Source organism: Malus sylvestris, chromosome 16 (assembly GCF_916048215.2).
Source record: "Malus sylvestris chromosome 16, drMalSylv7.2, whole genome shotgun sequence".
NCBI lineage: Eukaryota > Viridiplantae > Streptophyta > Magnoliopsida > Rosales > Rosaceae > Malus > Malus sylvestris.
In genome coordinates this window covers 1,479,429-1,550,629 of record NC_062275.1, presented here as the reverse complement: position 1 = coordinate 1,550,629, position 71,201 = coordinate 1,479,429, and the positions used below count along the sequence as shown (strand labels likewise).

General features: G+C 41.1%; 5 protein-coding genes and 1 long non-coding RNA gene across 8 annotated transcripts in view; 4 read left to right on the top strand and 2 right to left on the bottom strand.

Annotated features, from left to right (window-relative positions):
- Nucleotides 1-7,335, top strand: part of LOC126607673 (cysteine-rich receptor-like protein kinase 43) — a 10,629-nt gene extending 3,294 nt beyond the window's left edge. Inside the window, exons 6-7 of one of the 3 annotated variants that reach the window (XM_050275355.1) lie at nt 1-226; nt 6,834-7,335. The exon at nt 1-226 is cut by the window's left edge and continues 173 nt beyond it. In XM_050275355.1, coding sequence (XP_050131312.1) covers nt 1-226 — 226 coding nt within the window. In that variant the 3' untranslated portion in view covers nt 6,834-7,335. Of the gene's footprint in view, nt 400-6,692; nt 6,711-6,833 lie in introns of those variants that run through there. The other 2 variants (XM_050275356.1, XM_050275354.1) reach the window with 2 other exon arrangements.
- Nucleotides 7,336-11,753: 4,418 nt separating this feature from the next.
- Nucleotides 11,754-12,945, top strand: LOC126606454 (HMG-Y-related protein B-like). Its single transcript, XM_050273849.1, has 2 exons — nt 11,754-12,029; nt 12,145-12,945. Exons 1-2 carry the CDS (start codon nt 11,961-11,963, stop codon nt 12,634-12,636), a joined length of 561 nt encoding a protein of 186 aa, XP_050129806.1. The 5' UTR covers nt 11,754-11,960; the 3' UTR covers nt 12,637-12,945.
- Nucleotides 12,946-17,030: 4,085 nt separating this feature from the next.
- LOC126606329 (phosphoglucomutase, cytoplasmic) lies at nt 17,031-22,838 on the top strand. The gene is made up of 18 exons (XM_050273700.1): nt 17,031-17,304; nt 17,830-17,911; nt 18,600-18,655; nt 18,957-19,070; nt 19,171-19,233; nt 19,509-19,625; nt 19,741-19,841; nt 19,962-20,021; nt 20,129-20,228; nt 20,343-20,500; nt 20,573-20,668; nt 20,891-20,954; nt 21,037-21,118; nt 21,222-21,397; nt 21,484-21,560; nt 22,109-22,241; nt 22,354-22,470; nt 22,560-22,838. Exons 1-18 carry the CDS (start codon nt 17,224-17,226, stop codon nt 22,629-22,631), a joined length of 1,749 nt encoding a protein of 582 aa, XP_050129657.1. The 5' UTR covers nt 17,031-17,223; the 3' UTR covers nt 22,632-22,838.
- A 14,684-nt stretch (nt 22,839-37,522) lies between these two features.
- Nucleotides 37,523-40,826, bottom strand: LOC126606332 (pectinesterase-like). The gene is made up of 2 exons (XM_050273703.1): nt 39,794-40,826; nt 37,523-38,465 (listed from the first exon to the last, which is right to left on the bottom strand). Exons 1-2 carry the CDS (start codon nt 40,713-40,715, stop codon nt 37,792-37,794), a joined length of 1,596 nt encoding a protein of 531 aa, XP_050129660.1. The 5' UTR covers nt 40,716-40,826; the 3' UTR covers nt 37,523-37,791.
- Nucleotides 40,827-53,058: 12,232 nt separating this feature from the next.
- On the bottom strand, nt 53,059-55,483 carry LOC126606331 (pectinesterase-like). Its single transcript, XM_050273702.1, has 2 exons — nt 54,559-55,483; nt 53,059-53,973 (listed from the first exon to the last, which is right to left on the bottom strand). Exons 1-2 carry the CDS (start codon nt 55,478-55,480, stop codon nt 53,282-53,284), a joined length of 1,614 nt encoding a protein of 537 aa, XP_050129659.1. The 5' UTR covers nt 55,481-55,483; the 3' UTR covers nt 53,059-53,281.
- Nucleotides 55,484-56,119: 636 nt separating this feature from the next.
- LOC126606340 (uncharacterized) lies at nt 56,120-60,066 on the top strand. Its single transcript, XR_007617186.1, has 2 exons — nt 56,120-56,208; nt 59,752-60,066. It is a non-coding gene; the product is annotated as an uncharacterized LOC126606340 (long non-coding RNA).
- Nucleotides 60,067-71,201: the final 11,135 nt, after the last annotated feature.

Sequence of the window (71,201 nt, the reverse complement as noted above, 5' to 3'; positions counted from 1 at the left end):
ACCAAGCCAATTGGAAGAGCCAATGAGGCCGGGAGTACCTGGATCAAGATATAGAAGATCTCGCCTGCCAGCAGGGATTTCATCCACTGCCGGAACTTCTGGTGAATCAAATTCCCGTTATTCAGATTCGAGCTTTTCTGCAACCGGAACCAGTTCAGTAGCCGGAACCAGTTCAGCAGCAGCCCCAGAACAAGATACCCGTGGTAAACGTCCGGTGGAAAGATAGGTATATATATGTGTGTGTGAGTGTATATATATTTATATTCTTTATAAGAGGTTTTGATTACTCTCATTTTTGCATGATAGAAATGTAAAATTTTTTCGAATATCATGTAAAAAAGTGAAAGAGGGAAATGAATTAGGTAAGTGATGCTACTAACCGTTGCAATTTTGATTGAACTCCAACAACAACAACAACAACAAAGCCTTTTCCCACTAAGTGGGGTCGGCTATATGAATCCTAGAACGCCATTGCGCTCGGTTTTGTGTCATGCCCTCCGTTAGATCCAAGTACTCTAAGTCTTTTCTTAGAGTCTCTTCCAAAGTTTTCCTAGGTCTTCCTCTACCCCTTCGGCCCTGAACCTCTGTCCCGTAGTCACATCTTCGAACCGGAGCGTCAGTCGGCCTTCTTTGCACATGTCCAAATCACCAGAGCCGATTTTCTCTCATCTTTCCTACAATTTCGGCTACTCCTACTTTACCTCGGATATCCTCATTCCCAATCTTATCCTTTCTCGTGTGCCCACACATCCCACGAAGCATCCTCATCTCCGCTACACCCATTTTGTGTACGTGTTGATGCTTCACCACCCAACATTCTCTGCCATACAACATCGCTGGCCTTATTGCCGTCCTATAAAATTTTTCCTTGAGCTTCAGTGGCCTACGACGGTCACACAACACGCCGGATGCACTCTTTCCATCCAGCTCGTATTCTATGGTTGAGATCTCCATCTAATTCTCCGTTCTCTTGCAAGATAGATCATAGGTAACGAAAACGGTCGTTTTTTGTGATCTTCGCTAGATTGTTCCGGTCATTAGTGTGGATAAGTATATAAATGGATAGAGATAGGAAAGCAAACACAAGATGTACGTGGTTCACCCAGATTGGCTACGTCCACGGAATAGAAGAGTTCTCATTAATTGTGAAGGGTTTACACAAGTACATAGGTTCAAGCTCTCCTTTAGTGAGTACGAGTGAATGATTTAGTACAAATGACATTAGGAAATATTGTGGGAGAATGATCTCGTAATCACGAAACTTCTAAGTATCGGAGTGTGGTGTCGTCTTGACTTGCCTTATCTGTCTCATAGGTAGATGTGGCATCTTCTCTGGAAGTACTCTTCCTCCATCCAGGGATGGTATCTTTAACTGGTGGAGATGCACAAGGTAATGTATCAATTTCACTTGAAGCTTACTTGTAGTTTCAGGCTTGGTCAAGCGCGATACAAACCATGTAGTAGGAGTCCCCCAAGTCGCCGAGCTAGGGGGTCTGCTGAAAGAGGTGACAGACAAGGTAAGCAATCAGAGCTCCGACTGATTGTTCACCTTCTCCCCATCTTGCAGCAGCATGAAGGATAAAGAGAAGAAAAATGAGAATAGATGATATGAGATACTTTTGCTTTTGAAGAAGTAACTTTCCACAGGCTTATTCTTGAACTGAGCTGGAGGGTTTTCTGGTTTCCTCCAGAGTATAAGGCCGACTGAAGAATTTGAGGGTCAAAACAAGTCCATCAAATCTAGAGTACGTTCCACCCTGCTGATATGGGATACTTTTGCTTTTGACAGAGTAATGGATGTATCGGCACGTGTGCTGTTACGCTTGTCTCCACATGCTTCCATGTATCCTTCGCACTTGCCCTATCTGTTCCTCAAGCAGATGCGGAATCTTCCCTGGAAACATAAGATGATGAAGATGAGTACTCGAGAGCAATGCCAGGTAAGTAATCAGGTAAGGGGTTCCAGGCAGTCAGTTCCTGGCTGGAAGCTTGATTCCAAGTGCTGACTGATTGCTCTCTTTCTCCTTGTCTTGCAGGTAAAAACAAGGCCAAAATAAAAAACAGGGAAAAAGCATGATATGGGATACTCTTGCTTTTAACCCTGATGATATGAGATATTCTTGCTCTAGTATAGCTTGTTTGCAGAGGTATTATCGGGGGGAAAGAAAGCTGAATATTTCGAAAGGCTTTGTTGGGAGTGCCCTCTCAGATATGATGAAGGGTTGAGCATTTTTGCAGGTCTGCCTGTCCGTTGGGGATGGAGGTCGACATATATAGGAGTCTCCCTAACAACAAGTAGTAATGCTATTCCTTTACCCTGCTTGGTCATAGCACGGTAGTGGGAGCTGCCAGTTTCACATGTTTTAACTCTGTCAGAGCACTTTGAAAAAGTGGTCTGTGGTATCTGGCTCTCGAGATTCGGAGAACGATGCCTCTTCGATTTTTGAGAAAGCAATCATGCTGGGGGTCTGACTCTCGAGATTCGGAGAGCAGTGTCTCTTCGATTTTGAGGAAGTAATCATGTTGGGAGTCTGGCTCTCGAGATTCGGAAGGCGGTGCCTCTTCGATTTTGGAGCAAGCAATCTTGTTGGGAGTGTTGTCTTGAATGTGAGTAAAGGTTGGACATGTTTGCTAGTCTACCTTGCCACGAAGCACAAAGGTTGACACACAGGGACTTTCCAATTATCCAGCAATGGTACTGTTCCTTTACCCTCTCTTCGATTTTGAGAAAGTAGTCATGTTGGGAGTCTGGCTCTCGAGATTCGGAGGACGGTGCCTCTTCGATTTTGGAGCAAGCAATCTTGTTGGGACTGTTTTCTCGAATGTGAGTAAAGGTTGGGCATGTTTGCTAGTCTACCTTGCCACGAAGCACAGAGGTTGACACACAGGGACTTTCCAATTATCCAGCAGTGGTACTGTTCCTTTACCCTTGTGGGTAATAATATGGTAGCTAGACCTTCAAAATTTATGTGTCTAAACTTTGTTAGTGCTGTTTCTTTGCTATTCTTTTACCTTTCTTGGTCAGAGCGATGTAGTGGGAGCTGCAAGCTTCACGTGCTCAACTTTGGCAGAGAACTTTGGCAAAGTGATCTGTGGTACCCATGAGTTATTGTTGCGTGTGGGAAGTGGGTGATTGAACAGTAAGATTCATGTGCTTTCTACTTCACCAGAAGTCTTCGACAGAATGCCCATAATTTCTGCAAAGCTGAGTGTGCGTGTGACATGTGCTGACAAGGCTAGAAAAGTAGATGCCTCTTCGATTTCTGAGATCGGCCCTCGTGGTCTCTGAGCAGCCCAGCTTTTGAGAAAGCGAGCGCCTCTTCGATTGATTCGGAGAACGGTGCCTCACCGATTTTTGAGAAAGCAATCATGCTGGGGGTCTGGCTCTCGAGATTCGGGGAGCAGTGTCTCTTCGATTTTTGAGAAAGTAATCATGTTGGGAGAGTGGCTCTCGAGATTCGGAGGGCGGTGCCTCTTCGATTTTGGAGCAAGCAATCTTGTTGGGAGTGTTTTCTCGAATGTGAGTAAAGGTTGGGCATGTTTGCTAGTCTACCTTGCCACGAAGCACAGAGGTTGACACACAGGGACTTTCCAATTATCCAGCAATGGTACTGTTCCTTTACCCTCTCTTCGATTTTTAAGAAAGTAGTCATGTTGGGAGTCTGGCTCTTTAGATTCGGAGGACGGTGCCTCTTCGATTTTGGAGCAAGCAATCTTATTGGGAGTGTTTTCTCGAATGTGAGTAAAGGTTGGGCATGTTTGCTAGTCTACCTTGCCACGAAGCACAGAGGTTGACATACATGGACTTTCCAATTATCCAGCAGTGGTACTGTTCCTTTACCCTTGTGGGTAATAATATGGTAGCTATACCTTCAAAATTTATGGGTCTAAACTTTGTTAGTGCTGTTTCTTTGCTATTCTTTTACCCTTCTTGGTCAGAGCGATGTAGTGGGAGCTGCAAGCTTCACGTGCTCAACTTTGGCAGAGAACTTTGGCAAAGTTATCTGTGGTACCCATGAGCTATTGTTGCGTGTGGGAAGTGGGTGATTGAACAGTAAGATTCATGTGTTTTCTACTTCCCCAGAAGTCTTTGACAGAATGCCCATAATTTCCGCAAAGCTGAGTGTGCGTGTGACAGGTGCTGACAAGGCTGGAAAAGTAGGTGCCTCTTCGATTTCTGATATCGGCCCTCGTGGTCTCTAGGGAGCCCAGCTTTTGAGAAAGCGAGCGCCTCTTCGATTTCTGAGATCGGCCTTCGTGGTCTTTGAGCAGCCCAACTTTTGAGAAAGCAAACGGCTCTTCGATTTCTGAGATCAACCCTCGTGATCTCTAAGCAGCCCAACTTTTGAGAAAGCAAACGCCTCTTCGATTTCTGAGCAGGCGCCTCTTTGATTTCTGAAGCTCCGTCGAGTGCAGATTTTTATAGAGGCTGGCATTAAGTTCCAAAGCACACTTGAATCTCCACCAGTAGAAGCTTCATTCTTGCACTTCTAAGATCTTGATTTGTCCGACCTCTTCTCTCTTCAACACCTTTGAAAATGTCTGGCCCCTCCGACCGTCGTTTTGACTTGAACCTTGTTGAAGAGGCAGCCCCGCCTTCTCCAGACAACATATGGCGCCCATCCTTCGTCTCCCCAACTGGTCCTCTTACCGTTGGGGATTCCGTGATGAAGAATGATATGACTGCTGCGGTGGTGGCCAGGAACCTTCTCACTCCCAAAGATAACAGACTACTTTCCAAACGGTCTGATGAGTTAGCTGTTAAGGATTCGCTGGCTCTCAGTGTTCAGTGTGCAGGTTCTGTGTCTAATATGGCCCAACGCCTATTTGCTCGAACCCGCCAAGTTGAATCATTGGCGGCTGAAGTGATGAGTCTCAAACAGGAGATTAGAGGGCTCAAGCATGAGAATAAACAGTTGCACCGGCTCGCACATGACTATGCTACAAACATGAAGAGGAAGCTTGACCAGATGAAGGAAACTGATGGTCAGGTTTTACTTGATCATCAGAGATTTGTGGGTTTGTTCCAAAGGCATTTATTGCCTTCGTCTTCTGGGGCTGTACCGCGTAATGAAGCTCCAAATGATCAACCTCTGATGCCTCCTCCTTCTAGGGTTCTGTCCAGTACTGAGGCTCCAAATGATCCCCCTCCGGTGCCTTCTCTTTCTGGGGCTCTACCGACTGCTGAGACTTCTCCTAAGCAACCTTTGTGAAGGCTCCCTCTTGTGTGTTTATTTTGACTCATGTATATGTACATATTTGTAGCTTATCGGGGATATCAATAAATAAGCTTTCCTTCATTTCAACGTATTGTGTTAAATACACCAAAGCCTTCTTCGCTAAGTTCTTTGAATTTTCTTTTGTTGAAGCTTGTATGTTGAAGCTTTCTGAGTGGAGCATGTAGGTTGGGGTAGTGTTCCCTTAATTTCCCGAGTGAGGAAAACTTCTTGGTTGGAGACTTGGAAAATCCAAGTCACTGAGTGGGATCGGCTATATGAATCTTAGAACGCCATTGTGCTCGATCCTGTGTCATGTCCTTCGTTAGATCCAAGTACTCTAAGTCTTTTCTTAGAGTCTCTTCCAAAGTTTTCCTAGGTCTTCCTCTACCCCTTCGGCCCTGAACCTCTGTCCCATAGTCGCATCTTCTAATCGGAGCGTCAGTAGGCCTTCTTTGCACATGTCCAAACCACCGTAACCGATTTTCTCTCATCTTTCCTTCAATTTCGGCTACTCCTACTTTACCCCGGATATCCTCATTCCTAATCTTATCCTTTCTCGTGTGCCCACACATCCAACGAAGCATCCTCATCTCCGCTACACCCATTTTGTGTACGTGTTGATGTTTCACCGCCCAACATTCTGTGCCATACAGCATCGCCGGCCTTATTGCCGTCCTATAAAATTTTCCCTTGAGCTTCAGTGGCATACGGCGGTCACACAACACGCCGGATGCACTCTTCCACTTCATCCATCCAGCTTGTATTCTATGGTTGAGATCTCCATCTAATTCTCCGTTCTTTTGCAAGATAGATCCTAGGTAACGAAAACGGTCGCTCTTTGGTATTTCTTGATCTCCGATCCTCACCCCTAACTCGTTTTGGCCTCCATTTGCACTGAACTTGCACTCCATATATTCTGTCTTTGATCGGCTTAGGCGAAGACCTTTAGATTCCAACACTTCTCTCCAAAGGTTAAGCTTTGCATTTACCCCTTCCTGAGTTTCATCTATCAACACTATATCGTCTGCGAAAAGCATACACCAAGGAATATCATCTTGAATATGTCCTGTTAACTCATCCATTACCAACGCAAAAAGGTAAGGACTTAAGGATGAGCCTTGATGTAATCCTACAGTTATGGGAAAGCTTTCGGTTTGTCCTTCATGAGTTCTTACGGCAGTCTTTGCTCCTTCATACATATCCTTTATAGCTTGGATATATGCTACTCGTACTCCTTTCTTCTCTAAAATCCTCCAAAGAATGTCTCTTGGGACCCTATCATACGCTTTTTCCAAATCTATAAAGACCATGTGTAAATCCTTTTTCCCATCTCTATATCTTTCCATCAATCTTCGTAAGAGATAGATTGCCTCCATGGTTGAGCGCCCTGGCATGAACCCGAATTGGTTGTCCGAAACCCGTGTCTCTTGCCTCAATCTATGCTCCAATTCTTTCAAATGAACTATTCAAAAGAAGGGCCCGGCTTACCATCCAATCCATCTATTAACCGCATTAGCTAGAGCGGATGTGCTTCCTCTTATGCTTCTGAGCTCAAATTTTCATCTCCGATAACAATGCTAGTTGGCAATAACAAGTGAAATGGTGACGTGTCAGCTATGTACCAGAGAGGCACTTTGACATTCGACACGTGTCCACACCAAACTCAATATATAAGGAAAAGGATTCTTGCCGGATCATTTTCTTAGAGATCCTAGGGATTCCGTGATATCATTCGTTTATCATATATCGTGCGGTCAGAAATTATTTCAAAATTTAAATTTTAAAATTAAATACAAATAGTACCTAATGAAAATTAACCGTACGATATACGATGAACATGTAAGATCACGGGATCCTTAAGAAAAGGATCCGGCGATGATCATTAACGCATATGCATTTTTGACCAGACAGAAATGAAGAATGTATCCATTCGTAATTTTACTCAAGCACGGCAATGGAGGATGGTGAGACCCAACAAGTCAAAGATCCTAATTTTACGTGTGTTGAAGTAAAGTATAGGGTAAATTACATTTTACCCCCTCAGGTTTGAGGTTGATTTTAATTCCTTACAACATTTTTAAAACATTTTAATTTCATACATATACTTATCATTTTATTTCAATTTCATTAATCCGTTAGAAAATTTGCTAAATAAACCGTTAAGTGATATGGAATCTACATTTGTATTAACATGGCTGCCATAAGAACCTAGAAACCCCCGACCCACTTCTCCATCTCCTCCCTCTTCACCTCCCATCCCTTCTCTCTCCCCAGACCCACTCCTCCCTCTTCACCCCCATCCCTTACAAACCATCACCCTCACCCTTCTTTTCTAGTTCACCCGCATCCCGCCGCCGCTGTCTTCCTCCTCAAACCCCCAGCAGCAACCACCACCATTACTACCCAACGACGTCGTCATACTCCTCTTCCTCCTCAGCTCAAACATAATGAAGCAACAAAAACAAAAATCCCATACGAAGCAATATATCAGAATATGAAGGCAATATGCTTTGTTTATCCAAATCCATCAAACAAAGCAAAAGCAACACTAATTTCACATCTTTACAAAAAATTCAGAAACCCCAACAAGCTGAAACCCCTAATTTATCAAATTTCACCATGAATGGATCGAGAGGTGGGGGGTTCAAAAGATGTTCAGAGTTTCAAATGGCGACAACAATGGTAGGCATTTGCATGGTTGAGCTTCCGGTGCACGAGGTCGGAGAGCTCGGCTCGAGTTCATGGTGGTGGATTTAGGGTGGGAAGAAGAGAGTGTGATTTTTTTTTTTCCGGTTGGGCTAGGGTGGTGGTGGGTTGAGTTCATTGGGGTCAGGGGGTGAAGAGCGTGGGTCTGGGGAAAGAGAAGGGATGAGAGGTGAAGAGGGAGGAGATGGAGAAGTGGGTCGGGGGGTTTTTGGGTTTGTATGGTTTTTTTTTTTTTAATAGGGTAAATATTATTATATTTTAAATGAATAAAAAAATTTGTCACGTGACACAAATGTAGTAGCCACGTCAGCACAAATGTGGATCACATATTTGCTACATCATCACTTAATAGTTTTACTTAACAGATTTTCTAACATATGTATGAAATTGAAATAAAATGATAAATAGATGTATGAAATTGAAATGTTTTAAAGATATTGTAAGGAATTGAAATCAACCTTAAATCTGAGGAGGTAAAATATAATTTAGCCTAAAAAAAGATGTTAATTCACAATTTTTGTAAATTGGTGTAAGAGGGATTACATACGTCATAAATAAATTTTAAAATGGGATATTTTGGATCCGATCTCTAATCCTTAACATTCTTTGATTAAAACTTTAATAATATTTAAAGTTTCATCAAGGTCCATTGACTTTGTACACCTCATTATATTACTATTAATATTTTTATTTTTATAGTTTTGACATTAATTGTTTGATATTTTATGAAATTTATAATCCTATAAATTTAAAATCCCTCATTATAATACTATTATAAACGGTTACAATAAAAAAAATTCAAACATTTTGATTGAATAAATGGATAAAAACTATGTAAAAATAATAAATAATAAATGGCAAAAGAATGTATTCATAGTGTTACAAAAAATTGGTACATTTTACAAAAAAAAGAATGGGTACATTAGAAATAAATTAGGGTACAAATAAAAGATTAAAAATTATGAATACAAATGAGTTTTTAAAAATATAGGCACTAAAAGAAATTAATACATGGGTACAAAATAAAACTAAAAAGAAAATACTACAAATTAAAAAAAATGTTGCAAATTAAAAGTGGGTACAAACTAAAAATATAAATATATGACACAAAGTTTAGGCATAAAACATAAATATACCATATGAAAATTTTCTATCATTGATTAAATATACAATGTCACGTGACGATATACACATGAGTGCAAACACAAATAAAACTTTAAAAAATATAGGCACAAAAAGAAACTAATATATGGGTACAAATTAAAAATGAAAAGAAAATTGGTACAAATTAAAAAATATTTGCAAATTAAAAATAGGTACAAACTAAAAATAAAAATATATGATAAAAAATTTAGTCATAAATATAAATATACTAATTGTAACATTTTTAACATTAAAGAAATATATTTAAAATAAATAATGATGTTATTAATACCCAAGAAACTTGATCAAAAATTGAAAATGAATAGGATTTTAATCAATGGAGTAACAAAAATAAGGATGTGAACCTAATTTTGCCTTTAAAAATTATCATTCATTTTTTCTCTAGCATGCACCGACTCTAGCAAGCATTTTAGTCTAATCACAGTCATTAAACGAACATTTTTTAGCTAAAATAATTTTTGAGATTAGCATAATTTATCATTTTAGTATTTGAAATTTAAAATCAATAGATATGTTCTTTAGTTTGTCAGTCTTCAACCAATTTGGTCACTTTGTGAAAAATATTCGTTAGAAAATAATTAAATGACAAAAATAACCCTATTTTTGTCAAATTATTTTGGTTACTTAACCGAGATTATTCACGCAATGACCAAAATAATTAATGGTGAACAAACTCATGGACCATTTTTATTGATTTCAAATATGAAAGACTAAAGTGAGGAATTATGTCAATCTTATAGACCATTTTGCCAATAAGTCTTAAATGAGGCATATTATTATAGCTCTCCTCAACATACAGTGTTGAATGCAGTAAAATGATAGCTTTTCAATAACATTGGGTCATATATGTGTATAAAATTTTAATCATATTGTGGAGCAAAAAATAATCACAAGGCGACACGTGAATTTTTGACAAAATAAGACAAAACTACTCTTGGGGCATACCGAGATTCCTATGCGCAAGCAGCAAACAATTATCCCTCAACCAAGTCAAAAGTGCCCAAAATAGGTATAAACTTAAAATCTAATTTATTCATATATTTTCTATTTCATTATTTAGCTAATCAATTAGCTAAATAAATATACGTACTCCATATGTCCTAAAACCCTTTTTTAAAACCATAATAATTGACCAATTAAGAGATTAATTGCCTAATTAATCCCCTAATTGGCAAACAAATCATCCCAAAATCATGCTAGGGTCCGGCCAATCTCATCAAAAAGTAATCCATCTTATTCTCAACCTTTTCCACAATTTCCCCCTTTTAATTACCCTAATTAACTAGCCAATTAATCCCATAAACCACCAAAACATTCATTTTATGTTTAATTAGCCAATTAATCATAATAAATTGGCTAATTAAACCTAAATTAAACCCAAAAACCCTAGCTAGGCTGGCCACCTCCTATCCCTATATATAGTCTCCCATTTTCACCAAAAAGCAATTCAAACACTTTGGCAAAAATCTCAAAATTCTCTAAACACTATTTCTCTCTAAATTTTAACTTTGGCATCTGAGGTTCTTCGGCCAAAGCCCCCTATTCATCGTAGGCGCATGAGGCTCTTGGCCTTAACCTAAGGTGTTAATTGTTTTGTAGGTGCAAAATTGTTCAAGATCAAAGAGGAAGAAATTTGCATCCACACATATTAACATGACTGTTGTCTTTAGTACTGCGATTTAGTAATATTTTTTTTATTTGTGAGTATAAAGTTTTAAGTTCAAATTTCATAAATGGCTATTTTGTAACCAACTTATTCGCTTGCTTTTAATATAAATAAATTGTTATATTAAAATAAAAATGTTGTGATTAATATTAGTATATTACCATGATAATTATATGCCAGTGCTACCATCTGGTCCCACCAGTCAACGCTAAGGAGGGATTTTTCACTGTGTCAGAATCACAACCCTATATATTAAGTGTGATAAACAATTGGTTGGATATTTAAAAAAAAATCCAAACAATTTTATATGATATTTGTTATGGACTTTATCTCTATGAGAATGGTGATACAAATATGGTACAAGAAATATGGATCAGGATCCTCTCTTGAGCCTTAAAATCTGAGCCTGCTGAGCAGACAATTGTGGCCGTTGAAATTTGATCCAACAGTTATAATTATTATAACTTTTAGAGAATCCCTCTATTTATAGCCGTTTGATTAAATTTTAACGACCACGATCGCCTACTCAGCAGGCTTAGGAGAGGATCCTGATCCAGGAATTATGATAAGTATATCTGGTGTAGGGACCACAGCCCGGAGTCCTAAAGCGGGCCACTCTGCACTGGATGCTGGATCTGAGAGAAGACCCATTTTTGAATCCCGGAAGAATCAAAGGTTGCCGCTCCGTAGCGTTCGATGTGATGTCAACATCCTACTGGCCAAGTCTTTTTACCATTTTGCCCTCCTTCACCGTTTTGGCCAATCAGCCTCTGAGCCTAGCGAAGGTGAGGACATCAGAGCCCCATCTAATCCTAACTCAAATTATTCGAAGCGCTTGGGACAAGGCACGATTTTAAATTGAGGGACTCTTACGTCATTTCGCCCAGTTGAGTCCTTCGTCCACGTCATCGAGCCATGTGACCAGTGCTATAGGGTCTTGTACCGTTGGATTGTAACACAAACTCGCAAGCCCTAACCGTCGGATCTCTCTTCTTCATCCTCCTTCCTTTTTCCCTCGGTCCGATCATCAAGGGAAAACCAACCTTTTAAATCCTCACTTCTTTCCTTATCCCCTCTGCCTGACTGAACTTCCCACCAAACCAACACCAACAGTCTCTCTCTCTCTAGAAAACGGTTTCAGTTTCTCTCTCTAGAAAACGGTTTCAGTCCCCATCTCTCAGTCAGATTCTTTAGAGGAAGTTCTCATGGCGATGGAGAGCTCCAACAACCCACTGGTACCGCCGCCAGCTCCCTCCCTCCCCCAGTACCCAGAGGTACCCACAATTTTCCTTCATTTTCTTTTCTTGGCATCCAAACAGGTTTTCCTTTTTAATCTTCGCTTAATTTCAGCTGGGTTTTGCTAATTGTACTGATTTTTCTGTCCTTCAGCTGATCATGGCGGCCATCGAGGCCCTGAACGACAGCAACGGGTCGAGCAAGTCGGCAATCGCGAAGCACATCGAGTCAACGTACGGCGATCTGCCGGAAACTCACGCTGCGCTCCTCGCGCACCACCTCAACATGATGAAGGACACCGGCGAGCTCGTTCTGGTCAAGAACAACTACATGAAGCCCGACCCCAACGCGCCGCCCAAGAGGGGCCGAGGCCGTCCGCCCAAGGCCAAGACCCCTCTCCCTCCTGGTACTGTCTCCTCGCCGCCCAGGCCACGCGGCAGGCCCCCGAAGCCCAGGGACCCTTTCGCTCCCCCACCGCAGCCCAAGAGCCATTCCGGAACTGGAAGGCCACGTGGCCGCCCTCCCAAGAAGGCCAAAACGACACCGTCTTCTGCTCCAGCTCCCGCTTCGGCTACCGGTGCGCCGAGAGGCAGAGGCAGGCCGCCTAAGGTCAAGCAGACCGCCGTGGCGCCAGTTGGCTGTTGAGCTTAGCTCAGACAGCGAGAGAGAGAGAGAGTGCTAGTTTTTATTTTTATTTTTTTTATTTTAATTAATTTTTAATTAGTGTGGTTAGAATCTAGCTTTCGGCTAATTGATGGTTTAAATACCGTTTTTAATTAATATTAATTTCTGCTTTCAAGTGGGCGTATGTGGGTGATGTGTCGGCGTTGTGAGGTTGTAACGTGTAACTCGCCATGTAAATTGTTCAGCGGCTTCTTATGCTTTTCTGCCTTTTGCCTCTCTCTAGGTAAAAGAAAAAGGGGTTAAAATTAAAACCAGACTGATTCTGATTTACTTTTTCACTTTTTATTTCTTCTTTTTTTCAACGTGCTGCGATGTGGTTGGTTTGTTTGCTTGATTGGGTAAAACATTAATGGTCAAAAAATAAACAAAATGTAGTTACGTACTTGTATTTTACACGGTACGTTATGAATTTGATTTTTTGTATTTGTAAATTACACGATGATGATCAGAAGAGATTGAAATATTTTTATGTGTTTTTTCGACTTCTGAAATGATAGACTGCTTTAGCGAAATCTTTAGTTGATTTCTTCTTCTTTTTTTTTAAAAGCAAAAAATAGATGATAGGTTATTATCTGTTTGTGGAAACAGACGATGCTTTTTCCAGTTTTAAAAAAGTATAATCTTTACAGGTAATGTTGTGGAGTAAAATACCAGCATCTTCGCCTTTTGGATTGCACGCCTGAGATTTCCGTCCATTTTTTCATCTAAATTTTTTGACTTTGAGCGGACTAGATCATTAAAGTTTGGACGAGCAAATACACGTATATAGTGAGATTAGTGAAAGTCATCGTTATTAATATTAGGACATGTTGGTTTTAAATTTGTGATTTTATATGATAATTTACATAAAATTGATTTTGAAAAAAAAAAATTTGGCCTAAATTTATTCTTTATTAATTTCGGATTAAAATTTTAACCCTTAACTATTGGAACAAAAAGACTGTTTCTGAGTTAAACTTAAATTTTTTAAGTTTTAATCCAAGAGTTGGAGAGAGAAAAATAATCGTAATACTAAGTGTTAATAACTCATACTATTCAATTAAAAAATGAGGCAGATGACACTTTATTGCAATGACGGACAACAACAATGCATTTGCACCTTGGTGCGGGTAGGGGTGGGTTCGGTTCGGTTTTTCTTTGGTTTTTTTTGGTTCGATTTCGGTCCGGTTCGGTTTTTTTCATGAAAATTGTTTTTTTTTTTTTTTTTTATCTGGATATTAGAGTCTCTGCAAGACTGAGGGCTTGCTTGCCAAAATCAAGTTGTGAGAGTAGATTATCAGTGTTTACCCCGATAGACTGAGCCAGTGTAGGATCAAGAGTGTGCTCAGCGTCAACAAAGACACATGTCCAATATCACGACAACAGCCAATATAAAAATCACCAACATAAGATAAACGTACAAGTAATTGACATTAACAGATTACCCCACACCAAAAGATGGTCTCAATCGGTTCTTCATGAGTAAATATTGAAACATGAAGAATTTACATTTTACACACTAGCCATAACCATTAAATGTGCACCAAACCAAATCCTTACATGCCCATTGTATAACATCGCTTCAACATTTCAAGCTAATAAATCACATAAATTTACTAATTTGACTAGACCAGCAAGAAAAAAAAAACATAGGTATCGTAGATGCATGGAAAGAGACACAGTGATAGATAGCACTGGAGCACTTACCTCGGCGATTGAGTTTCGCCGATTTGACTCGAAAATTGAGGGGAGATGGGAAATGGAGGTTGGGGAAGTGGGTGAGCTTGATTTCTGAGGTGGGATTTATGGGTTTTGGTTGTATTTGGTTGGAGAGAGAGAAAGAGGGAGAGATAGAGGGGGAGAGAGAGAAGGGGGGGGGGGAGAAGAGGATGATGAAAGATAGGAATTGGGAACGAAGCGGCTAAGGTTAAAGAAAAGTATTTGCTGTCAAAATGGTTTAAGGGAAAGGCACTCAACTAAGCAGGAATGGGTTTGAAACCCCATGACTACATTTTTTTTTGTGTTTTTTATTATTAAAATATATTTCGGTTCGGTTCGATTTGGCAGTTTCGGTCTTGGTCCAATTTTCAGTTTTTCGAACTCACCCCTAGGTGCGGGTTCGATTCTCATCAATTCCTCCCTCCTAACAACTAACAATTAACCCACTAACTCCCTCTTAACAACTAACAATAACCACTAACTCGTTTTGTATAATATTAGTTGGAACATTGATATTTGTGTTAATCATATATATACAAAGAACAATTTAGAATTATTTTCATTTTTTTCCTTCACTCTCATCTCGATCTTTGATAACAAAATATAAAAATTAAACAACTAAAAATAAATAAATTGTTATCAAAGGATTATAGATATAATTAGTTATCAAGCGGACCATAAACAAAATTTGTTATCAACTTGTCCTAAAATATTTATCCAAATTAAGGAGGAAGAATAACAAAATAATTATTACGTGGAATAGAATATAAAATTTGTAAGTGAAAGGTATTCGGTTTAATTCTCGCTAATGACGAATTTGAATTACATTATTAATAGCCAATTGAGAGTAGACATGGTATTTGTGTCATGCTTTTTGTGTTTGTGTTGTTTTTGTCACATACATGATATCTTAAAGAGATGTGTTGTGTAACACCTGTTAAAATAAACGGGTAATATGACCCGACCTGAAAGCAACCTGTTAATATTATCAGGTAATATGACCCGACCCATCTGTTAAAGAAAATATATTTTAAATAAAAAAATAATGAAAATGACAAACATGATTTGACCTCAGAGAAAAAAAAGGAAAACATAATGTTAAATTAGTATAGCATACCACGTTGTCATATAAATATTACTTCAAAACATTAAAAAAAAAACATTTGTCTTCCAAGTATTACATATCTCAAAATATGAGCCTAATGAAAAAAATATTAGTACATTACTACAAAATACCAAATGTTCAAAGTACAATTACAATAAAACCCTTCAATTTTCATCAATCACCAAAGGAAATGATATTGAAACTTTGGCTAGATATATTGTCTTCAAGAGTTATCTTGACGATGTTTAATTAATAACGATGTATACATAAACTAAGCATAAAAAATCAAACATTGTAAATTGTTGATGCACAAAATCAGTGAGGACTTTGGTACAACAGAAAATGTTAAGTTTGTGACATTCGCTAGATTGCTCCGGTCACTAGTGTGAATAAGTATGTAAATGGATAGGGACATGGAAGCAAACACAAGATGTACGTGGTTCACCCAGATTGGCTACGTCTATGGAGTAGAGGAGTTCTAATTAATTATGAAATGTTTACACAAGTACATAGGTTCAAGCTCTCCTTTAGTGAGTACTAGTGAATGATTTAATACAAATGACATTAGGAAATATTGTGAGAGAATGATCTCTATTTATAGAAGAGAGTTTCTAGTTTTATTATGACATTGACACGTGTCGTGTTGTGATTGGCTTCTGATGTTAACACGTGTCGCGCTATGATTGGCTTCTAATGTCGACACAAGTCGCGCTGTGATTGGCCTCCTGGTTGGAGGGAAACTCTTTTGGGTCCTTGACGGTATAACGTTGACCGATACTTAGTAGTTTCGGGATTGGTCAAGTATGGTAGAAACATAAATCATTCAAATGTGTTTGATATGTTTAAATTACTTGATATTTTTTAATTTGTAATGTGTTTGTTATTTTTAATTACTTGATATATTTATTTTCAATGTTAAATTTATATAAAATAATAATACAATAATACATAAATACATATACACCATGACTATTGTATTTTATAATATGTTTTTTAGTAGTTTAAAAAATTAAAATGATCAAAATAACTTTTTTCTTAACGTGTCAAAAAGGGTTATTTGCATATTACCCTCGTATAAACCTGTTAAGGATTCGTTATTAACGGATTATTATCTTGTGACCTGATTAGTTATCATGTTGACTTAAAATTGCTTATTTTTCGTGTCGCTTAAATGTCATGTTAACAAGTCCTGTAAAAAATTGTCGAATCTAATTGTGAGATTAGCCACTCTTTCATTCTGTTAATGTACATAATATTGTTGGTTCTAACAAACTAAAAAAAAAGGCGTAGAATTGAACGACAATACCGGTCGTAGGGGGACTTAGCACGCAATCAGCGGGGTAGTGAAGTAAAAACACAATCCGTGGGAATCGTTCTCTCTTCGTCTCAGGAAACACGCCGATAAAGATCAGCGGCAGACTATAAAAGTAAAACAAAGATCAACGGCTAAAAGTAACAGGAATAGGTACCGAACGTGCTAGGTGGAGAATATTTTTACAGTATTCGCAGAAAAAGGTCATCCGATCCCATCTTCCTCTTCACTCTCCAATCTTCCACGTCCATCTTTTACGTCTATCATTCACTCACCTAAATTAAATTTGGCGTAAATCGTAGCACACTTCGTCACCTTCCAGTTCCGTTATAAATCTCTCTTTCTTTCTCTCTGTAAACTCCAATCTCCGATCTCTCTTTCTCTCTCTACCTCTCTCTGTGATTTGAATCGCGTTTTGTTCTCAGCGAGCAGAATGTCGTCGGGGCAGGTTAGGAAGGTGGAGACGACGCCGTTCGATGGCCAGAAGCCCGGAACCTCTGGCCTCCGCAAGAAGGTTCATCTCTCTCTCTCTCTCACTTTTTTTTTTTTTTTTCAATTCGTAATCGAATTTCCTTTGCATGAATGCTGGATCTGTTGCGTTCGGGGAAATTCTGCACTCTGTTTGCTGCGATCAATTTTTCGTCGTTTGATTTGGTGAATTTGCATTGTTTTCCGATGTCTTGCTGTTTCCAAATTTCTGATCAGTGTATGAAATTGAAATTATTCGAGTCTGATCTCTGTTCGATCAAATCGATCCGGTTGATCCGTGCACCCGATCTTTAGATCTTTCTAAGCTAATTAGATCTTATTTATAGTGCAGAATATGATTCCAGAAGTTTATGAACTAATTACATCTTAGTTAAACTGGTTTAATTCTAATATAAAATTTGTGTTGACGATTGATTCAGTCGAAATTCGATATTATTTTCGGTAGAGTAGAGATTGGCTGTTAGAAAATGCATGCCTGTTCTCTAAAGCTAAAATAGACTTCTCAGATTGCTGTGATTATCTTAGTATAATGGTGGCTTTAACTTTTCAGGTGAAAGTTTTTACGCAACCTCATTACTTGCAAAATTTTGTTCAGTCAACATTCAATGCCCTTCCATCGGATCAAGTTAAAGGTAGGGATCACTGAATCATACTATTTTCGTCGCTCTTTATTCCCTTGCCAAACACAATGGAGTGATTTGTAGTCATTTGCATTCTTGCATTTGAACTTGCAAGTCAGTTGATGCTAAATAATACTCATTTTGTTGTCTACGATTCTACTGAGTTGCACTTTGTTGTGTATTTGTAGATGCCATTTAGACTCATAATTTTGTCATGTGGTAAGAATTAAACTGAGGCATTATGTACGTCCAAGATTGAACGGAGGAATTTAGTTAGATTAAATGGACGCCCAATACTAGAGGTGATGTTGGCCAGGTAGCAACAATGTCGATTGCCGCTTTTGGAAATAGAGGGAAATATAAGAATGATCAGATAATAGGAAAACTAATGAAAAGGGCTTGAAAACTTTGAGTTTTAATGATTAGGACAAAATAAAGGGTAAAGTGAATAGTACCAGGATTGACTTTTTAGTATAAAAATGTGGTTTTTCGTTAAAGTGAACAGTACCGGGAGCTTTTCGTTAAAGTTCCCTTTTTTTTTCCTCTCAATACTTAAGATATCGTTCCTCACTTCACCAAAAACGACACGTTACCCCTCATGCTGTACTCCCCATGTTTGAATATTTTGTTGATTTAGTTTCAAGTGTTTTTTTTTTGTTTGAGAATGTCTCCGAAGCTTATTGTTTTTTGTTTCTTCTAGGTGCTAGACTTGTTGTATCTGGTGATGGTCGGTATTTCTCAAAGGATGCCATTCAGGTAATTTTGCATTCCATAAAATTTCTGAATGCAACTTGATATTTTCTTGTGATGGTGTATATAATTTGTACTTGGTAAGCAATGAAACTGAAAATGTTGTTTGGATCTGCATACCTTTTTGCTGCAATTGACAAGGGTTGGGCTTGGGAAGGCCTGCCCCTTGAGCCAGATAGAGCTCATTTCCCCCTTCTATTTTTTTTCTTTTTTTGGTGGGTGAGTCAAGGATTTATTGATTCTTCTAATATAACTTGTAATGAGAAATGTAATGTCTTCTATTTCTACAATGTTTTTTCATTGACAGATCATTATTAAGATGGCAGCAGGCAATGGAGTAAGAAGTGTTTGGGTCGGTCAGAATGGGTTGCTTTCAACCCCTGCTGTATCAGCTATCGTACGTGAAAGAGTTGGTGCAGATGTAAGTTATATTGAGTTAGGATCTAGCCCTTATTGTAATCATCATCACCATTAATATTATTGGTTGTGAACTGCTTCATATGTGTGTGATTTGAATCCAGGGATCAAAGGCATCAGGAGCATTTATACTGACCGCCAGTCACAATCCAGGTGGCCCAAATGAGGTTAGTGATACCTGCCTAAATATGCTTGTGTTATAAATTATAAAGAATTAGGAACGTTATATAATTATCGGATGATTCCTGCAAATCATCTGGTATCTAAGCATCAAATAAGATGCAGTTCCAAAGAGATGGATGGTAACATATTTCTTGGAAGAGGAACAATATGAAACAATAAGTTTGTTTGGAATTAGGAGAAGAAAGTAAATATAATAGTCTGTTCAAACAGTTGGCAGAGCCAACAATTTGTTACTTGGTACTGATTGGTAATATTGCAGGATTTTGGGATTAAATACAACATGGGAAATGGTGGACCTGCTCCAGAGTCAATCACCGACAAGATATATGAGAACACAACAAAAATAAAGGAGTATTTTACAGTCGACCTACCCGATGTAATCCATCAAATCTAAGCTCCATATTTTTTATTTACTTTAAATTTTATTACAAGACTGCTGCAGGATCGAGTTCCATTTATTGTAATGACAGAACTTCCACTGTATGTGACAGGTGGATATCACTGAAGTAGGTGTCACCACCTTTTCGGTGGACGGTGGAACTTTTGATGTTGATGTTTTTGATTCGGCAAGTGATTATGTGAAATTGATGATGTAAGCACATCTCTTAGAGGAACTCTCTTCTCTATGAATTTGGTTTCATTTTTGTGTATGATTTTCTTAGCTTAATATCAGGACAGTGTTCATTTGACTTAATTACTTCTCATTTTCCAGGTCAATCTTTGATTTCGAGTCTATCCGGAAGCTGCTATCATCTCCAAAATTCTCATTCTGGTATGTACGTAGCTCCTGTTTTTCATTTTCTTTAGTCCAATAGTTCCTTTTTGGGTACACACATAGTATCAAAGGTGGTGTGACTTATCTCTGTCGTCATGTTAAAGTTATGACGCGCTTCATGGAGTTGCTGGAGCTTATGCAAAACGTATTTTTGTGGAAGAGCTTGGTGCAAAAGAAAGCTCATTACTGAACTGTGTACCCAAGGTGTTTCTATGTTCTGAAAAAAGTTTAGTTTTATGGTCACTAATAATATAGAGTCTAAATTCATTGTATCCATTTGATTCACTCTTTTCCCTGTGATTGACTTCATGCAAACAGGAAGACTTTGGAGGAGGGCATCCAGATCCTAATCTGACCTATGCAAAGGAGTTGGTTGCACGTATGGGACTGGGTAAATCAAATACTGCAGATGAGCCCCCAGAGTTTGGTGCTGCTGCTGATGGTGATGCTGATCGTAACATGGTCCTTGGTAAAAGGTAGCATCAGACTTGTGAATTAGTTCTAATCTTGTCTTTAAGTTGCATTCATAACTTGTCTTGTTTTATTAGGTTTTTTGTTACCCCATCGGATTCTGTAGCCATCATTGCTGCAAATGCAGTTGACGCCATACCTTACTTCAAAACTGGTCTGAAAGGAGTTGCCAGGTACTTTATTGTGCTGCTTAGCTTGCAGTGTATTTCATTATAGAGCAACGTAAATTTGTTAAAAGTTTTTCATTCATCTCCTAGAGTATTTGTGGACTTTGGAATTTGGCAATCTATTATCGTGGGTTTGAATAATCTTTTTATAAAATGTCCGTCTTTTGGATATCTCGTTTCATGCCTAGATGTTCTTGATTATCATCTTTTGACCTTTCCCACTTGTAGGAGCATGCCTACCTCTGCTGCCCTTGATGTTGTAGCCAAACATTTGAATTTGAAGTTTTTTGAGGTACCCTCCCTTTCTCTCTCAAGTCCCTATGCTGCTGGCATAATAAAATTTTAACTTTAGTTGTATTTGCTATAAACCCCAGGTACCTACTGGCTGGAAATTTTTCGGTAACTTAATGGATGCTGGTTTATGCTCAGTTTGTGGGGAAGAAAGTTTTGGAACAGGTCAGTTTTCAGGAAGTACACTCTAAAGTAGTTAAATCAACATTGGAATTGTTAGAAACTTATACAATCTCGGTGCGTTGTCATTGGTTGTGTCCTTGGACAGGTTCCGACCATATCCGTGAGAAAGATGGTATCTGGGCAGTTTTAGCTTGGTTATCCATACTTGCTTATAAAAATAAGGAAAATCTTGGCGGGGAGAAGCTTGTCAGTGTTGAGGACATAGTTCGTAAGCATTGGGCTACCTTTGGTCGCCATTATTATACACGATACGACTATGAGGTTTGGTAACATTTTGAGGTGTTCTTCCGAATGTTCAACTTGAGAATCTTTTATTGCTTTTAATTATTGTATATTTTTTCTTGAAGAATGTGGATGCAGGTAAAGCAAAGGAACTGATGGCTTCTTTGGTGAAATTGCAATCTGATCTTTCTGAAGTCAACAAGTATGTTTACTCTTGTCGTTTCTCAGACTATTAACTGAAACTTGTTGGAAACTTATGCATAACAGGAAATTCATGCTTTTGCCCCGTCTTGAAGAATATAAAATGGGTGAAAAGGAAGTTCAACAGTCATAGACTTGTTCTGAGTTGAAATTCTTGTCCATGGGTTCCCGGTTTCGTTAATTTTGTTAATTCAATAATTGTCTGTGGATACTTCATTTGAGATTAGAATTGGTCTATGTGAGGGCGGTCTCTCTTGATAATTTTCTCAATTGCGTTGTTGTGCGACACCTTGTTTAGTTGTTGGATATTTGCCTATTTGGGGTTGTTATGTACATGTTATCTGTCTGGAGAGAACCTTCTTGGTATTTTCCGTTAGGTTTCGAAGAAACAACACTCCGATAGGTCCAATTATGGTTTGAAATTTGACATGCTTTAGTTTAGTTGAGCCTGTCTTCCTTTAAACAATGTGAAAGCTGAAAGCCATCTTAAATTAACTCTTAAGAGATCTTTTATTTTTATTGACATACTGGTGCTGCTCATTTATACAGGATTGTGAAGGGCTTACACTCTGATGTTTCCAATGTTGTCAACGCCGATGAATTTGAGTACAAGGATCCTGTTGACGGTTCCATCTCAAAACACCAGGGGATCCGGTACTTGTTTGAGGACGGATCACGATTGGTTAGTTGACATGCTTTTTGTTTTATCTGTTTTGAAATATATTTCTGAAGGATACTCTTTATGGAGCTAACTTGAGCTGGTCAATCTTCCCCATCCTTGAACATGATTGCAGGTTTTCCGCCTCTCAGGAACCGGCTCAGAAGGTGCCACAATCCGACTCTACATTGAGCAGTATGAGAAGGATCCATCGAAAATCAGCAGAGAATCCTCAGAAGCACTTAGTCCTCTTGTGAGTTTAATCATTAATCTCAGTCTTATTATTAAAACTTTGTGGCCAAGTTTTTCGGGCTGGCTCTGATTCGCTGACTGTGTATATAGGTGGAGGTTGCCCTTAAGCTTTCGAAGATGCAAGAGTTCACCGGACGATCTGCCCCGACCGTCATCACATAGATCCACATCCTAAAATCCCATGAACAAGGACCGGCTTGTTTTCATCAAAGGTATTGGTAATAAGAGAACCTTTTTTGTAACTTTGATGGGTCTGTCGGACTCCGATGCCAACAATTTTTGTTCGTCCAAAATAATGCGAACTACGTTTTGCAATCTCTTGTCCAAATCTGGTGTGCTTTGAACCAATGTATAATTTGCTTTTTGCAAGTGCGTATCTGGTCCCCGAAAGCGTTTGTGAATGTCGCTTTGCCCCTCGAAAATCATTTTCATTTTGACTTTACTTTTCATCTAATCAAGTCTTCGTGTCTTACTTTATCCCACGGTTAAAATCCGTTCAATTCTCTGTTCGAGATGCTGAAATGCGTGAGAAATTGGCTTCCTTTTTGCTACACGTGGCACAGTAGTAGCCACAATCAACGGCTAATGTAACTTGTAAGCGGGAGAATTTTTTCCAGGGTCCCGGAAGTCGGAAACCGGCGATTCCGTGATCGTGACCGTTCATTGTATATCGTGCGATAAAAAATTATTTAAAATTTACAATTAAATATAAATATTTCCTAATGAAAACCGATTACACGATATACGATGAACGGTCACGATTACGGAATTCTCGAAATCCCCAGGAAAAGGATCAAGGATCTCGGCCAATAAAAATAAAACACGTGATTACTCTGTTGTGTAATTAAATTTTACTATTCAAAATTCTAAAGCGGTGGGCGACAAAAAAAATTCTCCTTCAAATGTTAGCTTCCGTTGTCTTCTCTGGTTCTTGTCTTTCGCTCCAATGGCGTTCTAGACCATCCAAACTCCTAAGGAGACATCAATGAAGTACTGTGAGAACAATTGTTACTAGTTTAGTTTAAGATTGAAAACTAATTAATTCTTAAATCCATCAAGTTTTAGCCAAGAACATCCCAAATTCAAATCAGGATTTTTTGTGTGGATCTGAATGATGCTTTTATATAATCATGTTGACCCTAGAAATTACAAAGCCTACGTGGTGCGCAGGCCGAATATATTCTAAGCTAACTACGTCCTTCGGTGATTGCGGGGCGTGCCAACTCGTCGGCCGAGGCTCGGCCGAGGAGTAAATTTGTTGATGTTACGTTGAGCGCGCTGCTGACTTCTGTGTCTTGCGATTGCGGCCGAGGAAGGAACAATTCTCGGCCTCTTGGGCTCTCGAGCCTGAAGACAAGGCTGCTAATTTGCGAAGTTCACGAACCGAATTCGGCTTACAATGTGCCGAATGTAATAACTGTAACACCTCACCTCGCCGAGAAGGCTAATGAGATGACCTCGACCAACAAGGATTTGAAAACCCTTCTCGACCGAGACTTGGATAGGCAGTCGACCGTTCTCGCCGCAGTGCTGTTGATGCCAACGGAAGATACTGCGAGACCGACCGACTCTACGGTGACAGAGCTATCTATGCCGACTTAAGATATCACCGGTTGCTTCCACAGTGCTGTTGATGCCAACGGAAGATGTGTCAGCGAAAAAGGAAAAGAAAAAGATCTCAAGTTGTGAGAGTTTGCGCAGGGCAATTTTGTATTGATTTTTGTGGTGCTTTTCCATTGCTGAATGTCTTGTATTTATAGTAGCAGAACACCGAGCCCGAGTTCTAATCCTATTCGAACTAGGTTTCCTTCTCCGGATTAACGTTACCTCAATCAGTCCTACCTCTGCTAGGACTACGAATCTAGTCCTTAACTGAGCCGGATTCGCCTTCTAGTTTTACTGATCTCGTCGAGGGTCCCTATTGTATTAGGACTCGACTTGCACTCTGATTTAACCGATCTAGGCCTAGAAGCCCATGAGCTGAAGCCCCCATGACTTTCTCGCCGTAGTCTTCCCGGGCCGAAAGTGATACCTCCCTCGGCCCAAACTGCTATTTTGGGCCCAAACATTGCCCCCTCGCTTTTGAGGTCCTCGGCCTGAAACCTTCGGCCGAGTTTCGGCCTTGAAGAAGCGAATCTACCACTCAGGATCCCAATACCCGAGTTCCAAGGCGCATTTATTGAACATGATCGCACGATCTTGATCCTGCTAAACCACTCGCCACGTGGCATCCCCTAACATGGCCAATCCCCGATAATGACGTCTGAAGCGTGCGCCTGCCCGAACCGTCTCGCCATTATGACCACTATCTCAATCCGCGAGCCATTTCATCAGTCCGTGAGCCCTCCTGTCATCGTGCAGGCGTCGAACCGTCTTTCGTCATTAACTTCGCCGTCACACGCGATCGTGTGCCCCCAAAACCTAAAACCGTCGGTCTTCTCAACCGCATTCCCCAAATGCTCATCATGATCAACGATTCCTCCGGTCGATTTTGCCCTTTGTTTTGAATTTCGAACGATTGCTCTTCCTCCCATTACTCTATAAATACCGAAATTTCCTCATTTGTACTTTACGTTCTCAAACTTCCTGAAATCCCCTACTCTTGCTCTCAAGTGCATTCCTCCATTCCAAGCTTTCGTCCTCAAATCCCCAACCCAGAAAACCTCCTTACGCTGTGCTTTTACAATGGCCTCCTTCATCTCCAAGCTTTCCCGGGAATGCGACCAGCATCAGAAGATCCTTGATCGGAGCTCGATCAAGAATATACGGTTCGAGAACGACATGAGCACCGTCCACCAAATCCTGGGTCCTCTCTTCAAGGCAACAATCCCGCCGACCATCACTGGTCTTCTCCAGGAACACTGCCTTACACCCTTGCTCCAAGGGTTTGAATGGTCGAGATGGGAGGCGGCAAAGCCCCAAGGCTCCTGGCCCTCGACGACCACCACCTGGGCGACCTGGGTTGTCCGAATGGAACGGCTCTTCGGCGAAAAATGGAAAATCCTGGGCATCTACGACGCCATCCTCCTTTCGTCGATGGACATTGTCCCTGACAAGGAGCTGCTCCTAGCCGCTCTATGCTTCTGGTGCTCAGCCACCAACACAATGGTCCTTCCCCTTGGTCCCATTGGTCCCACCATCCTGGACATCACCGCCATTTTGGGGACCTCGGCCACCGGGATCCCTATCGACGCGACCCTCTCCGGGCACCCGTCGAATATCGATCTGAAGACGCTCTTCGACCGTCGAGCCTTCGAGACCCTGAATAGTGACGGTCACATCCCGTCGAGGGATGAAATACAGAAGCTCCACAAGAACTTTCTCAACTACAACACCCTCTACCTTCACTTCGCCGGTCGAGGGGAAGAGGACCTGCGAGAAGGAGAGCATGAAGCCTTCCTCTTCTACTGGTACAATAAATACATTTGTTGTACCAAATCAAACAAATGTTTGGTCGAGAATATGCCAGTGGCCGAAGCCCTGGCCAGTGGTCGCGTCCTGGCGCTGAGTTCTAATATTCTTGCCCACCTCTTCCGTTGCCTGGCCGAGGCGACTCTCCACACGGTGGACCCCCACCAGAATGGCCCTCTCTGGGTCTTCCAGCTCTGGTTGCAGGTGTACTTCGCCTCCCTTCGGCCGGCTATAGCTGATTTCTCAGCAACAGAGGCTCTTGGTCCTCAGCTAGCCTCCCGACCAACGCCTCCTCATCAGGCCGAAGAGGTGTTTAGGTACCTCTTTGCCCTTGACGATCTCACAAGCGACGAATTCCTGATTTGTCGTCGTCGTGATTACCCCCCCCTCCATCAAACTGCCTACCTCTACGTGGGCGGCAGAGGAGGACGCCGCTCTTCGCCGAACCTGGGGGTCGTTCGTGCTTGCTCGCGACCTTCCTCTCGGCTGCGACGGGAAACGGTCGGGGTGGGAAGTGTACCATTCGAACTTCCTTGCCCGTCAGCTCGGCTATCTTCAGGGCTGTCCCGTCCCCCTTCTCTCTTCCCGCACAGTATTGAACCGCGGACGCGAGCCTCGCTCTTCAGAGAACGAGTGCAGGACTGCCGCGAAGGAGTTTCAAGAGTACTGCCAAAGATTTCGCCTACGACCGGCCACCCCAGAAACCCATTGCACTGACACCTTCGGTGAGTGGTGGGAAAATTACACTCAAGAGTTCTTCGGTGCGCCGGTCGAGGATGTACTAAGCAGGCTCTTCGGTAACCGACCTAAGAAAGCCCCGGCCCCCCATTCTCAAGGTAGTTGTTCAATTCCCCCTTTTTCTTCAACCTTGCCTATTGTACGCCTTACTGAATTGTCTTTATCCTTTTAGGTAGTCGGCCTTTGAGAAAGACAGAGGTAGTTGCCGCTGCTATGGCCGGGAAAAAATCGGTCGTGGCCAAAAAGGACAAACCTGCTGGTAGGGCCGGGCTGACCAAACGGCCTCGCCAAGAGGCCGGGCCGGCTATCGAGCCTTCCCCGCCTGCCAAGCGGGTCAAGCAACTGGCGAAGAAAGGTGCACGGGAGATCCACGTTATTTCCAGCCACACGACGACTCCCAGTGCTTCCCCTTCTCCGGCCGCCGGCCATTCTGGGGTCAAGAAACAGCCGGCTTCGGCCATAGAGACGATCCCAGCGCGGCCTGCTTCTGTGGCCGGTGAATCAGTCGTACCTCCCTCTGTCGAGAAGGCACCTGTCTCACACCAGGCGGTTCCTACGACCGAGGAAACCTTTCCCAAGAATCCAAAGCCCACGGTCTTCGTGCTGGAAGAGAGTGAGGGGAGCGACGAGGTCCCGCTGGCGCGTCGTCCTCCTACTCGTCAACGAACTCCTCCAGTATCCGAGATGGCGGTTCAACCCGGCCCCTCCTCGGCTAATCGTGGCAAGCGCACGGTCGAGGAACCGACCCCGGCGGCCGAACCTCTCGTTCATTCTCAAGACCAGGACGTCCCTGCCTCCACTGAAGCAGCTGCGCCAATCGGCCCATCGGCAGCCGACCGTGGCAAACGCCTGCTCGAGGAACCCGAGGCCACGGCGGAATCGCCGATCCATCCTCAAGACCAAGGCTTCCACATCCCTCCACAAGAGGTTACCTCGGCTTTTGTAAGTACCTTCAATTTTCCTCCTGATTGCTTTTCTGCTTTAGAATTCTAAACAAGGAAAAACTAAATGTCAGGTGCCTATACATTCTTTTCACCGTCAATTCTATGCGCCGAAGGGCGTTATCTATATTTCCTGGCCGCCTCAGTGGCCATCAAACGTAGATAACCTCCATCGGCCTCGTGAAGTGAGAAGCAATCTGAGACACTGGGCTCGGCCATTGAGTTCTTTAGGTTCGAGCAACGACCCTGGGGACATGGCCGAGGTCTCCTCTCAGCAGGTTAAAAAACGACACCTTCTTGCTATTCTTGTCATGACTTCCTTTAAGCTTAACCTTGTTTATTCGTGCAGGCTTCATGGGAGGTTGAATTCAAAGCTCTCCTCTCCAGTACGACTGCAGAGTCCGGCCCTTCGGCCGCTCCAACTGAGGCTGCCGATCCAAGCGCCCTAACCCAGTTGCGAGAAGTCCTGTCGCTCTCTTCATCGCAAGTACTTGAGCGCAACGGTATTGATCTGCTCGGCGTGTGTCTGAACGACCTTGGGGCCGACGGTCGCCTAAGCGGAGATGCCATTGTTCGGGCATCGTCTGCTTTGGAGCGCGTTCGGGAGACATTTGGCATCTTCCAGACTGCTCTGAAGGCCGAACAGGACCTGCAAGCCGCCACGGCCGTTCAAGACACCCTCCGTCCGAAGATTGACGATCTACGGGCAAAAGGAGAAGCGTTAGCCGAGCTCGACCGTCAGATGGCCGAACTAACAAAACGCCGGTCGGTCATTGCTTCTGAACTTGCGAGGGACTTCGAGTCAGGCGGGAAGGATCGCCTAACTGAGTATGCGGCGGCCAAAAAACGGGTCGAGCGCCTGAGGCTAGACAAAAAGAATCGGCAAGCCGAAGTCATCATGGCCGACGTGCGGTGGTTAGAATTGAAAGCTCTGCTCAGCACTCTTCTTCCCTCGTCTCCTTGAATGTATTAGACCTACTCATTTTTGTAATACCTGTCAATTTTAATGGAATGACTTTTCCTACAACAAACTTTTTATTCACGCATTTCCCATGTGACCGGATAGTATTTCTTCAAGAACTTCCCATTAATTGGTAATTTGTGAACTACTCCAGTCCGGTCTTTAAGATGATACGCCCCTTTACCGTATACCTTATGCACAATGAACGGCCCTTCCCAATTCGGCGACCACTTGCCGAACCTAGGATCTTTTATTCCTACGGGCAACACCGTTTGCCACACCAATTCACCCTCACCGAACGTTTTCTGTCGTACCTTTTGGTTATAGGCTCGCTCGGCAATCTGTTTCTGTGCCACCAGTAAGTTATAAGCGTCAAGTCGCGCTTCTTCCAAATCTTCTAGTTCCTGTCTCATGGACTGATTATATTCGGCGCTAAACAAACTACTTTGTTCAATTAATCGCAACGAATTTATGCTCAACTCGACTGGTAGCACCGCATCGTGTCCGTAAGTCAATGCGTACGGGGTTGTTGCAGTCGCCGATCGGGACAACGTTCGGTATGCCCATAATGCCTCGTTCAACTTCAAATGCCACATGCCAGGCCTCTCTTTTATTATTTTTTCGAGGATGCCAATCAACACTTTATTACTTGCCTCGGCCTGCCCATTCGCCTGTGGATAATACGGTGTGGACTGTTCCAGCCGAATTTTCAAATTGGCCATGTATTCCTTAAACCTTTCGGCTGTGAAGATTGTTCCATTGTCGGTTATGATCGTTTCTGGCACACCGAACCGGGTCACAATGTGTTCCTCCACGAAATCGCAAACTTCTTTAGACGTTAATTCGGCATATGATTTTGCTTCGACCCACTTAGTAAAGTAATCAGTTGCGACTATTATCCATGCATGCTTAGCAGCTCCAGAAGTCGGCGTGATTTTGCCGATTACGTCCATGACCCATCCTCTAAACGGCCACGGCTTAATGACCGAATGTAGCGATTCGGCCGGGACCCTTTGTATAGGCCCATGGATTTGGCACTGCACGCATCCTCGTGCAAACTCGATACAATCTTTCAGTATTCTCGGCCAAAAATAACCGTGTCGTCGGAGTAGCCATCGCATTTTTCGTCCAGACTGGTGAGCTCCGCATACCCCTTCATGAACCTCTGCGATCGCTCGAGCACTCTCTTGAGGGCCGAGGCATAGCAATAACAAACCATCTTCGCCCTTTCGGTACAACTCGCTCTGGTACGTGACATAGTTCGTGGCGTGAGCCCGTGTCCTGCGACTGTGTTTTCCGTTAGGATTGTCAAGGTACTGCATAATGGGCTTTCTCCAATCATCTGGTACTGCCTCGGCCGCGCAAATTTCTATAGAGTCCTGGTCCTGCCGATCCAACAACGAAGGCAAGGACATGACCCTGGTGCGTATCACATTGTCTCGACGGAGGATTTGCTGATCAACCAAGGCCGGGTATAATTGTTGTAATATTGGTATCTCCCGGCCTAGCTTGCCCCCCAGGAGTTGTGCACCGGAGGCGATTTGAGCCAACTCGTCTGCGTCGGTATTATGAACCCGAGAAATATGCTCGAATGTAATGCCGTCAAAGGACTCGGCCAAATAGCTGGCGATCATGTGGTAAGGCGCCAGAGTACAACTCATGCAGCGAAAAGACCCATTAATTTGGTTAATTACTAGTTCAGAATCCCCGAGGACGAGGACACGAGTGGCATGTAGGTCAAGAAGGAGGCCTAGACCAATGACCAGAGCCTCGTACTCGGCCTGATTATTGGTACAGTCAAAATCCAATTTGAGCGAAAAATACCAACGATCGTTGTGAGGAGACTGAATGACGATGCCTGCACCGGCCGAGGACGAAGTACTGGAACCATCGAAATACATCGTCCAATAGTTGTCGCGGGTCACCACCATGCCAATCTCAACATCAGCACCCCCGAAATCATAAGGCGAAGGGTGCTGGGCAAGGAAATCGGCCAACGCCTGTCCCTTCACAGCTTTTTGCGGCACGTATTGCAAACTAAACTCGGACAACGCCATCGTCCATTTCCCAATTCGGCCCTTCACAATTGGCCGGGTAAGCATGTACCGGATAACGTCGGTCTGGGCAATGACTTGGGTGACCGACGGGAGCATGTAATGCCTAAGCTTGGATGCAGCGAAGAACACGGCGAGACAGAGCTTCTCAACGGCGGAATAATTGATCTCCGGAGGACTCAGATTACGGCTGAGGTAGAAGATAGCCTGTTCCCGGCCGGCATCATTGTCTTGCACGAGGAGGCAACCGATGGACTCGGCGGCCGCCGAAATGTACAGCTTGAGAGGCTTACCGCGCTGAGGAGGGACCAGGACAGGTGGGTTTGTAAGGGAAACCTTGATCTGTGTGAACGCCGCCTGGTGCTCCTCATTCCACATGAACTTATCGGAGTCCTTGAGCTTCAAAAGTGTGGAAAAGGCTTTCATTTTACCTGCCGAATTAGCAATAAATCGGCGTAAAAAATTGATCTGGCCGAGTAAGGACTGTAATTGTTTCTTCGTTGTTGGGGGTGGGGCGGTGATGATTGCGCGTGCCTTGTTCTCATCGACTTCAATCCCACGATGATGTACGAGGAAACCAAGAAAATTCCCGGCCGATACACCGAAGGCACACTTGGCAGGATTCATCTTGAGGTTGTGCTGACGCATACGGAGAAAAGCTTGTCGGAGATCGTCCAGATGTGTCTGTCGGCGTTTAGATTTGACGACAACATCGTCGATATAAACTTCGACGATTGTGCCAATTAAATCATGGAAGATGGTGTTCATCGCCCGTTGGTACGTGGCGCCGGCATTCTTGAGGCCGAATGGCATGACAACCCATTCGTAAGTGCCGAGTGCCCCCGGGCACCGGAAAGCAGTTTTGTGCACATCGGCTTCGGCAATAAATATTTGGTTATATCCGGCATGTCCATCCAGAAAAGATAAGATCGCATGATTCGCCGCGGCATCGATTAACAGATCTGAAATCGGCATTGTATACTCATCTTTGGGCGTTGCCAGATTCAGATTGCGAAAATCGGTACAGATGCGCAGTGCACCACTTTTCTTTAATACAGGAACAATATTCGCCAACCATTCGACATATCGAGCTGTCCGAATGAACCCGGCTTTCAAAAGCCGAACTAATTTGTCCTTAACACTGAGTTGTACTTCGGTCGAGAATCGACGAGGTGGCTGACGGAAAGGCTTGAATCCGGGCTTAATACGTAATTCATGCTCGACCAAAGCACGATCTAAGCCGGGCATTTCATGATAACTCCAAGCAAAACAATCTTTGAATTCCGTAAGCAAAGCCCGCAACTCGTCCTTCATTTGTTGAGGAAGTAACGCACTAATAAACAAAAGTCGTGGGTCATCGGCCGTCCCAACATTAATCTCTTCCAAAGGGTCCTTGACAAGGGGCCGATGATCTTCGAGCTTGGCCGGGGCGGCTCGAATTTTATCAAAAGATAATACAGGCCCATTATCTCCCTCAGCAAGGAACTCGACGAGGTTGACACCCGAATTTGGTTGTTTGGATATCGTATACCAATGGGCCAGCAGTCGTTCCATAGTAGATGAAACCGCGGCCCTACGTGCTTCCCGATCGGCGTCAAACATCGGTTTCGGGGAGAAAGTTAGCTAATCCGAGTCTCGCCGAATCCTGCTGGACAGTCTCGGCGCCAACCTCGATAGCTTTCTGAACGGAAATCCGAGTCGGCCGTCCTTCTTCATTGAAGCCTTGCAACGTAATATAGCCGACGTGATCGTCATAATACCGTGCTTGAATCATGTTGGCTTCGAAGGGCTGGCTATCGGCCGGATGAACAGTGACCGATTTGCCGTCCCAAAAGACAAGCACTTGGTACAATGAGGAAGGAATACAGCTGGTTTGATGAATCCAATCTCGGCCGAGCAATGCATTATACTCGGTTTTGGAATCAACCACAAAAAAGGCGGTCATATGGGTGCGACCGGCAATATTCACAGTTAACGGAAGCACACCTTTGGTGTGGGACTTGTCGCCGACAAAACTGCTCATTGTGATCCCTGACGGAATAAGTTCGTCATTGGAACGGCGTAAGGCCTTCATGATGTTCAGGGGCATGATATTGACAGTAGCTCCACAATCGACAAAAACCTTAGAAACCGGATATCCCTCGATGTGTGCCGTTACATACAATGGCTTTAAATGGTGAAGCTTGGCCGATGATAAACAAGGGAACAATTCGGCCAAAGCGGCCTTTAGGCTATCATCTCTTGCTGTTGACTCGCCTTCAGCAATCGATATAAAATCAACATGGCCAGGTTCCTCGACAACCACATCTCCATCGAGGAAATTTGGTTGAGCCGTGCTTGATTGAAAATCGGCAGGTAATACATGAACCATACTAATTTCCATATTATCCAGGACGGACGGGCCCATCTGGTCGAGACCCTCCTCGTTCGGTTGGTTAGCGACTACGGACTTGGTTGTCGTCAGAGTCGGACAACGAGATTCTTCCGTCCCTTCAACAATGTCACCCGGCGGAGCTGCTTCGGCCACTTGTTGGCTCCGCGTGACCGCCTCAGGTAAGGTCGAGATTGACAATGAGCTTGGGGTCAAGTCCTGAACCTGCTCCTGGTAGTGTAGCCGAGCATCCCTAGTGTCGAGATAAGCATCAAGACGGGCAATACGGGCGATTTCATCGGTCGTAAGGCCGAAGAGAGAAACTGCCGAAAATACTTCAAAGTGATACCGTAAATACTGAAGGTCCTCTAGCGAGAAAGGAAGGTCAGCGACATCGATATCGGTATACGGGTCAACTTCAAATCCAAAGACACGAGCTTCTCGTATGTGCTGGAACCTTGCTTTCAATCCTGGATCTGAGGTCTTCTGGATGATCCGCTCAGCATCCGGACAAGCCAAGACAAGATCAATGGTGTCCTGACATGCCTTCGGCAAACCATACAAATCGTTGGCCGAATGTTCCTTATGAAATTCTCGCATATATTCCAAAGACTCCCCAAGGAACGGGGGGTGCAAATTCCGTCGAATTTTGACCAAAGGCTCTTGTATAGCTATCGGGGATAGTTTGCTTTCGGCTTTTTGCCTGAAATGTTCAACACGTGCCTTCATTTCCCCTGGTCGAATGAGAAGTTTGATCCGCTTATCAGCTTCTTCAAACATGGTCTCGACGTCTTGACCGACCAGCCGTTTCCCCTGAGCCAACTCTGTCATAATTGGTGGAGGTGGTCGCTTTTCATTAGTGGCAACTGTATCCTTCGGTCGCCACTTAGGGGCCGAAGTTTCTTGGGCTGCTTGTCGGCGAGCCATGCAATCCATCCGTTGATGCCGGCGTTTCTGAGATTTGGACAACGCGGTATAGACGCCCTTCGAAGAATGGTACGTATACCAACGTTGATCTCTAGGCTCAGGAGGCTTGAAGGTCTTTTGACTCCGTGATGATCCTGAACTGCTAGAATTACGCTTATAGTAATCATCGTCATAAAATGAAGCATCAAAATCGAGGCGCCGCCTGACCGGGGGTGTCTCTTCCATCCGTACTTTAGGACCGAGCCTCCCAAAAACCCCATGATGTTGGTCTTCATTGGCTATCTTTTGCCGAGTTACGGCCACGGGTTGCGAAGAAGGTTTCTCTTCTGGTTCACTGTCGACCTTCGCTTTACATTTCCTGCACAGAACCGCTGTCCCACTATCTTCATCGGCGCTATACTCCGTCAAAGATTTGACAATAGCGGGCCCCGTTAAGGCCGCAGATAGTTTATTTGAACGCGAATCGGCCATGAACCGTGGCCGAACATTCTGATTCTGCGGGCGTTGTGTCTCAACCACTTCAGCCTTGCCTTTCCCTTTGTCCTTGGGTAGGTACGCGTCGACCATATTTACTGTTGCCGTGGGGAACGGATCAGTATCAACACTCATCCTCTTCTCGGGGAACTTCAGTTTGCCATTATCAATCCAGCTTTGGACGTTATCACGAAATACGACGCAATTGTTTGTCGTGTGTTTGCTCGAATTGTGGTATTTGCAATACACCTTTCCTTTAAGCTCCTCGGCCTTAGGAATGTTATGACCAGGCCGAAGCTTAATGATTCTTGCTGATAACAGTTGGTCAAAAATTGCGTCAGCCTTGGTAATATCAAAAGTATAAACCTTTGACGGTTTCGATGTTCCTTCAGTGGCCGAGCGACTTTTGGCTTCTCTAGAATCAACCTGAGTTAATGCCTTGCAAATGTATGGTTTATCTATTACTATCTCAGCCGCATCCACACTAACACATTCATCCTCGGTTGATGCATAATTGACAGTAGGGTTCTTGTAAATCGTTCCCCGAGTTGGAGTCTTCGAAGTCTTTTCCTCGCGGAGCAAATAATCGTACTGCTCGACATGCTGGGCCAATTCGTACATGTCCCGAAAATTTGCCCCCAAGAATTTCTTTTTGTATTCGACGTCAAGACCATTCAAAGCAAGCCTGACAAATTCGACTTCGGGTAAGGGCACTCGGCACCAATTCCTAGCCGATTTAAACCTAGTAAGATAATCCATTGGTGACTCATCAGACGCTTGAGCCATCCGTGCTAATGAAGAAACTGACATCTCCATCCCCGGCCGATAAAATTGCTCGTGGAACTTCTCGACCAACTCCTCCCAGTTTTGGACGGAATTAGGCGGGAGATTGATGTACCAGGCAAATGCCGAGCCGGTCAATGAAAAATTGAACAGCCGTAACTTGTGGAAATCACTATTCACATCTCCACATTGCGCGGTGAAACGAGCCACGTGCTCCAACGAAGACAGGGACGATTCACCAGCAAAAAGACTAAAATCTGGGATCTTGAAGCCCTTCGGGTATCCAAACGTCTCCACGTAAGCTGGGTATGGATGAATAAACTTGGGAAACTTCGGCCCTTTCTTCATAGCGGAGTCGATCATCCGCTGAACTTCGGTCATATCAACAGATGCTGCTTCGACCCTTTGGTCGGTCCCGTCTGACCTACTGTTCGACCCTCCTCCCTTCTCTAAGTTAATTGTTTTGAGCGGGGCAAGAATAGGCCCGGCCGGTACAATCGGTGCCGGGTTGTTTTCTGGTAAGCAAGTTTGGCGAAGATCGAAAGGCCTGCTGCCACCAACTTGGCTAACCAGCATTTCGAGCAGTTTGGTTTGCCGATCATTGGCACTGAGTATCGCGTCCTGCAGCTTGTCAATGCCTCGACTGAACGTCTGCTCGACTGACCGAGACTGCTCGTCCAGTCGCTTTCGGAGGAACGACCTCGTTGGTGGGTCTGTTCCTTCACCACCATCCTCATCACATTCCTCTATTATCCCTTCATTGAGAACGCATGTGTTTCTGTTTGGGATCTCTAAACCACGGAGTTGACCGCCGAGATTAAGTTCTCTCTCTCGGCGAGTCGCGCTCGTGGACTCAGGTGTACCAACGCTAAGGGGATTCTGCGCCTGTGGCACACTCTGTCCTATGCTCTGACTCGGTAAATCGGCTGTCGACTTTCCCATAGCTGTTTTTTTTTTTACCGATCGTGTTTCAATTGGCATGAACTTCGTAGTTTAGCACTGGGTCCCACCGAGCGTGCCAAAATGTTGACCCTAGAAATTACAAAGCCTACGTGGCGCGCAGGCCGAATATATTCTAAGCTAACTACGTCCTTCGGTGATTGCGGGGCGTGCCAACTCGTCGGCCGAGGCTCGGCCGAGGAGTAAATTTGTTGATGTTGCGTTGAGCGCACTGCTGACTTCTGTGTCTTGCGATTGCGGCCGAGGAAGGAACAATTCTCGGCCTCTTGGGCTCTCGAGCCTGAAGACAAGGCTGCTAATTTGCGAAGTTCACGAACCGAATTCGGCTTACAATGTGCCGAATGTAATAACTGTAACACCTCACCTCGCCGAGAAGGCTAATGAGATGACCTCGACCAACAAGGATTCGAAAACCCTTCTCGACCGAGACTTGGATAGGCAGTCGACCGTTCTCGCTGCAGTGCTGTTGATGCCAACGGAAGATACTGCGAGACCGACCGACTCTACGGTGACAGAGCTATCTATGCCGACTTAAGATATCACCGGTTGCTTCCACAGTGCTGTTGATGCCAACGGAAGATGTGTCAGCGAAAAAGGAAAAGAAAAAGATCTCAAGTTGTGAGAGTTTGCGCAGGGCAATTTTGTATTGATTTTTGTGGTGCTTTTCCATTGCTGAATGTCTTGTATTTATAGTAGCAGAACACCGAGCCCGAGTTCTAATCCTATTCGAACTAGGTTTCCTTCTCCGGATTAACGTTACCTCAATCAGTCCTACCTCTGCTAGGACTACGAATCTAGTCCTTAACTGAGCCGGATTCGCCTTCTAGTTTTACTGATCTCGTCGAGGGTCCCTATTGTATTAGGACTCGACTTGCACTCTGATTTAACCGATCTAGGCCTAGAAGCCCATGAGCTGAAGCCCCCATGACTTTCTCGCCGTAGTCTTCCCGGGCCGAAAGTGATACCTCCCTCGGCCCAAACTGCTATTTTGGGCCCAAACAAATCACAAGGGACAAGAAAACAACATAGACAAGAAAGGGAGATCGAAAGAAAATCGGCAAAACTGTAATCGGAGAAATTAAAGAGAAAAACTCATTCTTGAACAATCACTACCAGACCGCCATGTATCTCCCTCAATCCACAGCCTTTCATGAATTGGGAAATTTTGAAAACATGCTATAGAGAATTGAATATTTAAAGATGGAGAGGAGCCATTGCAGATCCCTTTTTTCCCTCTTTTAGACCATAAAGAAGACAGAATTCAAAAGCTACAGCGGGTAGCGAAAGCAAATGACGGAAATTGCCTTTGCAGATCCCTTTGTTTTTAAAATGATTGAAAACATTTAAAAAAAAATATTTTTGAGTTCTAAAAGCACTTAAATTGTCTTTTCAGGATTCACCTACATATTTATCAAGAATTAGTTCTAAAAATATTTTCACCAACAACACTTTTATTTATTTTATAAGCACTTTCAAACAAGTTCTCAATTAATAACACCATAATAACATGAGGTAAGAGTTTGAAAATATTTACTGCATTACAGGAGGGATGAACGGGATATAATTACCAGAAGGAAGCTAAAAACAAGCTATGTGACGATTTTTACTTTAGGTCACTATCCGCACACAACAATACACAATTGTGACAAGTCCCTCCCTAACCATTCAAACAACTTCTCTCCACAACCATATGCATGCATTATCATAGACCAGCTGTAAATGGAACTCTGGTCCCCGGAATCCACGAATCTCCGGCCAAAAAGTTCCCAACCGTAAACTTTCCGGCCTCCACTGCACTCGTTATAACACGATAACCGGGCCAGTTGACCCTCCCTCCAGTACCAGCTCCAGCGCCGGAGTTCATGTACTCCCCGTAATAAAGTGTGGAGAGGGCAAAGCTTCCACTCCACGGAAACCAACCAGCAGGATTGATCCCATCAAGATTACTCTTCATAATTACCGTCCTAGAGTACTCTTTCCACGGCCTACCCAAGTACGTCTTAAACGAACCTTGTTCTGCAGCCGTGATTCGCGAATTATGAATAACAATGCCTGTGTTTTCATTCGGGTCGGTCCTAGACTGCGCTGTCACGGTGTTTACTTGGTTGCTCATTGGTTTCCTCGCGTAGATGTTGCAATTTTGGAGCACAACCGTAGCGTCGCCGCAGATGAAGTCGACCGTGCCGTATATGTTGCAGTCGCGGTAGAATTGGCGTTGGGAATACACGTATAAGGTGTCTTGGTAACCCTTGAAGCTGCAACGGTAGAAGACTGAATGATCGGAGCCGGAGCGGAGTGCCACGGCTTGGTGTTTCTGTGGTCCGGCAGTGTTTTCGAATGTCATGTCTTGAGCAATAAAGCCATCTCCGGTAGCCCCTGAATTTTAAGTGAACAGTTTATTAATTTTGTGAACTATTAGATGTATACTAGGAGAAACACTTGTAACTATTCACGTGGCATGTAATTAGCTAGGTTATCAGTATTTAAATCTTGTCAAGAAAAGGAACAAAAAAAATTAAAGTAAAAGGAAAAGCAGGATCTGGTAAATAGCTTTATAATTTGAGTAAGAGTAATGATACAAATTAAGTACGTTAATTCATATTTAATAATTCAATTATCAATAATAATGTTATTTGATTTACAAAACATGCTTTAAGTGAAGAATAATATGATAGACTAATTTACAAACCATGTGATGTGTCACTAGTAAGAAATAAACACGTTAATTAACACTTAGGTAATAATTTCATCATCAACAACCGCGTCATATAGTTTACAAATTTTAATCTAAATAGTTGGTCTCTCTAGCACTTTCAAATCGATCATGACTTAATTAATTAAAGGATAAATTCGGTCATCCCTCATTTATCCTTCTTAATAATTGAAACCTTATTCTTTTTTTGTTTTTGATCAAGATCCCTTGACTTTTCTTCATGCCATTAATTGAATATTAAATTATTTACAAGTCCTTCTATGTCAATTTAAAAAAAGTATTAATATTTTCAAATATAATATTTTTAGTATTTTTTTCATATATTTCTATCTATAATTTGTGTCCTATTTTTTAAAAAAATTATACCAATATTCCTTTTAGTTTTAATTTATATCCATAATTTTGAATTTTAATATGTACCTCTATTTTCAATTAAATTTGCACCCATAGTTTTGAATTTTAATATGTACCCATACTTTTAATTTAATATACCAATAGTTTTTTTTTATGAACGTACCCATGCTAATCATATTATATGTTTCTTTTATGTTTTAAAATATATCAAATAGTTATTTCTTGCACTATATTAATAATTACGTGGGTACATTTTTTTTTTGCTAGAACTATGTAAAGAACAAATTACTTTATTATTGATTTTTAAGTAATTGTTATATTTGTAACAATATTATTTGGATTTTTTTAAATTTCATAATTTGTGGGATATTGAGTGCATAAATGCATGAGCTAAATCCCTTAAATGATGCTAGGGACCTTGATCAAACTATTTAAACAAATAAGATTTCATTCTAACAACTAGATTGATTAGTGACCAGAACCAAAATGACCCTTAATTAATTTGGTCTTCAATCAATTAGTATCTAACTGTGACGCCACCTAAAGTTTCAAAATTAACTTAAGGTGATGGGGTTTGTTGAGTCCAAATACCCCTTAAACTGATTCAAAGTTCATTATTGTTTCAACTCATACTTACCAAATGTGGCAGAGCGATATGTAGTTGAACCATCTTGGGCATTTTTATTCCCTGTGACAATCGTTGCATCGATACCATCTCCAATGAACATGATGTTCTTCATTGTCCTCTTAATCTCGATATTTTCTCTGTAAACTCCTGCCTTCACGTGTATGACAAACCTTTTAGTCGCCCCACCCTGTAGCTTGTACGCAGCATCCACAGCTTCAGAAATTGACTTGTAATTCCCGGACCCGTCTTGTGCTACTACCATATCAGCGTTTGGTCCGCTACCTATCGATTGTAGCAGCTTTCGATCAGCGGCTGAAACCCATTCTGGGAACCCATCATCCGAAAGCAAACGCCGTCGTCTTCCACGAACTTGTTTGCTAAAATGTAGAGCTGATGAAGAAGTTGAGACCTTGTGTATTGATAGTGAGTTGCTAAGCATCTTGGACAAGTTGGTTGAGAGCGTGACGTAGTTTGGGAAAGATTGCAAATGAGAACTAGGAATGTTGAGGTTTTTGAAACCATTTTGGCATGTCTGTTGATTAGTAAGCGATGCACTCAACCATGTATTGACATCAAGGGCATTGGTGGAGCCGATGGAACGGTTGAGCTTGTCAACGGTATCCTCGTAGAGCTCCAAGCAGTCATTCCAGGCCCCCTTGGCTCGAGTATGGTCACCGTCCAATGAGTTCAAGTTCAAGGACGAGACAAGTTGATGAGCTTTAAGGGCTTGGTCCATGGACACTTTAAGTGCCAAGTCACGAACTGCAAACCTTTGGTGACGATCTAGGGTTGATAAGAGGTTAGTGTTAATGTAATGGCGACACACTTGAGGGTATGGGGTTTGACTGCATGGTGCAGTGATTCTACAAGAACTATACTGCAGCACGAATAGAAGAGAAAAGAACACAAGAAAATATGCATTGAACTCCATGGTTTGAACTTTGATCTGTGATCTTCAGAGGGCCAACGGGGACTTTTTTATAGACCACAACTTGCCTTTGTAGGGCTTACGTGATTGGTGTACGTGCGGTAAAGGTTTTTCTTTCGGGGATAAATAGGTTATGTAGACTTTATCACTCCAATCACTTTTTATAAGGAACCAAGCCTTATAAATTGAGGGAATCTTTTGATAGTGACCAATGCGAGACAATAAAATTTCTACTCAAAATTTTCATCAGTCCCTATATGCCAGTTGGGAGCGATCGACCTTTTAGGCCACAACATAAGACGGTGGAAGACTAAAACATAAATGCGGACAATTGACTCGGAGTCATGATTCTTTGTAGTTCGTCCTTGTATGATCAGCTGTATATAAAGACAGGGATGGAAGACGAAAGTTTTACCACTTTGGCCATAGAAATTGTAATACTGAATTGATTTGGTGGATAAGGCTGTTTTCTACAACTAATAGTGTTTCGTGTTCAAACTCTCTCATGAGTTTTTAGTGAGCTTAAAGCAATAATATCGCTTAAATCAAAATCTTTCGACAAATTACTGTTGAGATTTTGTTATAAATTAAGACCAATCAGTATCATTCCTTAAAAGTCTAACTTACAGCAGTTTAATTTCCTCGATTTCTTTCAAAAAAGTATCAGATTGATCTTTTGGACATTCCCTCACTCGTACGTACTTTGCAGTACTCTTGTGTCCGTTAAATAACTAATAAATCCAAAGCAACTTTAGTAATTTGTGTCAGTATATTCGAAAGCTGAACACGTACAAAGGAGGGCCAAATAATTAATGGAGATGTAAACGTTGCGTCGAATATTTAGTTAGGAAGAGTGTCAAAACCCTTGTCCAATTTTCAAAGAGGACCACTCGCAAATGCACCAAGAGACTCTGTCAAGCTTTGGCCCTTGATTTCGATTGGATGGATTCTCATCTTTTAGAAGTTTATTAGGTGTACACCATAGGTGAAGTAAGAGAGATTTTCCAGTGTGCTAAGAACACAGTTCGGTACAACAAATATCATAATATAAATGGTTTGATACTTGAAAAGAAAAAATTACAATCACTTGTATTATGACACTTGGTGTATCGAGCCATGTTTCCAGCACTGAAAAAATTCTCGTGAAGTAGACTCTAGACCACCTTTTGATATACCACATAGTTTCTACTTTGTAAAACATTTGGCTAAAATTTTCGTACACGCAGCTTGTAACTTAGTGATTTACTATTTTATTCAAATTATATATATGTATTTGATTTTATTAATATACTCTCAGCAACTGGCATATTAATCATGTTTTTCACCATATCAAGGAGATCAAGGTTTTTTTCTTTTCCTTGGGACAGGGGGTTTATATAGTAGAAAAGAACTTCATTAGGTTTTTATTGTGAAGTATTAAGGCTTTTTTTTTTTTCTGTACGCTGAATCTGGACTAGCCAATGAAAGGAGTTTTCATAGTTGATTTAGAATCAGCAGGAAAGGGAGGCATAGCTAAGGCCATCTCTAACCGAGGGCTGGCCAGAGGGCTCGTTTTAGCCCTCTGGCCCTCCAAGATTCCCCAAGATATTAATATTTTAATGAACAGTACATGACCATATTTGCCTCCGTCTCCAACCGAGGGCCAAACATAATTTATTATTTAAAAACTACAACTAAAATGTTGTTTAAGTTTCATGTTGTATAATTTTTATGTTGGTTAATGTTATTTAATGTTGTTTCATATTGTTTAACGTTGTTTCATGTTACTTAATTTAATTTAATGTTGTATAATGGCTTAGGAAGTTATAGGAAAAAAAATAGAATTTAAAAAAAATATGAAACAAATTTTGTCAAATAGAAGTTATAGGAAAAAAATGGAATTTAAAAAAAAAACATGAAACAAATTTTGTCAAATAGAAGTTATAGGAAAAAAATGGAATTCAAAATAAAAATATGAAACAAATTTTGTGAAATAGAAGTTATAGAAAAAAAATGGAATTTAAAAAACAATATGAAATAAATTTTGTGAAATAGAAGTTATAGGAAAAAAATGGAATTTAAAAAAAATATGAAATAAATTTTGTGAAATAGAAGTTATAGGAAAAAAAAATATGAAACAATTTTGTGAAATAGAAGTTATAGGAAAAAAATGGAATTTAAAAAAAATATGAACCAAATTTTGTGAAATAGAAGTTATAGGAAAAAATAGAAGTTATATGAAATTTTTTGTAAATAAATAATAATAATAATAATGTAAAAAAAAATCAAATCAAATGCAACGGCTAGTAGCCGTTTCATTTGAATTTTTTTTTAAAATCCTGTCGGTTATAACCGACAGGAATACACCATTATTTAGTATATTAAATAATAGCATGTATTCCTGTCGGTTATAACCGACAGGAATAACAAAACTATAAAAAAAAAATAGCCAGCCCGAGGCTGGCTGGTCGAAAGCAGCCAGCCCTTTGGCCCTTTGGCCCTTTGAAATTCCGTGAGGCCCTCCCAGATTCCCGAGCCTTCTGGCCTAGCCCTCGGTTGGAGACGATTTTAGGGCTATTTTCGGCCTTCTGGACCCTTCGGTTGGAGATGGCCTAAGGTCATTGTATTGCGTGGTTCTACAACTTGTACGGATGAAGTCAATTGCGTTGGGTTAAGGATCCAACGGTTGGGATTGGGTGGAAGAGAAAGAAAAAGAGGAAAATAAGGAAGCAAAGGTCATGGTCCTTGAGAGATTTTTCAGTGTGATCGGTACACAGGGTGGTACATCACGTGTCACTATACAAATAGTGAGATATGTGCGCTAAAAAGTTAATAACTTAAAAAATAAAATTTCTTACCACTCATATTAAAACACGTGGTGTACCATTTGTGTTCCTGTCACAACTAAAAATTTCTCCTTGTCCTGGTACTGCGTGGTGCCATAATATATGTGGAGTAGTGCTAGGAAGATCAAATTTTTTATACCAAAGTGCAAATCAAATGACTTGTCACCAATAAGAAACAAACACGCTAATCGACACTTAATTAATAATCTAACCATCTACAACCACAACATTTAGTTTGTAATTTTGGTTTAAAAAATTTGGCCTACCTAGTATTGCTCAATATATGTGGTTAAAAATACAACCACTTGTATTATGACACTTGGTGTATTGAGTCTTGTTTCCGACACTGAAAATTTTCTCGGGAAGTAGACTCTAGACCACCTTTTGATATACCATGTAATTTCTACTTTATAAAACCCTTAGCAAAATTTTTGGTAACGCAGCTTCTCATTGGCCCCTTGACTCAAAAGGCTTGGTAGACACAACGAAATATTTTTTAGCGTACTTGTAACTTAGTGATTTACTATTTTATTAAAATTATAATATATGTATTTAATTTTATTAATATACCCTCAACAACGGGATATTAATCATGTTTTTCACCATATTGTAATATGTAAATTATTCATCTTTTGGACATTTCCTCACTCGTACGTACTTTGTACTTTGTAGTACTCTTGTGCCGTTACATAACCAATCAATCCAAAGGAACTTTAGTAATTTGTGTCATTATTCGAAAGTTGAACACGTACCAAGGAGGGCCAAATAATGGAGATGTAAACGTTGTGTCGGATATTTAGATAGTAATTTGTGTCATTATTCGAAAGTTGAACACGTACCAAGGAGGGCCAAATAATGGAGATGTAAACGTTGTGTCGGATATTTAGATAGGAAGACTTTGTCAAAACCCTAGTCCAATTTTCAAGGAGGACCACAAGCAAATGCACCAAGAGACCCTGTGGAGCTTTGGCCCTTGATTTCGATTGGATGGATTCTCATCTTTTAGACCTCGTTTGGCAGCTCGGACTGTACTGACTATTTCTATTGGATAGGATAAATAGTCATCGGATAGTACTGACTAAATTAATCGGACGTTTGGTGCAGTATCGGATTAATAATCGTATTATTTATACTATGTTTGGTATTATACCGGATAAGAGAAATCAAACTTAAAATAAAATTAAAAAAAAAAAGTGAAATCATCTTTTTTTTTCGCAGATCTCTCTGCACCCCCCAAACTCCATCCCTCTCTCTCTTTCGCAGATCTCTCTGCACCCCCCAAACCCAGTTTGATGATTACTGGAAAAGAAAAAGAATAGAAAAAAAACAAAGTTGTCAAATGCAGGAAGAACCCAGCAGCCACAAAGTTGTCCCAAATCTCTCCGTCCCACCCCCAAATCGCCCAAATCCATCAACAAAATCAGGGAGCAATTAAGCTAAAAACTCATAAAACATCTCCAGTCCTATAATTCTCTGCAATTCCTAGAGAAACCCAATTCGAAAAGTTAGCGTTTTGCAGCTCGAGTTCTAAGAATTTTGCAGAAAGAAGGAGTTGGGTTGCTGGGAGCGGCGGAGGAGATGTGGAGGTTCGGGGGTCGGTGTTATTGGGGAAGGAAGGAGTGGCGGAGCAATGGGGGGACGAAGTGAGCGAGAGAGAGGGGGACGAAGTGAGCGAGAGAGATGGACACTCTACCCGACTAAATTATACAGAGGTTTTGGTTGAGATAAATAAGCGGGTGGGAGGTGTATAAAATGAGTGGGCCCGGATTAAATAATCCGGTGCTTATTTAATACGAAGCTCACCAAACATCTGTTTCGTACTATTAATACTATCCGGTGCTCTTATACGGCGTGCCAAACGAGGAGTTTATTAGGTGTACACCATATGTGAAGTAAAAGAGAATTTTCAGTGTGCCAAAAATACTGTTAGGTACACCAAGTATCATAATATATGTGGTTGAATATTTGAAAAAAAAAAATTTCAACAACTTATATTGTGACACCCAGTGTATCTAACCGTGTTTCTATCATTGAAAAATTTCTTAGGAAGTAGACTCTAGACCACCTTTTGACATACCACGTAATTTCTACTTTATAAAACCCTTAGCAAACATTTTGGTACACGCGGCTTGTCATTGGCCCCTCGACTCAAAAAACTTGGTATACACAATAAAAAAAAAATTTGGTGTGCTTGTAACTTAATGATTTATTATTCTATTCAAATTATAATATATTTGGTTTTATTAATAGGCCTAATTGGATAAATGGTCCCCGTGGTCATAAGGTATTCGGATGATAGCCCCTGTGGTAAAAAAATTCGGATTTAAACCCCTGTGGTCTAAGTCTGTTAGGATTTAAACCCATGTGGTCTAAATCTGTTAGGATTTAAACCTTTCTGTTAAATAATGCTGATGTGGCTGCCACGTGGCTGCCAAATGGCTGCCACGTGGCAAAATAATAATTTTTAATTTTTTTTAAAAAAAAACCTGAATTAAAAAAAAAAAAAAAAAAAAAAAAAAAACAAACAAACCGGATCTGCAAGAAGAAGAAGGAAGAGGGAGAGGGAGGAGGGCGCGAGGAGACGGCTCCGGCGAGGGGGGAGCTAGTCTCCGGCGGGAAGAAGAAGAAGAAGAAGAAGAAGAAGAACAAGAAGAAGAAGAAGAAGAAGAAGAAGAAGAACAAGAAGAAGAAGAAGAAGAAGAAGAAGAAGTCGCGCAGGGAGACCGGCGGGAAGAAGAAGAAGAAGGAAGAAGGAGAGGGAGGAGGGTCGCGCGGGGAGAGGGCTCCGTCGGGGGGGGGGGAGCTGGTCTCCGGCGGGAAGAAGAAGAAGAAGAAGGAGAAGAAGTCCGGCGGGGTGGGGGAACGGGCGGAGGGCGGAGGGCGGGGGGGATTTTCTGGGTTTCTGCGTTTTTTTTTTTTTTTTTTTTTTTTTTTTTTTTAATTCAGGTATTTTAAAAATTATTATTTTTGCCACGTGGCATATATGTGGCAATCACGTCAGCATTATTTAACCGAAGGGCATAAATCCTAACAGACTTAGACCACAGGGGTTTAAATCCGAATTTTTTTACCACAGGGGCTATCATCCGAATACCTGTTGACCACGGGGACCATTTATCCGATTAGGCCTTATTAATATACTCTCAACAACGGGATATTAATCATGTTTTTCACCATATTATAATATGTAAATGATCCATGATGTGACAAGTGTTTTCGGTGGACTCCCTTTTTTTCATCTCAAGAAGCCGTTGAGGACTTTTGATTCTTCTTTAGCTAAGAGTGCGGGAGTGGCGGAGTGCCATCATGTGGCCTACATTAGCCGACATAGAAATATTCGTGAAAGCTTTTGTGTTGTGCTCTTGTATTTGATTTTAATCAAACGATGTGCGAGTGAGCAAGGAACTGTTCTCGACCTATGCTCTTTCTTTTTCATGGGGACAAGACATTGAACGAATAATCAAATGATGAAAGATGGATGGGTGGAATGTGAGATTACACTCAATTATTTCTAGGATGGAATGTAAAATGCCAAGTTGTGCATGGTGTTGAGGTCCCTCTTCTTTTCCTTGAAATTTATAAAACTTGATACGTCTCAACAGTATTGATCATAAAAATTGATCATAAAAATATTACTTTTACTATTTACTTGTATCATTTTTCTAATGAATATGAGACCCATATGTGTTTGTGGACTCTAATTCTATCTGAAAGATGATACAAATAAATGTAACACTATTTTATTAACCATTAACTGGCCTACAGTTGTATTAATTTATTTTCTTCAATCAAAGTTAATTGGAATTTGAACACCCGTGGTTGCGTCCATCAAAATATTTCCAACCCGGTATGGGTTTAATCACTGAAATGAGGCCATCAGCCATTAATTAGGTAGGGTTTTAGTCAGATCAACTAACAGAGGCATTTTACCTCTCGTATAACAACATTGATAGATGTTGCATTTGAAAAGTACCCAAATTTATATACAAAAATAAAGTTCACACGTGAAAAGGAATCTCTTATGAGTTATGAAAACATGAATTTTGGCATGGGTCATGTTAACGTTGAAAGTTGATGAGGCTAACCAAAAGATTTGAATAGTCAATTATGATGGACAATGATATGCATGATATTTTAACGAAATAAATTTAAAGTGGTTTACCCAGAAATGGACTGCATCAATTGAAAATCTGTAATATATATATATATACAGGGAGCTTAAGGGGAGGGATCCCCATTTTTTCAAAAAAAATGGGGACACGCTCCCCACCGTTAGATTGACTTTAATGAAATTGTGTGGTTGAGATTAAAACACAGGCTATAGAATCTCAACCACAGGATTTCATTTAAGTCAAATCCAACGGTGGGGAGCGTGTCCCCATTTTTTTCAAAAAATGGGGATCCCTCCCCTTAAGCAATTCCTATATATATATATGTACAATACATTCAACCATGAGTGCTCAAGGGCTCCTAACCAATTTAAGGAGAAAAGGAAATGATCCAAAACTCAACCCCTCTAGTCTATTGGGTTGCCTCTCTTCTTTATATAGGCATGCTCAACCCATAATAATTGCTCATTTTCAGGCCTCCTTAGTGGCCAAACCCAAGTGTGTAAAGGTAGCGGTCTCACCACAAATGCCCGTAACCTTGGTGACACCCTCCACTCGATTGGACACTTTGTCTTGAGAGGAGGCCCTTCCGCCACGGGCTCCAAGTCTTCTTCACAAGTCATCTGGAGATTCGTATCCCTAATCTTTTCATGAAAGGACGGGGTGTCCAGCTGGTCCATAAACACGAGCGCATCGCGGAAGGAGTCCATGGCATCGTTGAACAATATGACGCAGTCGTGAAGGGCGGCAACTGTGCGTTAACCTCCTTTCCCTCTTTTTTTTTTTCGGATGCCTTAACTATAATTTGTACATTTCACTTAACTATAGAAGGCCTTGTCTGACTTTAAAAACCATGTCCCATAAGTAGTGGCGGAGCTAGGAATTTAAGACAACGATGTCAAAAGTTGAGCTTCCATTACTAATCACGCAAAGCAAGCAATTCTGAATTCAAACACTGCCTTAATGTTTTGTTTGTCGTTACCTTGAGGGTCATGGATGTCTCTCCTGAGAAAAGCGCTCTCGTCTTTGATAGGGCAAGATTTACAACAGGTAGTATCCTTCTGGCCACACCAAGAATGTCACCTTCTTTGAGTAATAGATCACACTTCATTTCGGTATTATTTATGTGAATTAAGCCTAAATAAAAGAATGAGCATTGGATACAAATGAAGCCCCCTGAAACAAAGAAAATAATGGCCGAAAGGGAAACAACAAGTACCTTTGACAGATTGAATTGGAAACAAATGAAGCACCCAAAAACAAAAGTCTAATTTGGGAAATCGCTGAGAAAATGCTGAAATGTGAATCGGTTAAGATTAGATGTTTTTTTATAGGCTAAAATTAAAATAGGAAAAATGTGGGAAAAGTGAATAAGAGTAGCAGTAGACTACTAGTCACGGTGGTGGGAAGATTTAGCAGGGGAAGAAGAGGCGATGATGGAGTGATGACTAACAAATGGAGCAGCAGCTCCTCCTTCTTCTTCTTGTTTGGGGCTGTTGGCACCGAAAAGGCTCTAGGTGTTAAAGGAAAAGAAATCACTCAAGCTGCACCGAAAAGGCTCTAGGTGTTTGCACAAAGTGGACAGCAGGAATGTAGCATGTGGATGCACATTCTGGACAGTTTGGACAGTTGCATGTGGATACCACATCCTAGTCAGCAAGGGTTTGCACGTGGCAAATGCACATCATAGGCGTGGCAGCTGCATCATGGGCAACAATGATGCCTTTTGTTTTATATTTGATTATTGCATGCGTGCTGTATGTATATGTATATAATAGCTGCTTCCATTTGCAACACTATGCACAACATTTTTCAATCTCAAATTTAATACTAGGCCTTTCAATTTGGCCACAAGGTTATTGGGGTCAAGGAATACCATTGCCCCCACCTTGGCTCCGTTAGCGCCCATAAGGGTATCCAAAATCTAGTTGGAATTTTCGGTTTCCATGTATTCGTATCTATAAATTTTTATATTCAAATATTCTTTATTTAGGTAAAATTGTAATCTTTAACATACTGTAAAAGGTGATTTTTTTTTTAAAAAAAAATTGTTATTAAGGAGATGCAGAAGAGTTCAAAATTACCACAATAATTTTATGGAATGAAGATGAAAGCGCATTGTGATCAGGGCGCAGCCCTCTATCCAATTTTAACAAGGAGCGAAAGTGCATTGCCCGCAAGCTTACTCAAATCATCCACTCGATTGGACACTTCGGTCTTGAGAGGCCCGTCCTTCACAATATCAAAGCTTTCTTGACAAGTTTGCGCATTGGTACCTGCGGCGGTCAACTGGACATTTGTCTTCCAAATCTGGTCATGGAATGACGGGGTACCGGGGGTACCGAGCTGGTCCATAAACGCAAGAGCATTGTGAAAGCAGTCAACAGCATACTGGAACAATTCAACGCAAGAATTAAGGGCCCTAGCAGTGCGGACGTCGGATTGGAGGGGGGGGGGGGTATGCTGGAAACGAATGATCGCCCTGGGCATGGGTTAGGCCGATGTTGACAGCGTCCTTGGTGCGTTGTACCTTTTCAGTGAATGGGGATCCGGCAGTGGGGATTGGGCGGGAGAGGAATAAGAGGAAGGGGAGGGAGAGGAGAAACTGGGTCGTCATTCATTGGGTGGTGTTCATGATTACCAGGGATCGATGTCTGGTTGTACTTGTACATGTACTGGAGTTGTGCTGGTCGTGGTGTGGGGAGGGGGTTTATATAGTAAGAAAGAACTTCATCATGATTTTTTGGACAAACATTAGGATTTTTTGTACACCGAATCTGGACTAGCCAATTAAAGTTGTTTCCATATATAGTTAATTTAGAATAAGCATATGATGCATTTTCGTTTATTTAATTCTAGTTTATTACAAAGTTTTTTTGTTTACGTTCGTGTAGTATTAATTAATTAATTGATTTCGAGCATGATTTACTCAGTATTGGTCCAAGTATCTTTGTGAATGTGAGTTAACCTCATTTTCCTCATTTTTGGGATGCCTAAAATATTCTTTTTTGAATATTTAAGATTTTTGGGAGGCCTAAAATATTCTTTTTTGAATATTTAAGGTACACAATTCATTCAGTGGTATTACAAGAAGGAACTAATGATTTTATAAAAGGAAAAAACATTAATGTTATAAAAGCAAATTCTTCATAACTTTAATAGGGCCCATTTATTCTTTGGATTCTTGTTAACCTCTTAGAAAGTTCATTGTGTTGGGGCAGGATTCTTCATTCTTGTTGATGTTGACCGATCATCTGGGTTGGGAAGCAAAAGAATATCTAACGAGTCGTGTTGCTTAACAGAAGCCTTGTGCTTCTGTTGGCCCAATTCAATAATAATACCTCACTAATATATGTAAAATCCAATTAGTATTTAATCGAGAGTTTAACTCCCCTACTTCAAGCCACTATAATGACTCATTTACTAATTCGTAATCAGAATGAAAGGAAAAATAGTTCATGAAACTGTTCTGAAATCGAAGGATATAATATGCTTATTTTTTATTCTAAGAATATACGTAAGCTTTAGTTTCATTTTAATGTATTAGTAATCTTATTTTTCATTATAAGAATATACATATGATTATTTTTTTTGACGTAAGATAACACGATCAAGCAAGAAAATACAAACCGACGATAAACTAGGATTTAAACTATAACCTGTTGTTGACCCTAAAAACTACCAAGCCTACGTGGCGCGCAGGCCAAGTAATCTATGAGCTAACTACGTCTTTCGGTTGAATGCGGGGCGTGCCAACTCGTTGGCCGAGTTCGGACGAGGAGTAAAATGTGTTGATGTTGCGTTGGGTGCGCGGCTGACTTATGTGTCTTGCGATCGCGACCGAGGAAGGAACACGTCTCGGCCTCTTGGGTTCTCAAACCTGAAGACAAGGCTACTATTCTTACGAAGTTCACAAATCGTCGTCGTTGGATTCGGTCCAAGTGATGGTATTCGTCAGAGTAAACTCACGCCAAATCGACACCAAAGTGTAAGGGCACAAATACTCAAAGCGAATATAAGTCTTAACAGTAAATGTGGTTCGGCAGTCGAAGTGCCGAACTCTAAATCCCACTTGAGAGTATCCAATCATAAAATAACTCGGCGTGCAATGTGCCGAGCCCAATAAACTGTAACACCTCACTTTGCCGAGAAGGCTAATAAGATGATCTCGACCAATAAGGATTCGGAAATCCTTTTCGACCAAGCCTTGGATTGATAACCAGCCGCCCTCAACGCAGTGTTGTTTATGCCAACTGAAGATGCGGCGAGATCGGCTGATTCTACGACGACAGTGATTTTTATGCTAACTGAAGATATCACCAGTTGCCTTTACAGTGCTGTTTATCCAAACTGAAGGTGTGTCGGCGGAAAAAGAAAAGAAAAAATCTTAAGGTTGTTAAGAGAATTTGCGCAGGGCAGTTGTGTGTTGAATTGGAGGACCAGATGAATGATGCACATCTTCCTCTATTTATAGCATCAGGTCCGCTCTAGACTGAGTTAAAACCCTACTCGGATTAGGACTTCTTATTCTAATCAAACACTATCTCGACTAGTCCTATTTTTATTATGACTTTGAACCCAATCCTTTATCAAACTGCATTCACTTCCGGATTATCAATATCTTTATCTTGCCGAGACTCCTTATTGTACCAAGATTCAATTACTCGTCTCGCAACAAGACTTGGCCGACCTAGGCTAGGAAGCCCATGAACTAGGCGATCCACAATAACCTTTTCGTAAGACCTTCCGGGCCGAGAATAAAACTCGGCCCAAACCAACATTTTGGGCCCAAACACCTGTATATAGGATTAACCGATATGTAGGATTAAATTGTCTTCCTTACTACTATATAATCTTTTTATAAGACGACACAATCAAGGAAGAAAATACAAACCGACGTTAAGATTTGAAGTATTTAGACCTTAATTTATTTTTATTAATTATCTCACTAATTGACAATTTCAACTTTTCCAACGACCGTAAGCGCATTATAATCAGAGCACTATCCCTTTTTCAACTTTATCAAGGAGCTCAAGCCCAATGCCCGCAAGCTTAATCAAATCTTCCACTCGATTAGACACTTCGGTTTTGATAGGCCCATCGTTCACGAACTCAAAGCTTTCTTGACAAACTCGGGCGTCGGTATGCCCAGCGCTCAACTGGATGCTGGCCTTCCAAATCTTTTGATGAAAGGAAGGGCATTGTTGACCCAATATTGTTAATACCATTATGTGACAATATATCATGGCATGTTTGTAGTTGTTTTTAAAATGATTGAAAACGTTTTTAGAAAAAATATTTTTGAGTTCCAAAAGCATTTGAATTGCCTTTTCAGGATTCACCAACATATTTATCAAGGATTAGGTCTAAAAATATTTTCATCAAAAGTACTTTTACTTATTTTATAAGCAATTTCAAACGAGTTATCTATTAATAACACCATGTAATAACATTAAGTAATAGTTTCAAAATATTTACTGCATTACAGGAGGGATAAATGGCAAAAGGAAGCTAAAAACAAGCTATGTGACGATTTTCACTTTAGGTCACTATCCGCACACAACAATATACAAGTGTGACAAGTCCCTCCTTAACAAGTCAAACAACTTCTCTCCACAACCACATGCATGCATTATCATAGACCAGCAGTATATGGAACTCCGGTCCTCGGAATCCACGAACCTCCGGCCAAAAAGTTCCCAACCGTGAGCTTCCCGGCCTCCCCCGCACTACTTATAACATGATAACCGGGCCAGTTGACCCTCCCTCCAGTACCAGCTCCAGCGCCGGAGTTCATGTACTCCCCGTAATAAAGTGTGGAGGGGGCAAAGCTTCCAATCCACGGAAACCAACCAGCAGGATTGATCAACCCATCAAGATTACTCTTCATAATTACCGTCCTAGAGTACTTTTTCCACGGCCTACCCAAGTACGTCTTAAACGAACCTTGTACAGGTCTCAAATCTTGTGCAGCCGTGATTCGCGAATTATGAATAACAATGCCTGTGTTTTCATTCGGGTCGGTCCTAGACTGCGCTGTCACGGTGTTTACTTGGTTGCTCATTGGTTTCCTCGCATAGATGTTGCAATTTTGGAGCACAACCGTGGCGTCGCCGCAGATGAAGTCGATCGTGCCGTATATGTCGCACTCGCGGTAGAATTGGCGTTGGGAATACACGTATAACGTGTCTTGGTAACCCTTGAAGCTGCAACGGTAGAAGACTGAATGGTCGGAGCCGGAGCGGAGTGCCACGGCTTGGTATTTCTGTGGTCCGGCTGTGTTTTCGAATGTCATGTCTTGAGCAATAAAGCCATCGCCGGTAGCCCCTGAATTTTAAGTGAACAGTTTATTAATTTTGTGAACCATTAGATGTATACTAGGACAAAAACTTGTAACTATTCACGTGGCATGTAATTAGCTAGGTTATCAGTATTTAAATCTTGTCGAGAAAAGGCAAAAAAAAAAGAAAGTAAAAGGAAACGCAGGATCTGGTAAATAGCTTTATAATTTGAGTAAGAGTAATGATAGAAATTAAGTAAGTTAATCAACACTTAATAATTCAATTATTAATAATCATGTATATGGTTTACAAAACATGATTTAAGTGAAGAATAACATGATAGACTAATTTACAAACAATATGACGTGTTACTAGTAAACAATAAGCATTTTAAAAAACACTTAAATAATAATTTCATCATCAATAACCGCATCATGTAGTTTAAATAGTTGGTCTCTCTAGGACTTTCAAATTGATCATGACTTAGTTAATTAAATTGGTCTTCAATCAATTAGTATCTAAGTGTGACGCCACCTAAAGTTTCAAAATTAACTCAAGATGATGGGGTTTGTTGAGTCCAAATATCCCTTAAACTGATTCAAAGTTTATTATTGCTTCAACTCAAACTTACCAAATGTGGCAGAGCGATATGTAGTTGAACCATCTTGGACATTTTCATTCCCTGTGACAATCGTTGCATCAATACCATCTCCAATGAACATGATGTTCTTCATTGTCTTCTTAATCTCGATATTTTCTCTGTAAACTCCTGCCTTCACGTGTATGACAAACCTTTTAGTCGCCCCACCCTGTAGCTTGTACGCAGCATCCACAGCTTCAGAAATTGACTTGTAATTCCCGGACCCGTCTTGTGCTACTACCATATCAGCGTTTGGTCCGCTACTTATCGATTGGAGCAGCTTTCGATCAGCGGCTGAAACCCATTCTGGGAACCCATCATCCGAAAGCAAACGCCGTCGTCTTCCACGAACTTGTTTGCTAAAATGTAGAGCTGATGAAGAAGTTGAGACCTTGTGTATTGATAGTGAGTTGCTAAGCAGCTTGGACAAGTTGGTTGAGAGCGTGACGTAGTTTGGGAAAGATTGCAAATGAGAACTAGGAATGTTGAGGTTTTTGAAACCATTTTGGCATGTCTGTTGATTAGTAAGCGATGCACTCAACCATGTATTGACATCAAGGGCATTGGTGGAGCCGATGGAACGGTTGAGCTTGTCAACGGTGTCCTCGTAGAGCTCCAAGCAGTCATTCCAGGCCCCCTTGGCTCGAGTATGGTCAGCGTCCAATGAGTTCAAGTTCAAGGACAAGACAAGTTGATGAGCTTCGATGGCTTGGTCCATGGAAACTTTAAGTACCAAGTCACGAAATGCAAACCTTTGGTGACGATCTAGGTTTGATAAGAGGTTAGTGTTAATGTAATGGCGACACACTTGAGGGTATGGGGTTTGACTGCATGGTGCAGTGATTCTACAGGAACTATACTGCAGCATGAATAGAAGAGAAAAGAACACAAGAAAATATGCATTGAACTTCATGGTTTGAACCTTGTTCTGTGATCTTCAGAGGACCAATGGGGACTTTTTTATAGACCACAACTTGCCTTTGTAGGGCTTACGTGAGTGGTGCGGTGAAAATTTTTAGATCGACGGGCCCGATAGGTCTCTCTCTAATTACATCGATACTGTCTCCAATTTTACCACCTGCCTAATCCATCATGTGTGGGGTTTTACCACAAAAGGCATTTGTATTAGTTAGAGTTGGACAATCATATTTAAAGCCAGCCTTGTTGACTTCCCCCACCGGTGTGGGACTGCCAACATGCCCCCTCACGTGTAAACCACTACACGGCCCCTCACGTGTAATCCCATTTCGACACATGGAGATCCACACATCGGCAATTGAAACTCAGAGGTCGGCTCCAATGGAATCCAGATCAGTCTTTTCAATAAGTGTCTCTTAAGAATTCAGAGGCCAGCTATATGTTAAAAGTCCAAACTTGTTTCCAAGCCCACACTTCCTGGTGACAAGCCTTTAGCTTGCATGGGCCCGTAACTGTGAACTCTAATACCATGTTGGATTTTTTGATCGTGGGACCTCACTCTAATGACACCTATAGGGCGTGTTTGGCATGCTGGATAACACACCGGATAGTACTATTTAATATTGTTGATGCACAAAACCGGAGGTCTTAGAACAACGTAAATCCGACCGTGAATCTGCATGAAATGTAAATAATACAAGAGGTATCGTGGTTCACCCCAAGGTTTGGGCTACGTCCACACTGATTGTATTTCTCTGATAGAATTTGTGAGGGAGAGAGTGTGAGAGCTTTGCTCTAGATAGGAGAGGCTTAGGAAATGGCCTCCCCTAATTGTGAGGGTGAGGAGTCATTTTATAGAATAATGGCTCCTCACTTATTACATATTTGCCCCTTCCTTTATTACATAATTACATATAAGTCCTCCGAGTATTTGTACGAGATCTAAATACGGAGACCCTAAGTATGGTATAAATAGTAGTCCCCTAAGTCTTTAGTCAAGAGAGTCTTTTGGTTGGAGACTTGAAATTCAGTCCATGTGTGGGCCGAAGTAACTAGATGTTGTCTTGAACTGATGCTCGGTATGAGGCGGTGCTTAATCTGAAATGATGCTCAACTAGAAGTAGTACACGTTGCGAGGCTGCTTGGTTTGTGGCTTATGTTGCCTTGGTTGGTTCGGCTTGTGGCGTTGAAGGTGAGGGAGTCCCTTTTATAGAATAAGGACTTGCTCCTCAATACATGAATGATGGGCTAGAGTTGATGTTTGCGGCGAGACGGTTGCTCAGTAGGCGGTGATGCTCTCTAATGATGGTGAGAGTCCATTTTATAGAATAAGGGCTCGCTCCTCAATACATGAATAATGGGCTAGAGTTGATGTTCGCGGCAAGGCGGTTGCTCAATGGGCGGCGATGCTTTCTAATGATGGTGAGGGAGTCCCTTTTATAGAATAAGGGCTCGCTCCTCAATACATGAATAATGGGCTAGAGAGATGCTGCTCTGATGATAGTGAGGGAGGCTCTTTTATAAAATATGGGCTCGCTCCTCAATACATGAACAATGAGCTAGAGTCCCCTAAGTATTTTTCATGAGGCCCAGTTGAGGCCCAACATATGGTGTATAATGTAGTCCCCCAAGTCTTCGGTCAATAGAGTATGTTGGCTGGAGACTTCAAATTGAATCCATGTATGGGCCGAAGTGGCGGTTGTTCTGAGGCGGTATTTGTATACCCTACATTGAAGCTTTGTAGATGAAGCTTTGCAAGTGAAGCTTTGCAAGTGAAGCTTTGAAGCTGGAGCTCTGTAAATTAAGCTTTTGAAGCTAGAGCTCTGTAGATGAAGCTTTTGAAACTAGAGTTTTTGTAAATGAAGCTTTTGAAGCTAGAGCTCTGTAAAAGGAGCTTTTGAAGCTAGAGCTTTTGTAAATGAAGTTTTTGAAGCTAGAGCTCTGTAAATAAAGCTTTTGAAGCTAAAGCTTTTGTAAATGAAGCTTTTGAAGCTATTAACATGAGTGATGCTCATGAATGTTTATATATGATTGATATGAGTGATGTTCATGAATGTTTATGTATGATTGACATGAGTAATGCTCATGTATGTCTATGTATGATTGACATGAGTAGTGCTCATGTATAACTTTGACGTACTGGGCGTACTTTTGATCACCTGATTGACAGCATGCTGCTGAATAAATTTGGAGTATTGGGCGTACTTTTGATCACCTGGTTGGTGGTAATAGCGGCAGGTTGCCGAATAATTTTGGAGTACTGGGCGTACTTTTGATCACCTGGTTGGTGGTAATAGCGGCAGGTTGTCAAATAATTGTGAAGTACTGCGCGTACTTTTTTTATCGCCTGGTTGGAGTTATTTTGGGCTTTGTCGTTTTTTATTTTATTATTATTATTATTATTATTATTGTTATTACCCTCTGACGAGATTTATACAGATGTCTCCGAAAGATAAGAAAAATAAATTATATCATACAAAAACAAAGGTTTCGACACAAAAGCTTCGACAGTTGCAGATCGTTGGTGCGTTGCTTTTGCTTTTGCTTTTGTTTTCTGTTTTGCTTTTTCTTTTCCACCACTCTATCAGTCTTTTCACCTGGCAAACAAAATGAATCGTTATAGAATTAATAATAGTAAGCTTTTCTTGATCTCCCTACTCCTTGCTTTTGCTTTCATTTTCTCTTTGCACTGCGCCTCTCTCTCTATCTCTGTCTCTGCTTTTGCCTTTTCTTTTCTCCTTTCACTTTCGGATTGAAGGACATTTCCATTCATGCTTCTTCATTTTTCAGTTGGAAAGCTGAAAACCCAAGACTTTTCCAGAAGGGTGTCTAATAAGAGAGAAATAACAGCTCAAAGGATGGAGAGAGAGAGTGTGGCAGCATCGATGTGGAGATCTGACAGTCACTAGTATGGTTGTCCGCCTTGTCAACGGTATTTCCAACAAGGCGGTCTTAATCTACCCGAAACCTAAACCGACCCTGAATTCCACCGGCAGTTTCTCCATGGACAAAAGACTCTGGCTTTCTCCAATAACTCGCCGTTGCCATTGTCTCCGGCAGTCTCCAACAAAGCCAAGAAGAAACCACGGCGGGATTGCCGGAAAGGGTCCTTAGGCATAAGCTAGACATGTGCTCCAGGCACAGCCAACTGCTCCAAGCTCTGAGCCTTTACGACGAGGCCAGGAGTAATGGGGTCCCGCTTAGTCTACACCATTACAATGTTTTGCTCTACCTTTGCTCTTCCAATGGTGGCAGTGATGACGGTGATGTGGGTTTGAAGAGGGGGTTTGAGATTTCTTGCCAGAGCGGGTTTGATGCAGGTTTGTAGCAATGGCTTGGTTCCAAAATCACAAGGCCAGAGAAAGGCAGAAACGTCGCCGTCAAATGGAATCATCTGCCCTCCCTGCAGATCACGACCAGCCACTACCAATATTAATGATGTCCTTTATAAATTGCAGCAATGGCTTGTTGGTGTACCTGTGGCTGCCGTTGGATGAGTTGACTTCGAAGCTGGACTCGGAGCTGGTGAGGGAGGGAGAGTCGCCGCTACTGTCTCCGGAGAAGTAGTGGCCTCGTAGGTGCTGCAGTTGAAGGGATGAGAATTTACGGTCAGCGGCGGCTCCCATGACGGAGTCCACGGCTGAGTTTATGAGGGATCCTGAGGCAGAGCCGTTGCGGGTCAGGCCTGTTATGTTTGGTCTCAGGGCCATGGGCTTTTGAGGCGAGGATGATGAGTTTGTGGGAGGTGTTCTGAGATTTTAGAGAGAGAAAAAGAGAGAGAAAGAGAGAAAGAGAGATAGAGCAGGTTCGGTCGGCAGTGGAGGAGCGCCTGGATCAAATGGCAGTGGAGGGGCGCCTGCTGTCCACACTTTCTTGGGCTTTTTCCACGCCATCGACTGGAAGGAACCTTGGTTGATAGGTTTAATAAGGATGCATCTTGTGTTTCTGATAGTAGCCATTCCTCCAGGACGAATCTTTCTTCCTTTGCGGCAAAAGAAAAGGAGAGATAGAGAGAGAATAAACTGTGGTTTTCTGGTAAAAGCCCCAAGAAGGGAGGTTCTAGGTTTGGCTTTGGATCTTGGGTTTTTTGCAGATTCACGGTGGAGGTGAAAAAATGAAAAAGAACCGACATAGTTTTTTGTGTCAATTCCCACAAACGGCGCCAAATGTTGATGCACAAAACCGGAGGTCTTGGAACAACATAAATCCGACCGTGAATCTACATGAAATGTAAATAACACAAGAGGTATCGTGGTTCACCCCAAGGTTTGGGCTACGTCCACACTGATTGTATTTCTCTGAGAGTATTTGTGAGGGAGAGAGTGTGAGAGCTTTGTTCTAGATAAGAGAGGCTTAGGAAATGGCCCCCCTAATTGTAAGGGTGAGGAGTTCTTTTATAGAATAATGGCTCCTCACTTATTATATATTTGCCCCTTCCTTTATTACATAATTACATTTAAGTCCCATGAGTATTTGTACGAGATCTAAATACGGAGGCCCTAAGTATGGTATAAACAAATACTATCCGGTGTTTGGTGCCATTCGGTATTAAATTAGCACCGGATTATTTATACGGTCCAACCTATTTTATACGACGTACGCCGGATAACTTATACACTCAAAATCGTCGGTATTAATTAGTCGGGTCGCTGAAAACAAAATCAAGCTGGCTCTTTTTCCATCTCTCTTGCTAGTTTTAAATTGTGAAACTCAGTGCCATAAATGTTATTCAATCTCCTTTTGAGGAAGTAAATAAACATGATAATCTTTGATGAATTGAGTTTTTTATCCGGTACTGCACCAAACGCCCAATTAAATAGTCAGTACTATCCGATGACAAATTATCTTATCCGACTGAAATAGTTAGTACAGTCCGAGCTGCTAAACGAGGTCATAATGTTTTCAACTTTACCATCTGCCCAATCCGTCAGATGTGAAGTTTTACTACAAAAAAAACTTTGCTATTAATTAAAGTAGTAGCGTAATCATATTTAAAGTTCCTCTTGTTGACTTCCCCTACCATGTAGGACTGCAAACGTGATGTACGTGCGGTTCTTTCGGGGATAAAGGTGTTCTGTAGACTTTATGCATGGTGGTGTCTCTATATGCCAGTTGGGAGCGACCATTTGAGGCTACAACATAAGATGGTGGAAGACTAAAAATGCAGACAATTGACTCGGAGTCATGATTCTTTGTAGTTTGTCCTTGTATGATCAGCTGAATATAAAGAAAGGGATGGAAGACGAATGTTTTACCACTTTGGCCATAGAAATTATACTACTGAATTGATTTGGTGGATAAGGCTGTTTTCTATAACTAACAGTGTTTCGTGTTCAAACTCTTTCATGAGTTTTTAGTGAGCTTAAAGCAATAATATCGCTTAAATCAAAATCTTACGGCAAATTACTGTTGAGATTTTGTTATAAATTAAGACCAATCAGCATAATTTCTGACTTAAAGCAGTTTAATTTCCTCGATTTCATTTTAAAAAGTATAAGATTGATCTTTTGGACATTCCCTCACTTGTACGTACTTTGTATTACTCTTGTGCCGTTAAATAACTAATCGATCCAAAGCAACTTAGTAATTTGTGTCAGTAATGATTCGAAAGTTGAACACGTACCAAGGAGGGCCAAATAATGGAGATGTAAACGTTGTGCCGGATATTTAATTAGGAAGAGTCCAATTTTCAAGGAGGACCACACGCAAATGCACCAAGAGACTCTGTGAAGCTTTGGCCTTTGATTTCGATTGGATGGATTCTCATCGTTTAGAAGTTTATTAGGTGTACACCATATGTGAAGTAAGAGAAATTTTTTAGTGTGCTGAGAATACGGTTGGATATACCAAGTATCATAATATATGTGGTTGAATATTTGAAAATAAAAAATTTCAATCAATTGTATTATGACACTTGGTGTATCGAACCGTGTTTTCAACATTGAAAACTTTCTCGGGAAGTAGACTCTAGACCACCTTTTGATATACCACATAATTTCTACTTTATAAAACTCTTAGCAAAAAGTTTGGTACACTGGGCTTGTCATTGGCCTACATTAGCTGACATAGAAATATTGTGAAAGCTATTGTGTTGTGCTCTTGTATTTGATTTTAATCAAACGATGTGTGAGTGAGCAAGGAACTTGTTCTCGATCTAGGTTCTTTCTGTTTCTTAGGGATAAGACTTTGAACGAATAACCAAATGATGAAAGATGGATGGGTGGATGTGAGATTACACTAATGGCGTGTTTACTAAAGAGGAATGGAGGGGACGGTAATGGAATTGCATGCTCTTCGATGGATTCATGTGTTTACTAGTTGGGCAGGAATCAGGTTCCGTGTGGGACCCGCACCAATTCCAGAATTGGACTCTTGAAATTGGCGGAGTGGGATTCTCTAGATTAAGCTAGTATTTGAGTTCCGGATATTGGAGGCCATCCGGAATACAACTTTTCTTCCTAGATTGCCCTCCTATAATTTTGCTTATTACAAAATAATCAACAACTTCACCACCAGCAGGCAGACACTAAATCCATCTTCTCCAATCCCACCAATTTCCATTGGAGGACTCAGGCTTAGGGCTCAAGCCAACGGACCCAGTTCTCTTGGTTGCTTGCAGAACCTATTGACGACAACGATAATTGATTGAGGATGATAGGAGGCGTCGTGAAGGTTTATGCATCTGGGCAAGCGGGAGGGCTGTTGGAAAAGTAAAGATGAGAAAGAGAAGTGATCATAATGAAAGGGGAAGGCGTGTGGTCTATGCATCTGAAACAAGTGAGAGGATAGTTGGGAAAGAAAAAGTTAAGGATGCATCTGGGCAAAGGGTGGAATGAGGATGATGAAAATCGGGAAGAAGAAAGAGTTTCTTATCAAATAACAAAGGGGTGGGAATGGATGAGGATGCATCTGGGCAAAATGGGGGATAAGGATGGTATAATATTTTTAATTTTTATTAAATAACTATACTTTTTATTAACACAAAACCTTACGTGATGAAATTTATTAATATGATATAAAATTAAATTTCATTAACTAGCATGAAAAAAATTATGTTACACAAGGGTAGTTTAGTAATCAAGCTAGTTTTAATTCCGATTCAGGTGAACTAGTAAACAAGTTATATGAAATCAATATCATTTTTACTCCGATTCCAGCTAGTATAGTAAACAACATTAACATGAATCTAATTCTGTTTCCTCCTCAATCTAATTTCTTCTCAATCCGATTTCTTCTCAATTCAATTCCCTTCAATCTGATTACGAATTAGTAAACACGCCATAAATTATTTCGAGGATGGAATGTAAAATGCCAAGTTGAGCATGGTCTTGAGGTCCCTCTTCTTTTCCTTGAAATTTATAAATCTTGATACGTCTAACAGTATTGATTATAAAAATATTATTCTTACTATCTACTTGTATCATCTCTCTAATGAATATGAGACCCATATGTGTTGGTGAACTCTATCTCTATTTGAGAGATAGTATAAATAAATGGTAAGTGTATCACTATTTTATTGACCACTAATTGGCCTACAGTTGTATTAATTTATTTTCTTTGATCAAAGTTGATTGGAATTTGAACACCCGTGGTTGCGTCCATCAAAATATTCCTATTTCCAACCCAGTATGGCTTTAATCACTGAAATGAGGCCACCAGTCACTAATTAGGGTTTTAGTAAGATCAACTAATAGAGGCATTTTACCTCTCGTATAACAACATTGATAGATGTTGCATTTCAAAAGTACCCAAATTTATATACAAAAATATAGTTCACACGTGAAAAGGAATCTCTTATGAGTTATGAAAACGTGAATTTTGGTATGGGTCATGTTAACGCTGAAAGTTGATGAGACTAACCAAAAGATTTGAATAATCAATTATTGTGGACAATAATATGCATAACATTTTAACGAAATAAATTTTAAGTGGTTTACCCAGAAATGGACCGCTTCAATTGAAAATTTGTAATATATATATATATATATATATGTTGGGTTACAATACATTCAACCATGAGTGCTCAAGGGCTCCTAACCAATTTAAGGAGAAAAGGAAATGATCCAAAATTCAACCCCTCTAGTCTATTGGGTTGCCTCTCTTCTTTATATGGGCATGCTCAACCCATAATAATTGCTCATTTTCAGGCCTCCTTAGTGGCCAAACCCAAGTGTGTAAAGGTGGCGGTCTCACCACAAATGCCCGTAACCTTGGTCACACCCTCCACCCGATTGGACACTTCGTCTTGAGAGGCCATTCCGCCACGGGCTCTAAGTCTTCTTCACAATTCATCTGGAGATTCGTATCCCTAATCTTTTCATGAAAGGACGGGGTGCCCAGCTGGTCCATAAACACGAGCGCATCGCGGAAGGAGTCAATGGCTTCGTTGAACAATATGACGCGGTCGTGAAGGGCGGCAACGGTGCGTTAACGTCCTTTCCCTCATTTTTTTGTGGATACCTTAACTGTAGTTTGTACATTTCACTTAACTATAGAAAGCCTTGTCCGACATTAAAAACCATGTCCCATAAGGGTATCCAAAATCTAGTTGGAATTTTCGGTTTCTCTGTATTCGTATCTACAAATTTTCATATTCAAATCTTCTCCATATAGGTAAAATTGTAATCCTTAACATACTGTAAAATATGATTTATTTTTTATTTTTTAAATATTGTTATTGAGGGGATGCAAAGGAGTTCAAAATTACGACAATAATTGTATGGAATGAGGAGTGAAAGTGCATTGTGATCAGGGCGCAGCCCTCTATCCAATTTTAACAAGGAGCGAAAGTGCATTGCCCGCAAGCTTACTCAAATCATCCACTCGATTGGACACTTCGGTCTTGAGAGGCCCGTCCTTCACAATATCAAAGCTTTCTTGACAAGTTTGCGCATTGGTACATGCGGCGGTCAACGGGACATTTGTCTTCCAAATCTGGTCACGGAATGACGGGGTGCCGGGGGATCGATGTCTGATTGTACATGTACTGGAGGAACTAATGATTTTATAAAAGGAAAAAACATTAATGTTATATATTTATGGCATAATAATAATAATAATAATAATAATAATAATAATAATAATAATAATAATAATAATAATAATAAATGCCTAATATATGTAATAATACATGTTTAATTAATGTCACGGAAATATATGTGTTTCAAATAAATGTAGGTTAATTGTTTTACACACACATATTTATATAAAAATGCCTAATATATGTAAAATTAATGCAAAATAATTTACCTACAAAACAAGAAATGTTATTTGATTTGAAATTTGATTCAAAGTTAGTTTACCTTATTTTTCATAAAAATATAGGTCAATTATTTGAGAATAAAATTATAATACATTCAAAATAATTCACCTACAAAAATAATGTGCTAATCGGTAAAAGAAAATTATATATCGGTAATTAATTTGTACAAATGATGAGACATGTTATTTGATCCAAGATTAGTTCACCTATATTAGGGTCCACTTATCTTTGCATTCTTGTGACCTCTTAGAAAGCCCATTGTGGTGGGGGTAAGATTCTTCATTATTTTAAAAAGGTCCATTTGTTCTTTGGAGTATTGTGGACCTCGTAAAGCCCATTTATTCTTTAGATTCGTGTGAACCTCTTAGAAAGCCCATTCTGGAGGGGGCAAATTCTTCATAACTTTAATAGGGCCCATTTATTCTTTGGATTCTTGTTAACCTCTTAGAAAGCCCATTATGTTGGGGCAGGATTCTTCAATCTTGTCGATGTTGACCGATTATCTGGGTTGGGAAGCAAGAGAATATCTAACGTGCTGTGTTGCTTAACAGAGACCTTATGCATCTGTTGGCCTAATTCAATAAAAATACCTCACTAATACATGTCAAATCCAATTAGTATTTAATTGAGAGTTTGACTCCCTTACTTCAAGCCACTATAATGACTCGGTTTACTAATTCGTAATCAGAATGAGAGGAAAAATGGTTTATGAAACTTGTTGATGCACAAAATCAGTGAAGACTTTGGTACAACAAAAAGTGTTAAGTTTATGACATTCGCTAGATTGCTTCGGTCACTAGTGTGGATAAGTATGTAAATAGATAGGGACAAGAAAGTAAACACAAGATGTACGTGGTTTACCCAGATTTGCTACGTCCACGGAGTTGATGAGTTCTCATTAATTGTGAAGGGTTTACACAAGTACATAGGTTCAAGCTTTCCTTTAGTGAGTACTAGTGAATGATTTAATACAAATGACATTAGGAAATATTGTGAGAGAATGATCTCTATTTATAGAAGAGAGTTTCTAGTTTCATTCTGACATTGACATGTGTCGTGTTGTGATTGGCTTCTGATGTTGACATGTGTCACGCTATGATTGGCTTCTGATGTCAACACGTGTCGCGCTATGATTGGCCTCCTGGTTGGAGAGAAACTCTTCTGGGTCCTTGACGGTATAACGTTAACCGGTGCTCAGTAGTTTCAGGATTGGTCAAGTATGGTACAAATAGTGCTCCTCTAAGTTCCCGAGTGAGGGAAGCTTCTCGGTTGGGGACTTGCAAAATCCAAGCCATTGAGTAATCATGAAACTTCTAAGTACCGAAGTGTGGTCTTATATATCTTATATGTAGATGTGACATCTCCTTGACGGTATAACGTTGACCGATGCTCAGTAGTTTCGGGATTGGTCAAGTATAGTACAAACAGTGCTCCTCTAAGTTCCCGAGTGAGGAAAGCTTCTCGGTTGGGGACTTGCAAGATCCAAGCCATTGAGTAATCATGAAACTTCTAAGTACTGAAGTGTGGTCTTATCTGTCTCATATGTAGATGTGACATCTTTTCTGGAAATACTTTTCCTCCATCTAGGGGTGGTATCTTTAACCGATGAAGATGCACAAGGTAATGTATCAATTTCACTTGAAACTTACTTGTAGTTTCGGGCTTGGTCAAGTGCTATACAAACCCTATAGTAGGAGTCTCCCAAGTCGTCGAGCTAGGATATTTACCGAAGGAGGTAACAGACAAGGTAAGCAATCAGACTTCCAAGCAAGCAATCTGGATCGGAGGTTTGACTTCGGCTTGCGGTTGATTGTTCTCCTTCTCCTTATGTCGTAAACAACAACAATGATAAGGAGAAGCAAATGGATAAGAGATGATATGAGATACTTTTGCTTTTGAAGAAGTAACTTTCCACAGGCTTATTCTTGAACTGGGCTGGAGGGTTTTCTGGTTTCCTCTAGAGTATAAGGCCGACTCAAGAATTTGAGGGTCAAAACAAGTCCATCAAATCTAGAGTACGTTCGACCTTGATGATATGTGATACAATTGCTGTTGGAAAAGTAGTGGATGTATCGACACATGTTCTGTTACGCTTGTCTCCACATGCTTCTTTGTATCCTTCTCACTTTCCCTATATGTTCCTCAGGTAGATGTGGTATCTTCTCTGAAAGCATAAGATGTTGAAGATAAGTACTCGAGAGCAATGCTAGGTAAGTAATCAGGCAAGGGGTTCCAGGCAGTCAGTTCCTGACTAGAAGCTTGATTCCAAGTGCTTACTGATTGCTCTCTTTCTCCTTGTCTTACAGGTAAAAACAAGGCCAAATGAAAAGACAGGGAAAAAGCATGATATGGGATACTCTTACTTTTAACCCTGATGATATGAGATACTCTTGCTTTGGTGTGGCTTATTTGCAGAGGTATTATCGGGAGGAAAATAAGCTGAGTATTTCGAGAGACTCTGTTGAGAGTGTTCTCTCGGATGTGAAGAAAAGTTGAGCATTTTTTTTATTTGCAGGTCTGCCTGGTTGTGGAGGATGGAGGTCGACATATACAGGAGTCTCCCTAACAACAAGTAGTAGTGTTATTCCTTTACCCTTCTTGGTCATAATAATGTAGTGGGAGCTGCAAGCTTCACGTGTTTTAACTTTGTCAGAGCACTTTGAAAAAGTGATCTGTGGTATCTGGAAAGCTGATGTTGCGTGTGAAGATTGCAGACAAGCTTTATCCAAGGAAATCTGGCTCTCGAAGTCCGGAGAGCGGTGCTTCTTCGGTTTTCGAACAAGCAATCCTGTCGAGGATCTGACTCTCGAGATTCAGAGAACAGTGCCTCTTCGATTTTTGAGAAAGCAATCATGTTGGGAGTCTGACTCTTGAGATTCTGATAGCAGTATCTCTTCGATTTTTGAGAAAGTAATCATGTTGGGAGTCTGGCTCTCGAGATTTGAAGGGCGGTACCTCTTCGATTTTTGAGCACATAATCCTATTGGGAGTCTGGCTCTCGAGATTAAGAGAGCGGTGCCTCTTCGATTTTTGAGAAAGCAATCCTGTTGGGAGTTTGACTCTTGAGATTCGGAGAACAGTATCTCTTCGATTTTTAAGAAAGTAATCCTGTTGGGAGTCTGGCTCTTGAGATTCGGAGGGTGATGCCTCTTCGATTTTTGAGCGTGTAATCCTATTGGGAGTCTGTCTAAACTTTGTCAAAGATCTTTGGCAAAGTTATCTGTGGTACCTGAGGAGCTGATGTTGCGTATGGAGAGTGGTGCCTCTTCAATTTTTGAACCAACGACCCTGTTACTCTTTCTTTTATAAAGGCACCAATTGTGTGCAATAAGTACATTCAGATAGTTATTGCTTGTAGGAATTTTCCCTTTATTTTTGTACTTAAGAGATTTATTGCACCTCATTTCTCCTTCATCATTTCTGAGAATGTCTGGCCCATCCGATCATCGTTTTGACTTGAACTTTGGTGAAGAGGCAGCCATGCCTTTTCAAGACAACATATGGCGTACATCCTTCTTATCCCCTACTGGTCCTCTTACCGTTGGGGACTCTGTGATGAAGAATGATATGATTGCTGCGATGGTGGCCAGGAACCTTCTCACTCCTAAAGATAACAGATTACTTTCCAAACGGTCTGATGAGTTGGCTGTTAAAGATTCTTTGGCTCTCAGTGTTCAATGTGCAAGTTCTGTGTCTAATATGGCCCAACGCCTATTTGCTCGAACTCGCCAAGTTAAATCTGTTTGGGTTAAAACTTAAACTTTAGCCACGAAAAGGGAGTTGGCCTAAAAAGAGGAGAGAGGCCCGAAGTCCATCCCAAGCCCAGAAGGCAGAGAAAGGCTTTCCCGACTAGGTGTAGACCATTTGCACCACTTGCTTACCTACCCAAAGACCAAGTGGTATAGACCAGCCAACTAATCAGCCAAAAAGTACTTTACAGTGGCAGTACAAGTAAAATAGATGATGAGTCATTATCCTTCAAACCGCATTCGGGCAAGATTACTGCTACAGGAGGCCAAGCCAAAATGTCTATAAAAGAAGAAAGAGAAATCAGAGTTAGGGACACTCAAACAAACAAACAAATACAAGCACAAACTCTGCTTAAAAGCCATATTTGTTTTCAAACGAAGCTGTAGTCAGCCCAAGCCTTCATCCCTTTCGGGATAAGCCCTCACTCAAGCCTTTGTAATAGCTCTACTACCTTGTTTAACTCTTGCTGTAGTATCGATTTATTTCTATAAACTCATCTCCCTACCCCTCTTCTAAAGCTCTCAATCCCTTTGATAAACCACAAAGATAGGAAGTTGCAAGACGATCAGCCTTGCCCGACCCTCTTTGTTTCTGTCTTTTCATTCATTAACCTAGCAATATGTTGTATACTTCAAGTTGTATTCAAGTCATTTCTAGTAAGATGGCTATTAAAAGACTCTCTCAATGCTTGAATCCGATTTGAATATGTCTTTAGAGTTCAAACCAGATCTAAGTTCTAAGCCCTCGGGCATGTAGGATTTGATCACTTAAAAGTCCTTGGCCTCAAGGCATAAAAAAGAACCTTATATGGACTTAACCCATCCACGACAAGCTTTGATAACAAGAAGTCTGAAGTTACTTGGGGCGCAAGTAATCGACCTATTCCTTAGTTTTATTTCTATTATATTATGATTACCATAGAACGTTTGAGTATGGAATGAATTCTGACATGAAGCCTCAAAGCCTATATCTAAGGCCCTACAAAGGCACCTATTTGGATTCATTCTATTCCTCGGGCTAGAACGTTTAAGTATAGAAGGAATTCTGATGGGAAGCCTCAAGGCCTATATCTAAGGTCCTACAAAGGCACCTATTTGGATTCATTTCTGCTCTTCGGGCTCAGGTCATCAGAAGTATAATGGTTATAAGACTCATATAATCAATGAAGCGGACATTATATGTTCGAGTACTGAGCTAGTTATTGACTGGAAGCCTTAAGGCCTACACCTAAGGCCCCATAAAGGCACATGTCATAACTAACATAGTCTATCGGATATATATACAACTAAAACTCAACATCTGTTTTACATCTGTCATGCTGAAGATGGCAGTGGCACGCCTGAGCACTTAAAAGTTAATCTTGATTGTGAACCTCAAGGCCTACACCTAAGGCCCCACGAAGGCACATTTCAAAGTTAACTTTGTCCTTCTCTTTCAGCTTTGCCCGACAAGCCTTGCCCGATAAGTTTTGCCCGATAAGCCCACCAGTGAAGTAGAAGCCTGACAGAAAGCATCAACCGGCGCTAACCTCTCGGGGAGCTGTATGCTTGTCGGCCAGGGAACATCCCTGACGGAAATTCCTGCCACAAACAGAATCATTGGCAGCTGAAGTGATAAGTCTCAAACAGGAGATCAGAGGGCTCAAGCATGAGAATAAACAGTTGCACAGGCTCGCACATGACTATGCTACAAACATGAAGAGGAAGCTTGACCAGCTGCAGGAATCTGATGGTCAGATTTTGCTTGATCATCAGAGGTTTGTGGGTTTGTTCCAAAGGCATTTATTGCATTCGTCTTCTGAGGCTGTACCGCGTAATGAAGTTCCAAATGATCAACCTTCGGTGCCTCCTCATTCTGGGGTTCTGCCCAGTACTGAGGCTCCGAATGATCACCCTCTGGTGCCTACTCTTTCTGAGGCTTTGTCGATTGCTGAGACTTCTCATGAGCAATTTTTGTGAAGGCTCCCTCTTGTTTGTTTATTTTGATTCATGTATATGTACATATTTGTAACTTATCGGAGATATCAATAAACAAGCTTTGCTTCATTTCAACGTATTGTGTTAAATACACCAAGGCCTTCTTCACTAAGTTCTTTGAATTTTTTCTTTTGTTGAAGCTTTGAGAGTGAAACATATATGTTGAGGTAGTGCTCCCTTAATTTCTCGAGTGAGGAAAACTTCTCGGTTGGAGACTTGAAAAATCCAAGTCACTGAGTGGTCGTGAGACTTCTGAGTATCAAGATGCAGTAGTATATGGTAGGAGTCCCCTAAGTCTCCGGTAGAAGGAGTTGACGAATGAGGCATTTCCTTTCTAAGTGGTAGCCCAAAACTCCTCATTCATATATATTTGTTATGAAAGTTGTTAGGCCCAAAGAAGAAGAGGCCTAGGCAATTTTTTTTTTTGAATTTTCGAATTTTCGAATTTTTTTTTCTTCTAATTTTAAAATTTTTGAATTTTCGAATATATATATATATATATATATATATATTTTAACCTTTGTAGGTGAAGTTTTAGTGTTGAAGCTTTGTAGGTGAAGTTTTGAGGTTGAAGCTTTGTTGGGCACCATGAATTGATTTTGCTTCACACTATCTTGATCAAGATAGTGTGAAGCTTTTGTGTTGAAACTTTATAGGTGAAGCTTTTGTGGGTCAAATTTTTGTAGGTGAAGCTTTTGTGGGTCAAGCTTTTGTGGGTGAAACTTTTG

Bases quoted from the DNA above. Each gene is read 5' to 3' on its own strand.
- LOC126606454 (XM_050273849.1), top strand. From the start codon at position 11,961: ATGGCGATGGAGAGCTCCAACAACCCACTGGTACCGCCGCCAGCTCCC. The intron at 12,030-12,144 runs GTACCCACAATT...TCTGTCCTTCAG, and splicing joins CCCTCCCCCAGTACCCAGAG to CTGATCATGGCGGCCATCGA.
- LOC126606329 (XM_050273700.1), top strand. From the start codon at position 17,224: ATGTCGTCGGGGCAGGTTAGGAAGGTGGAGACGACGCCGTTCGATGGC. The intron at 17,305-17,829 runs GTTCATCTCTCT...TTAACTTTTCAG, and splicing joins CCTCTGGCCTCCGCAAGAAG to GTGAAAGTTTTTACGCAACC. The intron at 20,022-20,128 runs GTATGTACGTAG...GTCATGTTAAAG, and splicing joins TCTCCAAAATTCTCATTCTG to TTATGACGCGCTTCATGGAG.
- LOC126606332 (XM_050273703.1), bottom strand. From the start codon at position 40,715: ATGGAGTTCAATGCATATTTTCTTGTGTTCTTTTCTCTTCTATTCGTG. The intron at 38,466-39,793 runs GTAAGTATGAGT...CTTAAAATTCAG, and splicing joins ATATCGCTCTGCCACATTTG to GGGCTACCGGAGATGGCTTT.
- LOC126606331 (XM_050273702.1), bottom strand. From the start codon at position 55,480: ATGAAGTTCAATGCATATTTTCTTGTGTTCTTTTCTCTTCTATTCATG. The intron at 53,974-54,558 runs GTAAGTTTGAGT...CTTAAAATTCAG, and splicing joins ATATCGCTCTGCCACATTTG to GGGCTACCGGCGATGGCTTT.